Below are 72,089 nucleotides of genomic sequence, written 5' to 3'. Positions count from 1 at the left end.
TACTTGTCAGTTTGTCGCATTGACTTCCAGTCAGTGTGCTTAAAAGGAGACAGTGCACTTTTTGTTGTCATATTATATCCTATTTGCTTGCATGTGAACGCGATGACTGGAGCTCAAGTAGTTGCCTCATATCGGGTAGAAACTGCATAATGAAAGCTATATTCTCTACTGAGATTGGTAGAGCAAAAGAAAGATTACTCAATTATAGTTTCTGTAGTAGCTGGCTAATTCTAAGAGATGTCTGTGTACTAATAACTTGAGAATATCTAAATCTTAATACAAAAGGTCTCATATAAACAATGAAACATATAAATGGGTTGAATAAAGGAACATTCTGTAAGTGCACTCATATTTACCTATTAAGTCCTCCACATTTGTAACTTGGGCCCTGATGAAGATGCAACCTTCAAATCAGCCCCAAACTTCAGGTCCTCAAACATTTTGTAGATGAGAGAGAGAAATGTTCTTTAGGCAACAATTGCACCAATCTCCAGATTCCCAAGTAGTGCATATAAAAGTCAACAGTATGCACAGTTAACTTTAAGAGCCTTCAACCCACTTCAACTTCTCGTTTATCTGGTTAATCAACTACCAAACCCCTTGTCTAGGAACTAGCACTGGCCCTTCAGTTGGCTGGTGAGGGCAAGTTCTCAGGGATCTTGGAAATAGATCTCTTTTGACTTTGATTTACTATGCATTGGTCTGCATTTTATGTTTTCCAGCACCATTCACTGCTTGTGAATCATTGGCAGCAAGCTCTGTCTTTTCCTCAGTCTGCTTTTAACTGATTTTCTCTTTATGAAATTTTGGGATTGTCTATTATAAGTTCATAGAATTAATTGTGGCCTTTTCTTGTTGTTCTCCACCACCTCACTGTATTTGTGTGAAAAATCATAATTTCTCCATGTCATCTTATGGGGCTATAGTTGTTCATTGGAAGGGCCTACTTGTTGATCTCAAAGATTTATGTAGGCCGGGCGCGGTGGCTCAAGCCTGTAATCCCAGCACTTTGGGAGGCCGAGACGGGCGGATCATGAGGTCAGGAGATCGAGACCATCCTGGCTAACACGGTGAAACCCCGTCTCTACTAAAAATACAAAAACTAGCCGGGCGAGGTGGCGGGCGCCTGTAGTCCCAGCTACTCCGGAGGCTGAGGCAGGAGAATGGCATAAACCCGGGAGGCGGAGCTTGCAGTGAGCTGAGATCCGGCCACTGCACTCCAGTCCGGGCGACAGAGCGAGACTCCGCCTCAAAAAAAAAAAAAAAAAAAAAAGATTTATGTAAGAGAAAAATAACTTGTGGAAAGAGATCTTCTAAGGCAACTGTCTGTCAAAGAAAAATGTTCTGCATTGTGTTTCATTCTTCCTAAGACACATCCCTGTAATAAATACACAGTAAGATCAAAAGCATGATTTGTCTTTGGTGCTAGGGCATGGCCAGAGTTCATATCCATGGGTATGTTTACTTTATGCTCCATTCATTCATGTACGTTTGTGTTTAGCCACATGCTCTATGCTAGGCAATGAGATGACCCAGTGTGTATTGATAAATGTAAATTCTAGCAGTTACCTTTGAACATTGTCAATTATTAGAAGCAATTGAACAACAAAAAATTATCCCCATGGCTAGATAATAATAAACACAGTAAATAAATTTGCCTTAAACACAAAGAAAGCTCATTGACTGACCATCAAATGTCAATCAATAAACTATGTTCATCAATTGTTACCTTTTCATGTATTCTACCAAGAGAAAACTATCTACAGAACGTTTCTTTGAATTGCCTTCATCTTGGAAAGACAACAGAAACAACAATAATAACTGTAAATTATGTTTCTCTGAGATTCTTATGTTGTCATATTTTCCATTAAAATTAGTTTAAAATAAGTAATTTTATACTCACAGCCTTTAAAACACAAAGTGCTTTCATAAAACTTTTAATTAGCTATTTTATATGAGAACAGCTTAAAATGAGACTGTAATTTACAAATTTATTTTTATATTTAACATTTCATTATATAATATGTAGATATAATATGTAATGACATATTATGTATAACTATAACAATATTTATTACTATATTTTATTATATTAGATATGTTTACATTAATAACTTCTTTTTGATATTAATAAAACTTCAAACTTTTTTTGATATTAATAAAACTTCAAACATTGGTAATATAATGAGAAAATTTGTGAAACAGTGATAAATTCATCCCTGCTCCCGAGGTCAAATCTTCCATTGGTTCCTGAACTCTTCATTGTTATTATTATCATCATTATTATTATCGTTATTATTATTTTTACAGACAAGATCTTGCTCTGTCACCCAGCCTAGAGTGCCGTGGCACAATCATAGCTCACTTCAGCCTGAAACTTGTGAGCTCAAGAGATGCTCCTGCCTCAGCCTCCCAAGTAGTCAGGATTGCAGGCACATGCAACCATGCCTGGCTAATTTTTAATTTTTTGTAGAGACAGGGTTTTACTATGTTTCCCTGGCTAATTTTGAACTCCTAGTCTCAAGTGATCCCCCTGCCTTGGCCTCCCAAAATATTGGGATTACATGTGTGAGCCAGCTCACCTGGCCTGAACCCTCCAAAATATTAGTATTTGTCTTTTCAAGAACTTTATTCCAGCAATTATGTTTCCCTTTTTCCTACATTATTATATTTTTCCCTTTCTGTTGATTATTTTATGTTTGAAACTTTTTAAATTAAAAACATAAAACAAGGTTCCTTGATTCCAAGTTCCACTCACATGACTTTCCATTTTTCAGCTCTCCTTCACAGTAAACGTTGATAAAAGTGATAGTTTCCAAAAGAGAGATGCAGTACCACCAATACATCACCTTCTGTTCTCTCTGCTAGTGACTTGTAACTGGCATTCCTCTCATTACTTCATAGAAAACACTCTTTTTAAGAACATCAGTGACCTTCATTTTGGCAAATCCTATGTTCAAAACTTTGTTCTCATCTTATTTGATCTCTTGGAAATATTCAGCAAAGTTGACATCCTGCTTGGCTTTCAGACTACAGTCATAGTTCCTCCTGTCTCACCTGCTGCGCAGTCTCAGTCTTCTTGGTTTGTTTCTCTTCTTGTGGATGTCTTCTAAATCTTAAAGTTTCCAAGTGTTTGACCATAGTCTCACGTCTTTTTCTGTCTATACATTGACATCTTGATAATCTAAGGCAGCCTCATGACTCAGAAGTACCTGGCATGCTTCTGACTCCCAATTTTATATTTAAAACCCATGGCAGCTCTCATTATCTACCTGCCTATGAGGCATCTCCACTTAGATTTATAATAAGTTTTGCAAATATGATATGTTTCAAAGATAACTGTTCATTCTTCCTTATCCTACACCTCATTTCTAAATGTTCCCTTTCACCAGTCTTCTACATCTCAGTAAATGCCACACTGCTCTGTCCCCCTTTGATCAAGTCCAAATTCCAGAAATCATTATTATTCCTTTCCTTGTTTCTTCTGTCACTTGGAACTGCAACTAATCAGCAAGACCTGTTGACTCTGCTTGCAAAACTATCTTTAATGATCTATTTCCCACTACTACAGATACTATGTATCTGTTATCTCCACTGTTACCACCTTCATCCAGGCTTCTATTATCTCTTTCCTAAACCACTGCAATTGTCCCCAAGTGGTCTTCCTTACTTTCACTTGTGTGCTGCACTGTTTATTGTCTTCATGGTAGGTTGATTCCTTTTTAAAAAACAGTGGGTCAAATGATATATTTCTTCTGCCTGAGAATCTCCAGTGGCTCCTACTGCACATACATCAAATTCCCCAAAATCATGATAAACTACTTCCTGGTGTGACCTTGTTTATCTTTCACTCAGTTTGTACAATATCCTTATACCCTACAGGAGATTTGTATATTTGATAATTCAAAATCTAGAATGAGTACATGTAGGGTGTAATGATATTGTATCCTTATTCAAAATTGTACCCCCCTCAAATACACATACCTAACTTACTTTACCAGTGATCTCTATGTCAACATTGTGTTTTATATTTTGTAAAGACAGTATTTCTATATCGTCTAAAATTATCTTGTGTGTGTGTGTGTATATATATATGTATGTATATATGATTTTTTCTATTAATTCTAAATAGAATACAACTTTCAAGAGAACAGCTTGTCTTATCTCCCTATTTAAGTTCCTTTGACAGTATCTTGTATATAATAGATGCTCAACAAATGTTTGATGAATGAGTGAATAAACTTAAAACTATGGTTTACAAGAAATACTTAAGGAGGTTTCTCATGGCTAGTCTGCCCAAATCCAAACTCAGAGAATACAAATTAATAGCTGTCATTAAAATAATCTAATGAGATTTCAAATGAAAAAAGAACTGGCCTGTATGTGTGCATGTGTGGCCTTAAGATGGGGATATAAATTTTGACTTAAGAGAGAAAAATATATCTAAAAGTCAAAACTGTGAAAAGGTCAAGGTCAAGTAGTTTTTTAGGGGAGTCTTTTCAAGTAAAATTTGGATGACCACAGGGAGGGTTACTACATAAAGGATTTAGGCTTAGGATAGATAATTAAGCTACTTACTTTGTAAGAACCCCTTTATACACAGGAGCTCCCTCCTCATTGGTTATCGTAATCCAATGTGGCATCAAGTTACCCTGAAAAACAACACAAGTAATCTAATTGAACATATTTTATTTTCCTCACAAGCTGATGAGTTGCTCAGGGTACTGGTAATATATTTTAGACCTCTCAATGATGTGTCAAGGCTTATATAGGTTACAAGAAGTCTAATAATTCCTGAAAAAAAAATTTATGATCCAATCCCATTTTTCTATTATTTCCTAATTCTTCATATAATCACTGCATTACTTTTTGAGGAATGTTAAATAAGTGTTATTAGGAGACAAAGTAAAAATCATCTTACTACTAGCACTGTTACCTTTTTTCCTGAGAAGATACTTTTTGTTTTTTTGGTTATGGATGCTGTGTCACCTTCAGCAAGTGATCATATGCATCAGAAAATGTAGGACATAATAGGGATTTTGGTATTGTAGGGGAAAGAAGGATATTCTCTCTAGCATCCTAGGTTCAATAGGTGGGTTTATAAAATAGTTGTCTCTATAAAACAAACTGACAACAGGAATATTAACAGGAGAAAAAGTATACAAATGTATTACTTTTTAATATTATATGCATGGGAGCATCATAAGAAAAAAAGGGAATTCCCAAAAAATGTGATGAGATCTGAGAGTTTATCTAGCATCTCAATAAGATAATGGGGAGGGGATGCAGGCTGCTTGTGGAAGAACAAATGATTTTTGAGGAAAAACAAATAGGCCCTCAGAAGACAAGAGAGGAGATATGATAGTCTGTGACAATGTTTTCACTTCTCTTGGTTTGTAGTTTAACTTTGAAGCAAGGAGGATAATAATCCCTCCCTAGAATTAATCCCCTCCTTGTTCGGGAGCTGAAACCACCTTTCTAAGACAAATGAAAGGCCACAAGTTTAGGATTCTGAGAGGAGTCTGGATTCTGGTAAAATGTAGGTATAATATCTATAATCCATTACTGCTCAGGAGTCATGTGGCCAGAGGTCACAAAATTTGTGACTTCCCCAATTGCTCCTATAGATAGCATCAGTATTGTAGAACTTAAGATCGGTATTTTGAGATGTTTTTTAGACTTTGGCCTTCAAGCCACTCATTGACCCCACCCAGACTCATCACTCAACTATTCCTGTGGTCCCCCACCCAGAGGTGGACTCAGTGCATAAGGACCATTTTCCACATCCCTATGATTGCACCCCTAACCAGTCATCAGCGCTGGTTCCGTGTCCCCTGCCCAACAAATTATCCTTGAAAACCCCTAACTTCTGAGCCTTTAGCGAGACTGATTTGAACAATAACTGTTTTCTGCATGGCTAGCCTAACATTAATTGAACTCTTTATTTACTGCAATACCATGGTCTCAGTGAATTGGTTTTGTCTGTGCAGTGGGGAGAAATAACCTGTTGGACAATTAAAATTGGGGGGCTTATTCGGGGCTCCTCACCTGTGATGAGTCAATCTTCCCTGGTTGATGAAATCCCTAAGGAGGAGATAACTGAGTTTCTCTTGGAGGTTCTGTCTTTAGGCAAATAAGGGGAGTTTGGAGAGCCTTTCCCAGCATTTGCTGTTTTTCAGGTGTCTTTGCCTCAAAATAATCAAAATACCTAAGCAGCATATTTTTGGGTGGCATATTCTAGTCCCCAGTAGTATTCATTGCTCAATAGTCAAAGAGCAAGCATAACAACAATTTTGCATAATATCATAATATACAAAGTGAGAGAAAAGTGAAAAGTATAGGAAACTCCCCCATGAATAGCACAGTCTAAAGACAGTGGATAAGGAACCTCTAATGGGAGTAATTTAATAGTGCTGAGTGCACAATGACAAGGGACAGAATTACAATTACGCTGAAACTCATCTAAACTAGTTAGGGTAGTTACTCGGAGCCCGGGAACTGAGGTCAACCTGATAGGGTTTGAGTCTTTGTTTCACCACTTAACTAGCTGCAAGACAAGTAACTTCACTTTTCTCATTTATAGAACATAATGATGGTTTTGGGAAGGAAAAAATAATTCCTATAAAGTACTTATCAAGGTGCTTAATGAATCATAAATGGCCCAAAAGTGGTAACATTTGTAATTACTATGTGTTGCATGCTTTACAAAGGCCTTCCTAAGCCTACTACCTTTACCTCTTCTCTAAGTGGCTTTTTTTTCTTGTACCAACAGAGTGTAAAGAGGAAATTGTAGAACTTAACATCAAAAAATCAGGATAGAGGAAGGGAAAAGAAGAGAAAATAAAGGTTCAGGATAAGAGAGCATGTCTTATGACTACAAAGTAATGAGGTTGACGACTTTTTTCTACAGCAAATTCTAAGGGCAAATTCTTTTTCTTTTTAAAAGGCAAATTCTTAAGAGGAATTTCATTCCGAAACTGCTCTGAGCAAAGACAGTGGAATGGAATAAATTGTGTTCCCCCAAGGGCACTCTTTGAAGTAGAACACTCCCTTTGGTTGTGTATCCTATAAAATTTACTAAAAAAACCCTCACTTGTTATTTCATAGGCAATCTAATCATTAAAATTACATTAGAATAATTTTTAAATAGAAGTGCACACACACATGCACGCACATATGGGCACACTCACGCACACACTCTTCTATAGTAATTGCAGAAATCTTTATCAGAAGGCAGAGTTCGGGGTTTAGATGGAAGCACCTTTGATGTTATGGAACAGAATCAAATTACACTGTGAGCTTTCAGTTTGGCCACATTCAGACAACAGTTTCGATATTTTAGGTCTGTTCAACAAACATTTATTGAGTTTCTCTTCCACGCAGGCATGGCAGTAGGTACAAAGGGAGATTAAACAGAAAAATCAATTTTTATATAGTTCCTCTATGATCCAGTGAGTAATTAGACACATAAATAACTAAAACAATGCTGGTGAGGGATTCTTCTGACAGAAATGAGAAATATGTGACAAGACAATGCAAGGAAAGGGGACAATCATCACGCCAGTAGAGAAGGACTCAAAGTTTCCTTCAGAAGTGCAACTTGAGCTCTCCCTTGAAGAATGGACAGAATGCTGGTAGGTGGAAGGAATGAGAGAAAGGCATCTGAAGCAGCAAATTTTAAAGAAAGAAATACATCTCCCTTGAAGCCTTTGTCCTTTGGCAACCTTCCCTCTATCTTCGATGCCTTTGGGTGCTAATTCCAGATTACTTGTTGCCCTATTACAAGAAATCTACCCACTAACTGACTCCACCAGTCCCACGTTGATAGTAACTAAGCGATAAGTAATATTTTCTTTCTTATTTATTTATTTATTTATTTATTTTGAGACAGAGTCTCGCTCTGTTGCCCAGGCTGGAGCATAGTGGCACAATCTTGGCTCATCACAACCTCCGCCTCCCAAGTTCATGCCTTTCTCCTGCCTCAGCCTCCCAAGTAGCTGGGACTACAGTGCCCGACACCACGCCCAGCGGATTTTTTATATTTTTAGTAGAGATAGGGTTTCATCATGTTAGCCAGGATGGTCTCCATATCCGGACCTTGTGATCCTCCCTCCTCGGCCCACCAAGTACTGGGATTACAGGTGTGAGCCACCGTGCCCGGCCAGTGATTAGTGATATTTTCAAATGGTTGAATTGCCCATGAGTAGGTGGTCAGAGACAATATTGAGAGGTAGACTTTCAGTTCTGAAGAAACTGTGGACCTAATATGAACAAAAATACCTATAAATGATGCTGGCAAGGGCCCTCGAAGATCAGGAAAGATGTAGATCTCTCTATCATCTGATATTTTCTGCAGCAAATTCCTTCTAATGTTTCACTTCAGGTCTGGATGCTGGACTGTCAATGACTGTACAGGCCAAGCAAAAGAGACTGCTGAGCAGTTCCTTGATCTTCTGCCAGTGCAGTCCTAAGATGAGAAACAGTTCTGCTCACTGCATATGCTGTTCTTATTAGGCCATTGTTCATTTTAATTAAAAGTAATGAATCTCCTGTTTTAAATAGCAAGTGGTTTTGTTTGCTTTTGCTTAAATGAATAATTCAGAACAAAGCCCATGTGAACTGAGGACATACACATGGGGCATGGAGGTGATAAGACCACTTCCTCGGGAATGACCAGAATAGCATAAAAGATCGGTAAGTAGAAAGCTGAAACTGGATCCTTTCCTTACTCCTTATACGAAAATTAATTCAAGATGGATTAGAGACTTAAATGTTAGACCTAAAACCATAAAAACCCTAGAAGAAAACCTAGGCAATACCATTCAGGATATGGGCACGGGCAAGGACTTCATATCTACAGAATGGGAGAAAATTTTTGCAATCAACTCATCTGACAAAGGGCTAATTTCCAGAATCTACAAAGAACTCAAACAAATATACAAGAAAAAAACAAACAACCCCATCCAAAAGTGGGGAAAGGATATGAACAGACATTTCTCAAAAGAAGACATTCATACAGCCAACAGACACATGAAAAAATGCTCAGCATCACTCGCCATCAGAGAAATGCAAATCAAAACCACAATGAGATACCATCTCACACCAGTTAGAATGGCAATCATTAAAAAATCAGGAAACAACAGGTGCTGGAGAGGATGTGGAGAAATAGGAACACTTTTACACTGTTGGTGGGATTGTAAACTAGTTCAACCATTATGGAAAACAGTATGGCAATTCCTCAAGGATCTAGAAGTAGATGTACCATATGACCCAGCCATCCCACTACTGGGTATATACCCAAAGGATTATAAATTATTCTACTACAAAGACACATGCACACATATGTTTATTGCGGCACTATTCACAATAGCAAAGACTTGGAGTCAACCCAAATGTCCATCAGTGACAGACTGGATTAAGAAAATGTGGCACATATACACCATGGAATACTATGCAGCCATAAAAAAGGATGAGTTTGCGTCCTTTGTAGGGACATGGATGCAGCTGGAAACCATCATTCTTAGCAAACTATCACAAGAAGAGAAAACCAAACACCGCATGTTCTTACTCATAGGTGGGAACTGAACAATGAGTTCACTTGGACTCAGGAAGGGGAACATCACACACTGGGGCCTATCATGGGGAGGGGGGAGGGGGAAGGGATTGCACTGGGGAGTTATACCTGATATAAATGATGAATTGATGGGTGCTGACGAGTTGATGCAGCACACCAACATGGCACAGGTATACATATGTAACAAACCTGCACGTTATGCACATGTACCCTAGAACTTAAAGTATAATAAATAAATAAATAAATAAATAAATAAATAAATAAATAAAGGACTTCATATCTAAAACACCAAAAGCAATGGCAACAAAAACCAAAATTGACAAATGGGATCTAATTAAACTAAAGAGCTTCTGCACAGCAAAAGAAACTACCATCAGAGTGAACAGGCAACCTACAGAATGGGAGAAAATTTTTGCAATCTACTCGTCTGACAAAAGGCTAATATCCAGAACCTATGAAGAGCTCAAACAAATTTACAAGAAAAAAACAAACACATCAAAAAGTGGTCAAAGGATATGAACAGACATTTCTCAAAAGAAGACATTTATGCAGCCAACAAACACATGAAAAAATGCTCATCATCACTCGCCATCAGAGAAATGCAAATCAAAACCACAATGAGATACCATCTCACAGCAGTTAGAATGGCAATCATTAAAAAATCAGGAAACAATAGGTGCTGGAGAGGTTGTAGAGAAATGGGAACACTTTTACACTGTTGGTGGGGACTGTAAACTAGTTCAGCCATTGTGGAAAACAGTGTGGTGATTCCTCAAGGATCTAGAACTAGAACTATCATTTGACCCAGCCATCCCATTACTAGGGATATACTCAAAGGATTATAAGTCATGCTGCTATAAAGACATATGCACATATATGTTTATTGTGGCACTATTCACAATAGCAAAGACTTAGAATCGACCCAAATGTCCGTCAGTGACAGACTGGATTAAGAAAATGTGGCACATATACACCATGGAATACTATGCAGCCCTAAAAAAGGATGAGTTCGTGTCCTTTGTAGGGACATGGATGCAGCTGGAAACCATCATTCTCAGCAAACTGTCACAAGAACAGAAAACCAAATACCCCATGTTCTCACTCATAGGTGGGAATTGAAGAATGAGATCACTTGGAGACAGGAAGGGGAGCATCACACACCGGGTCCTATTGTGGGGAGGGGGGATGGGGGAGGGATAGCATTAGGAGATATATCTAATATAAATGACGAGTTAATGGGTGCAGCACACCAACATGGCACATGTATACATGTGTAACAAACCTGCACGTTGTGCGCATGTACCCTAGAACTTAAAGTGTAATTTAAAAAAAAAAAAAAAAAAAAAAAGATCAGTGGAAGCACTGATAAAAAAGGAAGGCTGAAATCTCAACCTTTCAGGAAGTAATTTATCATTTGGATGAGCCTAATGAGAAAAGCGGCACAGTGAATGATGTGACAATATGAAGCAACAAAATAGTGAATGATTAATGAGCAACAAATTAAGAGGAAAGAAATAAGGATAACAGTTTCATTATGGTGCAGAAGAGAATTTGACAAACTCGTCCAACAAAGCAACCATTTTTTCCTGCGTCTTAGTTGAACACCTTTAAAAACAAACATTTGTACTGCTTTCAAGGAATTTCATAAGTGTAAAATAGTTAAACTTCTATGGCATTTCAATAATTAAGGGTTACAAATATATTTAAAGGTTTTTGAAGCTTTAATAATCGAAACTTTATAAAAATGATGCTGCAATTATTCAGGGTAAATTAAAATCAGAAAAAAACCTGGTATTTTCATAAGTATAAAAGTTATAAAATAAAACACGTATTATTTATTACAAATGGCAATTTAATGAAATATAGTTTTACATTGAATCTAGCTAGAAAATTTTAGATCACATGTTTTATAGAATTGATTTGTATTGTCTGACATCTAATTTATAGCTGGTCATGATTTCAAATTCTTGGCACTGCTTTTTTCTATGTAGCTTGGGAAAATATCTTAAGTTTTCTAAGCTTCCTAAGATTCAGTTTCCTCATATTCTAACTTGACCTAAAACACTCTATCTGCCGGAATTATTGTGAAGAATTAATGAGCTAATATCTGGGACAGAAACAAAAAAATCAAAGCCTAGTACCTGTCACAGAACACACATCCACAATGTCATTTTCCTCCCACTATCTCATTAGTCTCAACAAAAAGTTAAAAATCCGACCTCATCCAAAATCCAATCAAAATTAATCAGAATAAGGGAAGACAAGCAAACTGGTTTCCATTAACTTCAAGTGCAAAGTGTTTTGCACACTCCTGGGATTTACATGATGGAGAAGACCAGATTCAAATGAACTTTGCCTAACACAAATTAGATAAATATCCTTTTCCTTGAGAACGTTAACATTTAGGAACTATTAATGAAAAAAACAAGTGTTGCATGCCTAATCATGTGCTACATATGCCTAATCTGAATTCATCTTTAAATAAGGAATGGTTTGAATGGAAAATTCATGTTTTGGGTTCCTACTTGTGACATGTAATGATAATAATTTGTACATTCCAGTAAGATTCCATGCCTTTTAAAATGTCTCTATGTGAATAGGTTGACTAAAATGGGTCATTTTGGAAAGATTTATGAAGTTTGATAACTGGAAAAAGTCCTAAGAGTGGCCTAATTTATGTAAATAATACATACAATGATAATAGAAATATAATATTGGTTTGTTAATAATGCTTTTACTTCTGAAAATACAAACAAGTTTGTCTGTAGAGTAACATACACAATGGGGGAAATATTTTTCTAACTATATCTGTAGCACTTTCCCAAAGTGGAATCTCTAAGTTGCTTTTTTTTTTTTTTTTTTTTTTTTGCTATGGATGTTTAATTAATGACACCCCTGTAGAAAAATAGAATTTTAAAAGGGAGGTGTGCGGGACTAGGGAAGGGGTAGAATTAGGAGAAATACCTGATGTGGATGGATGGGTTGATGGGTGCAGCAAACCACCATGGCATGTGTATAACTGTGTAACAAACCTGCACGTTCTGCACATGTATCCCACAACTTAAAGTATAATAAAAAAAAGAAAAACATATAAGTGATTTTAACACATTAAATGGCCATTTTGAGTTAACTCCTAAAACTCACAGTGAATGTCCTCAGCACTTTTAAAATAACAACTAGGACAGAGAATGAGAAACAGAGTAAGTGGTGGAGTGAGAGATGAGGGTTGGGCTGAGTAAAAGGGTGATAAATTGAAAGGCTTTCAGTATGGATTTGACTGAGTGACCTGGGGCCCAGGTCACCTGACCCCTAACCTAATTATTTTCCCTGTAATCAAAGTGTAATCAAATATTCTACGTAGAGAAAATATGGATGGATGGGTGGATGAATCGATGGATGGATAGATGGATGGATGGATGGATTATAGATATGAAAATCTTTCTGAATTCTATTACATACTTTTGTGGAGAATCTTATTTTCAGTATTAGTTACTCATCTGGGTTGTAATAGAGTGTGCCATTTGAGCTGACTTGGAAAGTTTTCCTTAAACATAAATTGTCCCAGACTGTCATTTTGTTCTCAATGTTTCATTCTGCAGTGTTTGGTTCTGTCTTGATGTCAAACTGTCAGAAATCATCCTGTGGTCAGTACACCTGCCACAGCAGTCACTTCTTGTCTTCCCAGAGGAAACAGGATAGTATACTTACAGTGAAAACTGAAGGAACCTTGGAGTTGGAAAAACCTCAGCTATACCCTGGATCTCCCATTGTGGGCTAGCTAGCTACTCAAACTAAACGAAGCTCACTATCTTCACCTGAAAAATGAGGATAATAGGAAGTGCCTGTTGTGTGAATCAAGTGAACAACATTTAGAAAATACGCAACAAAATTCCTGAATCACATACACACAGTCAATGGAACTTTTCTCCTTTCTACATTCTCCCATGCTGTTGAAAGCATGCCTTTGTTGTTGTGTTGTTGGAGAGTGCTAATCTAGCTTGATAAGGTGTTATATGAAATAATGGTAAATTGGCTGTGATTGGATGTCTGAGAAGCTCTTCAATGTGTTTACAGTTGACTGTTTTGGCTGCCTACATCTACGCTTTTGGCTGTTTTCTGAATAATTGAGATTTTTTGAACATGTGAACTGTCACCACAGTGTTGCAAAACTCTATATTCTTTATGTTCCCGTGTTAAGATAAAAATCCCATATGTCAAATTGATAACCTGAGTTTTCCTGCCCATGTATGTCATAAGGAAATCACTGAAAAAATTAAATATATCAATTAAGTTATTTATCATATAGACTATAAATTTTCCCAGATTGTTGGGGGTTTTCTTTAGTACTTTTCCTAGCATATATTTTAATTTAGTAAGAATGGTTTAATGTATGTTTTACTAAACATGCTTCGGACATGGTACCAGTTCGATATTCTAATTTAATTTTTACAGATTATTAAAAATTTTTAAATTATACCATTTTTACTGAGTTCTGTTTTTAATACATTTTAGGAATTCTGAAAAATAGAATTCCCACGGAAAGGAATCCTAAGAAACTTCATTGTGAAGAATGAGATCTTATTTGGGGGATTAATTATAATCTGGAACTTTTACTTATAATCTGATATTTCATATAAAAGATACTTACATTGAATTATAGAAATATACAAATAATTGAAAAGCTTAACTTCTGTCTCTTAAGATATGATTATCTCATCTCCTGGCCTCTTTTGTGTTTGTTTTAAGGCAATAAATATTTGCTTTTCTCCTCCTGACAATGAGAAAATGATCTTTATTTGACATAAATTTGATTTATATTTTATCTTTTTAAATTGTTATTTTGGTTATATCTGCTCAATAATAGAAAAATAATTATGGCTTAACCAATATTGGATTATTTCAAATATTACAAGAAAGCATACAGAAATCACAGTACAGAGATAAAAAATGTATAAAATAAGAAGTTTAAAAAGATATCAAATGTAGCAGAAAAATGTTTTGATTCTGTTTGCACCTAGATTTTATGTTTTCTCATAATGACTTACTCAAATGAGTGACGCTAAGGAAATTTAGTTGACTTCCTCTTTCACATATACAGTTTTTATTGCATTTCATAAAGAAGATTGTTTTGTTCAAGAAATTTGTTTTAAGAAAAGGAGAAAATATTGGAAAAACAAACATCAATGGATGCATTTTCAAAGTACAGTTTCTATTGTCTTGTAGATCTGAGACCTAGTTATTAACGACATTGCTTTAATAACGTTTCCAAAAATACCCACGATATCTCCCATTTCACATTCTCTCCTTAAAATATTATTTTAATATTCTTTACATCCAGAGATAAGGTCTATATTCCCTCTCCTCAAATCTGGATGTAATTATATCTATATTAGAAATGATGCCTTGTGACTTCTAAGTCTGTGTCATAAACAGTAATACAACTTCTGACTGATTTTTTTGCATGCTTGCTCTTGGAACCCAGCCACTGTGAGGAACTAGATAATGGAGGGGCCTAAATAGAGAAGTGACCAAACCTCCTGATCCCCAGATCAGGTTGACTCCCTGCTGACAGCTACTACTAACTTGACAACCATGTGTATAGACCCTCTTGGAAGTGGATTCTCCAGCTTATAGAATCCACCCTGTGGGTGTTGCAGAGAGCAATGATGAGAAACCTTTCTGAAATTTGCCCTAATTGCATTTTGTGATCAAATTAAAGGATTGCTGTTATTTTAAGCCACTAAGTTTTAAGTATCTGTTTTAAGATAACTGATACAGATAATTTCCTTAAGTAATAATACCCAATATCTGGGTTATTAACTTTGTATGAGTTAAGAGTAATCATTGTTCATTTTCCTAGTTGTGACTCAAACAATTTTGCTTTATCACTTTTACTAAGAGGAAAAGGATTTTCATATGTATTTTCCTATTAATGTTATATATAAATATTCAAATACATGAATATTTGAAAATAGTCAAATATGTCAATGTTGAAAGTTTGTTTCTATTGACACAAATATCTAACAAATTTCAATTACCTACTTGGATAACAGTTTTACTTTAAGCTTCAAGCTGAGCTCAGTATTATATAAATCTGTAAGTGCCATGGTGTTTTGTTTTTAGCTCAGTTTGAGAAGTACAGACTTTAGAATTTTCCATTTTCAAGAAAATGTCTTCTAAGAGCCATTCTTTGTGACTGTGGATTAACAACATACAAAGAAAGGATGCAGGTCACTTTTGAAATAGCCTTGTTTTTTCTTACCAAAATACCTTTATTCATGAAATGATAGAACAAACATGATCACTGCCTAATGGTATGTCTGGAGTTTATTCCCTCTGGTGGGTTCTTGGTCTTGCTGACTTCAGGAGTGAAGCCGCAGACCTTCGCAGTGAGTGTTACAGCTCTTAAAAGTGGCGTCTCTGGAGTTGTTTGTTCCTCTTGGCGGGTTCGTGGTCTCGCTGACTTCAGGAATGAAGTCGCAGACCCTTGTGGTGAGTGTTACAGCTCATAAAGGCAGTGCGGACCCAAAGAGTGAGCAGCAGCAAGATTTATTGTGAAGAAGAAAAGAAGAAAGCTTCCACAGCATGGAAGGGAACCTGAGGGGGTTGCCACTGCTGGCTCAGGTGGCCAGTTTTTATTTCCTTATTTGACCCCACAAACCTACAGCTAATTGGTCCGTTTTACAGAGTGCTCATTGGTCCATTTCACAGAATGCTGATTGGTCCATTTTACAGTGTTGATTGGGGCATTTACACTCCTTTAGCTAGACAAAGGGCACTGATTGGTGAGTTTTTATCGAGTGCTGATTGGTGCATTTATAATTCTTTAGCTAGACACAGAGTGCTGATTGGTGCATTTACAATCCTCTAGCTAGACAGAAAAGTTCTCCAAGTCCCCACTCAACCCAGGAAGTGCAGCTGGCTTCACCTCTCAATGTGATGTTACCCTAACTGAATTTAATGGTACTTTCTAAAATGTAGAAAATTAAATGATCTCATAAGTTATTATACTTTGATCTTTCTCATGCAGCTGAAAGACAAAATAGATTGAATACATCTGCAGAATATCTAAATTTTAGGAGAGGTTTTAAAATGAACTCAGGGTAAAACAGGGACAAAGATTAAAATAGAATCAACATACACTTTGGGAGATCAAAGGCAGGTTAAAAGTATGATGTCCAATTCTAATGTGAGTAAACATACACAACTATAACAAAAAGTCATAATTCATAAGACAAGGTAATGCCAATGAATATCATAATCTCAAAAAAGATTTATACAAAAAGATAGATAATTGCTTTTACTTACATGAAAATTAAAGGATTAAATTTTTAACAAATAAGAGATTATAAACTTTAAAGTAAACAAAAGATGCCTTCAAATAATTATTTAAATAGTAAGAAGTTCAATTAATATGCAGAAAGAGAATTCAAAGAAATGGTGATCATATGAAAAATTTTTACCCTATATGCCGAAAAAAAGAAAAGAAATTGAAGAATTATATATATCCATATATGATCCTTATATATGTGTTATATATAATTACCTTATATATAAGATAGGTTATTAGATTATATATTGTTTATAATATATAATTATATTAAATATATTATATTAAATATAAATTATATAATTGTGTGTATACATTAGATATATGTTTATATCTAATATATACTATATATTATTGTGTGTATGTATATATAATACACACATACACACACGCAATTAACTGAGTTACACTGATTAAGAAGCTGAATGGCCCGATACCAAGGGTACAAATAACAGGAACAGATAAAATAGCAAATAAAGATGACCAAAAGATAATGAAGATTTTAAATTCATATTAATTAAATGCAAGCATAAAAAATTATAAAATTGCACTTTGGAAGGCTGAGGTGGACAGATCATGAGATCAGGACAAACATGGTGAAACCCCGTCTCTACCACAAATACAAAGATTAGTTGGGCTTGGTGGTGGGCACCTGTAATCCCAGCTACTCAGTGAGCTGAGGCAGGAGAATCGCTTGAACCCTCGAGGCGGAGGTTGCAGTGAGCCGAGATTGTGCCACTGCACTCCAGCCTGGGCAACAGAGTGAGACTACATCTAAAAAAAAGTTTATGAAATTGTATGTTTTATATTCTAGAATGAGAGTTATTAAAGACCTTAATAATATAATACCAAAGTTGGTGAGATTGTAAGGAAGGTGAGGATTCTCACACAATGCTGATAGAAAGATAATCTGGTATATTTCTAATGGACAATGTGGTAACAAGTATCAAAATGTAAATAAATTTATCGAGACAAGTGCTCAGTAAGCCTACTTTCCTGTTTCTTCATGGGCATATAGCTGAATAAGATTTCTTGTTAGATGGCAGACCTTCTGCTAGGTGGTCACGTGACTAAGATTTGTCCAATGGAAATTGTTGGAAGTGTTAGATACCACCTTAAATCCTGAGCACTAAAAAATTTCATACATAATTTATTATATCCTATTTCATATCTAACAATTGAATTATGATAATTCAGCATAGGATTTAAAACCCTAAAGGATGGAGGAACTATGAGTTGGAAGCTGTTTGAATGCCTGATTCACTGTGTGGAAAAGACCCATTCAGGACAGCTGGCTAACAAAGAACCCATGTGTTGCATAATTGCATGATGATAAAATAAACATTTGTGTTAATTCACCAAAATTTGGGTGTTGTTTTTAATAAACACTGATTTATACACTAAAGTGTAATGCTGGCATAGCAAAACCTAATATATGAAGCACTGAGTTAAGTAGACAGATGCCTGGCAGCAAGGAAACTGTTATCAGAGGCTAGGAAGATGGCAATCTAGTAGTAACATGGCAGTGGAATATTTGGTGAAGCTCTTGCCTGTGATAATTTGGAAAGTAGACTACATATTTTACTGATCTTATACTTCTAGAGAACGTGGTTGGAAAGAACCAAAGTGTGTGTGTGTTGTTATGCATTATTGGCTACCTTTGGCAAGTTAGACCAAAATAATGAGCTCAAGAAAGTCTTGGCTGGTGAGTAACTGGATGTGAAAAGGAATTTAGAGAGTACAGAGATTTAGAGCAATAAAAGTTTATAAAACCTTACACTTCCTAGATTTAAACAGTCAAAGACAAGGTTGAAAAAAGCTTTAAGCACCAAAGATATTGCAAAGCTTCTAAATTGAAAACAATGAGTCATTTCTGCGGTAAAGATTAGATTAAACATAGGACATTCCACTTATTGTTTAAGTTGGCCAAAGTAATTGCTGCTACCTTGAGATTGCCCTGTGGGTTTCAGAAAGCAAGAAAAGGTCTTGAGAATTTGTTTTGCCTGAAAAATAGCTTTGGCTCTAGTTAGTGCCACATGGAACTCACTGGAAGCAAATATAAGAGAGAACACATTTGTGAGAGAATATAATAATATTACCACAGGAAACGTGAGCCTGAACTTGAAAGCCACTAACCAAAAGATAAAATAATGTTTTAGTTCTCATACTGCATGAAGAGGAATAGGCTGTAAAACCAGGAAAGGCCTAAAAAGAGTGTCTAGTAATATCTTCCACTTACAGGGGGTGGTTATAAGGCCTCCCTAGTGGAATTTCTAAATGTCTGCTCACCAATGCCCGCTATTTCAGAATATATCTCTGAGAAACGAGTAAGTAGAAAAAAAGTGCAACTAATATTTGGGGACCAGAGAAATAGAGACTGTGATGGGTTGACCAAAAGACGTATTCCTTTTCCACTTGGGTACATAGCTAGACCATGTTTTTGATAAATATGATCATAATGACTCAATTACGGAGTGTGGATCAAAGTGATGTGTGATACTTCTAGGTCCAACTCCTAAAAAAACCTGTAAAGTGATCCTCCTTACTTTCTCTGTAGCGAACCCACCGAAGGACTCCAGTCCCTAGAGAATGGCAGAGTGTTGATATAGGAGGAACCTGAGTCTGTAAAACACCACTTGAAAAAAATCTTCTTTCCTCATAATAGACTGTGGCCTGACCAAGAAATAAACTTTACTGCATTAAGCCACTAAATTTTGCTGTGAAGTGTTACAGCAACTAGTACATTCTGATTCACCTATCATCTGAGTTGATAAGTGTATTTCATTGGTTTTTTCCCCAAGGTTCTATGATTGGTATGTGTGCAAAAATATTTATACAAGATGTTAACTGAATTATGCTTATAATAATAATACTTTGAAAAACAACATCTTTAGGGCAGTAAATTATTTATGATTCTTCATATAATTAAATGTTTGGTATCTATTGAAATTATAATACTGTTAAAATAAGTGTGTAATACTTATTTGATTCTATATATATTATAGTATTAATAGTGGTTGCCCCTAGGTAGTAAAATTATGAATTATTACTATTCTCTTTATTCTTTTAAGCACTGACTGAATCACTTTACCATTATCATGTGCTACTTTTACAACCAGAAGTTTTTAAAAATTATTTTTTAAAGCAAAATTGTTCTTACCAGACATAATAGATTTTATTTGCCCATTAAATCTAACTAATAACATAGACGTGCCTTTCCCAAATCAATTTTTTTGAGTCTGATTTTCTCAGAAGGGTGGAAGAGGTCTTCCAATTAATCAGAGCCTGCTTCTCTTTAAATGGATAGAGATATTGAAAGGGAAATTAATGCCATCACTGTCCTGTTCTGCTGGACTAGAAATTTTTTTAGAATGATAAATTCAAGCCATAATAAATTCCTTCCATAGTTTTGATGGAGTTAGTTGCTTTCAAAACCCTGCCCAACTTACCCAATCTTAGTTTCTTTTGTAAACCAGTCTATGCATTAGTCTCTATTTATACCCATCAATCTGCAGTCCTTAGCTTTGACTTAAACATAATCTTCCTCATCTCAATCCTGCAATTATACTAAGCGAGTTTAATATCAATATGGATGGTATATTACTTTCCTTGAGGTACCATAGTAAATTACCACAAAGTGGGTGGGTTAAGACGACAGAAATATATTCTCTCACAATTCTTGAAGGTAGAAGTCCAAAATCAAGCTGTTGGCAGGACCATACTGTGTTTGAAAGCTTTTTGCAAAATCCTTCCTTGCTTCTAGCTTCTGATAGCTGCTTCTAGCTTCTAGTTTCTGATGGTTGCTAGCAGGCTTTGGCATTCCCTTGTGTCTGAATGTATCACCCCAATCTCTGCTTCCATCTTGATGTGACCTTCTACCCTATTTATCTATATATCCATGCTCCAATTTTTTTCTTTTTATAAGGACATCTGTCATACTTGAATGAGGCCCCACCCTAATTCACTATGGTCTCATCTTAACTTAATTATATCTGCAAAGATCTTACTTTCAAATAAAGTCATATTTACAGTTTCAAGTGCACATGAATTTGGGGAAAAATTTTTCAACCCAGTAAGGATGATTCATCCAAAAACCCTCGCTCTGTGTTCTTTGACTTTTTCATTTTCAACAAGATTACACTAGTCCTTAGTCACATTCTCTTTCAATCATACCCTGGTACTTATCTTGGTACTTGTCACAACCTACAACCATTTCATTTCTGAAATATTAAACTCAAACTCTGCAGTCTCTGACCAAAACCTCTTTTATCTTCTAATTTGCTTTCCACTGTTTCTGCTATATCTCAAATTCTTTGGAGCTTCTAGTCCATTGATCCCTCTAATTCTCCTGATGCATCTTCGTCTTCTTGCCTATTATAGTTTGAATATGATTTGTTTTTCCTCACCAAATCTCACGTTGAAATTTGATCCCCAGTGTTGGAGGTGGGTCTTCAGGGAGGGTGTTTGGGTCATGGAGGTGGGTCCCTCATGAACACATTAAATGCACTTCCGGGCAAGGAGGTGTGCGTGCTCTGCTCACTCTAGTAGTTTTCAGGAGAGCTGGTTGTTATAAAACGCCAGCCACCTACTGCCTCTCTCCCTCTTGCTGCTTCTCTCATCATGTGATCTCTACACAGGACAACTTCCCTTCACCTTCTTTCGTGAGTGAAAGCAGCCTGAGGCCCCTACCAGATGCAGATCTACTTTCCAACCATCAGAATCATGAACCAAATGAACTTTTTGCTTCTTTGTAAATTACCTAGCCTCAGATATTCTTTTATAGCAACACTAAATTGACTAAGACATTGCCTTTGCTCACAGTCCTATCCATCTTGGATTCTGTAGTCCATCCCTTGTAAGCAGTCATCACTATCACACTGCCTTACTTCTGTTCTTTTGTCACACACTTTCATTAAAACCCCCAACTCTAGGCCAGGGATGGTGGCTCATGCTTGTAATCCTAGCATTTTTGGGAGGCTGAGGGGGATAGATCATTAGGTCAGGAGTTTGAGACCAACCTGGCTGAGACCATGGTGAAACCCCATCTCTCTAAAAATACAAAAAAAAATTAGTTTGGCATTGTGGTGCATGCCTGTAATCCCAGCTACTAGGGAGGCTGAGGAAGGAGAATCACTTGAACCTGGGAAATGGAGGTTTCAGTGAGGCCAGATCATGCCACTGCACTTCAGCTGGGCAACAAAAGTGAAAACTCCATCTAAACAACAAACAAACAACAACAACAAAAAACCCTGAATGAATTCAACCATCTACTTTTGTTTTTTATTTATATCCAGAATCCTCACCCCTTATGCAAAATAATTTATATAATCAATTTTATTGTTATCATCATAAATGTGATATAAAAATATAAATTGAACTTTCAACATTCCTGAGTAATTAAGTTTGGTATCTTTTCTAGTCACTTTCTCATTTTTCTCAACTACAAGTTTCAATAATATATTTTTGACTTTTTCTGTACATAGATGACACTTTGACTGTAGGCTTATTTTGGAAATGCCCTTTCTTTTGGCTTCCAGGATTCTCCCTGGCCACTTTCTCAGTCTCCTTTGCAGGACTATCCCACCTTTACTCCCTCTTGAATGATGGTATGTTGGTGAAACTCAAGATTCTTTTCAAAGTTATTTAAACCTGTTCTTACTCAGTAGACATACTGCCAAGACAACATCATCCATTTCCATAGTTTCAATTATAATTTATATTTTAAAGAATTTCAATTTGGTACCTCCAGATATATCCACCTTCTAAGCATCAGGACTATATATCGAACTACCTACGTGTACTTCTACCTGGATGTCTTAAAGGTATATTAACTACAACATGTTGTGAGATTATCTCCAAGTCTCTATCAATAAGCCTATGTATTTCCTGCCAGAGATAAGCATACTAATATCTATTCTCCTATCCAAATCAGAAAGCTTAGCATTGTATTTCCCCCCACCCCCCACCTCCTTCAAAGACCAACTTTGTTATTCAGTCATTTTAAAAGTACTTACAGAACACCACAGTATATTGGACACCGTGTTAGACACTGGGTCAGCTATGAGGAGCAAGAATAGGCATGAATCCATTCCTAATGGAGTTCACATTCTAGTGTTGGAAACAAATGATAAAACATTAATTCTATAACCATGCCAATATATAAAATGTTTTAAGTGTGATGAATACGTGAATGAGAGAGACAAAGCACTAAAATAACACAATTTAACTTTGGAATACCAAGGAAAGGTATCCTGAGAAAGTAAAGATGGGCTCACACCTGTAATCCCAGCACTTTGGGAGGCCGAGGTGGATGGATCACCCGAGTTCAGGAGTTTGAGACCAGCCTGGCCAACGTGGTGAAACCCCATCTCTACTGAAAATACAAAATATTAGCCAGGTATGGTGGCGCACTCCTCTAGTCCCAGCTATTTGGGAGGTTGAGGCATGAGAATCGCTTGAACCCAGGAGGGAAGGTTGCAGTGAGCCAAGATCACAATATTACACTGTAGCCTGGGCAAGAGAGTGAGACTCTGTCTCAAAAAAAAAAAAAAAAAAAAAAAAAAGGAAAGATGGGATGAGGCAAGAAATAAGAGTGAGGATTTATCAGTCAAAAATGAGAGAAGAGGATAAATATTAGCAAAGGCCCTGTGGCAAGGGGAGGTATCCTCAGGACAGGGCCTAGTTGCCAGTGGTGTGAGATGTTGTGCTTGGCCGAATATACAGGAGTCAGACTGAGAAGAGCCTCATAGGTCTTGTTAAGTGAATTTTATGTTCATTCTAGGAAATGGAGAGGTTTTGAAGCATTTTAAGCATGAATGTGGCATGATTATGCGGTAAGAATATGAATATGAATGAATATGGGGTGGGAAGATAGGAGAAGAAGGTGTCAGAAAGAATCTGGCCATTCTGGTTTGCGTAACAGGGCACACACTGGACTGACCTCTTAAGTCCTCAAAGTCAGCTACTTTCTTATCTCACTTAGATCTATAGCAGCTTTCTCACCAGTCTCCCAGATTTCCCATTGCTCCCTGCCAGATTCTTTACCCCATTTTCTGAATAAAAAGTCTGATTAGTTTATGCCTCCGTTACTCAGCATAAAGCCCAAATCCTTCATCTTACTGTCAGAAAATACCCTGTGATTATCTGATTTTTTGAATCTTCCAAAACTCATTCCTTGTCTGGTTCTATTTGGATGTCACTTGAAACAATAATCAAATTGAACTCTTTTCAGTTTTGTTAATGTTCTATGTTATTTCTTGATCTTCAAATTTTCTAATACTATCTTATCTAATGAGATCATGCTCCCACATCTTATCTTCATTTTATGGACTAATCTTTATTTAGCCTTCAAGAGCTGGCCTAGACTTCATGCCTCCAGGAAGCCTTCTGTTAAAGCTTTTTACTATAAATACTGGATATGTGCCCTTATCCATTTGTATTCATCTAGTAGCCTATATTTTCTTTGATTGTAATAGTTCCTAATTTGTTGTGATTATTTATTTGTCTATATTTTCTCAGATCATAAACACTTTGAATGTAGGAGTCATATTCTGTTCATTGTCTCTCTAGAACCTGGCATTGTAAGCCATCAATCAACAATTGGTGAAAAAAAAATTACATTTTTGAATAAACAGATACATGAAATTTTAAATGTCATAATAAGGAATTTGCATTTAATTTGCATGCCCCAAAACATAATACTTCCAGGATTACACCAGAGAAATTCCTTAATGAGATAAGTTTGATAATATCTTTTTTGACTTTATTTCTTTTTATAGACTGTATTACGTCAACTCATTGAAAAATTTCCCACAGAATTTTCTACATTCTTTACCAGATTGGAGGTAAATAATACTTCTTTGTTATTGCTATATGATCAAGAAAAAGGTTTGTATTTTGTTAGTAATAGATATAATATAATATGGAATTATAATATACAATAATAGTAATAATTCATCTATTGATCAAGTATTATATAGATTCTAGATACTTTTCCAAATGCTTTGCATTATTAATTTGTCTGCTAACAATGTTATACAGGAGAGGTTATTAGTATCGCATTTTGTACACAAGAAAAATGAGACATTGAAAGGCTAAGTAACTTTTCAAAGACCACACATCCAGTAAGGGCCAGAGTGAGAATTGGAATCCAGGCATGCTACGTTTGGAGTCTGTGCTCTTATCCTCTATTCACATTATCTCTAAATCTCATATAATATGAAATAACCAGAAGACTTTTTTTTAACTAAGTTGCATTTGAAACAGAGCACTGAAATCCCACAGACTATTAGATAACGTTAGTGCATGCTTTCCCAAAAATGATATTTGTTATTTTCCCTCTAGAATAACCTGTGCTTTAAACATGTCCATGGTTTCTGACTATAGCCTGAGTACCAAAGGAAAAAAAAATTGTTCAGGATCTGGTACAAAAATAAATGTGTAAAGCTCATATGAAAATTAAGTAATAGAAAACAGCAAAAGATAAATGATATTTGGACCACATCCAAATTACTTTACACTCCAGGCATCAATAAATGCAGCAGGTGGAGCTGTGTGTCTCTAACTTTTATTTGAGAAAGTAATTGATGGAGACATATTGATAACTTTGGATGAAGTGATTATTATTTGCTCTATTTTTCCAAGGTCTATTTCAGAGCTACTTTTTCAGACTATACCAAATGGGTAGGAGTGGTTAAGTGATTTTTTTTTTTCCTTCGGAATGTAAGTATTACCTGTTAACAATTAACTATATGAAGTATGTGCAAATATTATATAATAACGATAGGTTTGGCAATAAGAGGCAGTAACCAGTAGTAGTCATTATTAAAATTATTTGGTTATTTTGAAAAGACTTATGGGGTGAGAGAGGCCTATTTTCTGCTTCCCTTTCCTTATTCTTCTCTGTGAGAAATGAGCCAATTTCACATGATTAGATAGGTCTTACACTTCATGATGTGATGCTTTAAGTAATGGAAAACAAAATAATGCCACAATTTACAAGAATGATTGATAAGAAAATCTGTGCTGTGTCTTTGTCTAGATGTATTTATTTCTTAAACAGCTTATTTTTTAAAGTCATCATAATACTATGTTAATTTATTTATATGTTTATTTAACAGACATTTACTGACCACCTTCTATGTTGAGGAATTCTTTCAGTGATAAGTGTCCAGTGGTTCACCAGACAGACACAAATACTTACCCTGATTGGAGCTTACATTCTGGTGGGGAAGACAGGTAATAAACAAAATAATTAAGTAAAATATATAGTTTTCAGATAGAGATAATGTCTATGGGGGAAAATAAAGCAAAGAAAGTGAATAAAGAATGCTAGTGGAAGGGGTGGCAACTTTTTTTTAAATGGTCAAAGAAGACACAAGGGTAAAGACTGAAAAAAGAGAGTCAGCAACATGAATATATGAACAAAAAAATGTTTCAGGCAAAGCAAAGAGCAAGTGTAATCCTTGTTCAAGAGTGTTGGTGTGCCCGTGCAGAAAGTGCAAAAGGAGATGAAAAGAAGATGAATATCTGGGTCTAAGCTGTTTACTTTTTTGTGAGTGAGATGGTATGTTGTTGAGGGTTTTGAAAAGCAGAGTGACATCACCTGATATATTTTAACTGGACCACCCTAGTTACTGTGTTGGGAAATATGTAAGGGAGAGAAGAGATTAGTTGGGTCACTAGAACATTGACACAGGCAAGAGATGATAGTGTGCGAACTTGAGTTGGTGGGAAATGATCAGATTCTGGAAATACATTGAAAGTAAAGTCAACAAGATTGTAGATTGTGAGAGCAAAACCAAATCATGAATGACTCAAGATTTTTGGACTGAATAATTGGAATCCTGACATTTGCTATAAAATCAAATGGGGAAGAATGCTTCCATTCATGTGTGTTGGGGGAAATCGAGGGGAAAGATCAGGAGTTTGTTTTTGGATATGTTAACTCTGAGATAAGTATTGTGTGTTCAAATATAAACATGAAGTATTAATAGTTAGTTGTATATAAAAGTATAAACTTCAAGGAAGAGATCTGGCTTTGTAGTACAAATTTGGGAGTCATCATCATAAAGGAGTTGTAATGGTTAATATTGTCAACTTGATTAGATGGAAGGATGCAAAGTATTGTGCCTGGGTGTGTCTGTGAGGGTGTTGCCCAAGGAGATTAGCATTTGAGTCAGCAGACTGAGAGGCAGACCAATCCTCAGTCTGGGTGGGCACCATCTAATCAGCTGCCAGCATGTCTAGAAAAAACCAGGCAGGAGAAAGTGGAAGGAGGAGCCTGGCTGAATCTTTCAGCCTTCATCTTTCTCCTGTGCTGGATGCTTCCTGCCCTCAAACATCAGCCTGCAAGTTCTTCAGCTTTTGGACTCTTGGAGTTACCTCAGTGGTTTGCCAGAGGCTCTCAGGCCTTCAGCCACAGACTGAAGGCTGCACGGTTGGCTTCCCTACTTTTCAGGTTTTGAGACTCGGACTGGCTTCTTTGCTTCTCAACTTGCAGACGGCCTATTGTGAAACTTTACCTTGTGATCGTGTGAGTCAATACATTTTAATAAACTCCCCTTCATATATACATCTATCCTATTAGTTCTGTTCCTCTAGAGAACCCTGACTAATACAGAAGGTATTTAACACCATGAAACAAGAAAGTAAACATTAAGGGAGTGAGGATATAGATATTCTCTGTCTAATGTGGTAACCACAACCACATATAGACACTGACCACTTGAAATACTACTCTCAATTGAGACGTACTGTTAAGTGTGAAATGTATATCAGATTTTGAAGACTTAGTATGCAAAAATGAATGGCAAACATTTTACTAACTTATCTATATTACTCATTGTTGAAATGATACCTCAACACATTGAATTATATATAATTAAAATTATTTTTTCTGTTTATTTTTTCTTTATAATGTAGCTGGAAGAAAATTTAGTATTACATATTTGGCTCATACTTGTAGCTTATATTTTGATTGGGCAGGGAAACTATAGAGAGAAAGAAGTCCAATGATTGAGCTCTGGGAGCTCTTAGATTAAGATATTTGAGGAGAAACCAAAATCTAGATTGAGATGGGGCAACTAATGATATGAGAAAGATACCAGGAGATGGTTGCACCCAGAAAGTTAAATGAAGAGAATATCTCAAGGAGGAAGGAGTGACCTACCACATAAAATTTTTTAATGAACTGTGATGCCTCAAAAATTAGGGTTGAGGATTGATAATTGGATTAGCTACATCAAGATTATTGCTATTTGGGTAACAGTAATTTCTGTGGAGCTGTAGAATGAGAGACTAACTCAAACGTTTATGAGAGAGAATTAGAGAAAAGAGTTTGGAGGACATTTTTAATATAGGAAACTCTTTGGAAGTATATTACTATAAAGACAAGAAATAAACAAAATAATAGTTGTGGGGGTAATGCAGTGCAATTGAGAGATGTCTTTGTTAGAAGGGAGAAACAGCAGCATTTTTTAAGGAGATTGTGACAAGCCATATCTGAGTGGAGAAGACTTGTTACTTAAGAGTAACCTTAGTCTGGAGGTGAGGGTTTGAGGTTCTCTCATTAAAAATGTTAAGAGATGAGATATAGAAGGGAGGTGTTTTTTTGAAAATCAGAGCTTTTATGGGGAAACCTGTCTTTAATTCATGAACAATAAAATTTATCCTTGAGGAATTACAAACTAGTGTGCCTCACAATATTATTTATTTATTTCATTAAGTTGTGAACTCTAAGTGAGGGAAGCAGTAGAGAGAACAATAGTTTCAACAATGATGAATGAAGCTTTGGCTCTCTTTTTCTTTGATGAGCATTCTTTGAAGGTTTTGCTTTCACTACTGATTGGAGTTACATGAAGTAATTAATAAGGAACATATTTTGACATTAAAGCCTACATGAAAACCATGGTTGCTTGAAGATGAAGGGGGAAAAAGCCTCATGCAAAATAAACTTTCAGCTTTTGTATAAAGGAATAAGGTCCAGGTTTTGCTTTTTCAATGGCTAAGCACTAAATCACTAAGAATTCAAATCACCATATGTGTCTGAATGCTTTCAAGAGAAAGAATTATTGTAATACACACTTTTCATTACTTAATTTTAAGTTCAACATTTACTATTGAATACCATATGTCAAGTGCTGTGATACAAAAGTGAATAAAGACATTGTTCCTGCCTTTAAGAGTCTGATATATCAGCAGAAGGGTCACTCCTATAAACAAGCAATAGAATAACAATAATATTGAGCATCTGTTATTTGTAAGGTGCAGTTCTCACAACAACCATATAACATAGATATCAAATTTGGTCAGTAGTGAAACTGTTATTGTAACTAATCTATACTCTGTTAACAATATAGCAGAAGTAAAATTTAACTCAATTTGGTTTAGTTCCAAAACTCACATTCTTTTCTCTATTGTATATTCTTCTTTATGATAGATTCTATTTCTTCTATTGTAAAGATAGAATCTATCTTTATGATAGATTATTGAGTAATAAATTACCTCAAAACAGTGACTTAAAGCAACATTTATTATCTCAGGTTTCTGTGTGGGTAGAATCTGGGAATGCCTTTATTATGTCTTCTCACTCTGGTCCTTCACAGACTGGAGTCAAGTGTTAGCCGGTGCTGCAGTCATCTTAAGGCTCTACAGGAAGAAAGGTCATCTTCAGGCTAGCTCATGTGGTTGTTGGCAGGATTCAGTTTTTCTCTGGTAGCTGGACTGAGGGAATCAGATCCTCATGAGCTGTTGACCGACACCTATCTTAGTACTTTGTCTCATACGCCTCTTCCCATACAGCATTTCACAACGTGATAACTTTTTTCATCAAAGCAAGCAAATGAGAGAGTAGGAATGGGTTAGCAAGATGGAAGCTAGAATCTTTCTTTTAAGCTGATGTTGGATATGACTTTCCATCACTTTGGTTGTATTCTATCCATTAGAAGCAAATAATTAAGTTCGATTGACATTGAAATGGAGGAGATTACACAAGGGCATGAATACTACGCATCAGGCATCATTTGGAACTATTTTAGAAGAGGCTACCACAAGCTGTATACAAAATATACTAGTTTCTCAGAGAAGTCTTTAAATCTAATAAATTTTAACAAAGTGGGAGTAAATAATCTAACAGATTTTAATAAAGTTGGAGTAAGAACTGAAAAGAAGCAAGAGGTATTTGAATTGTGGGATGGAGCTTGTATAGTAGTTAAATTATATTGTGTTATGGGATTTTTGTATGGATGGGAAAAGTTAAAACATAAGAGGATAAAGGCATTTCTGGAAGCTGGAAGAATATAGAGAAGCATGCTGAGCCATGAAGCTATGGAGACAAGTCATGGATAAAATTGTAGACAATAGATCTTAAATTTTGGGAAGACTAAGAATCCATTTGAATAGTTGAGGAAAAACAATACTGTTCTCAAAGGAAACTACCATATAAATACAACAGGTTTTGTTTGTTTGTTAGTTTTGTTTTATACTTTTCTGAGACCCAAGTTAAATAACAAACAAAACTCTTAAAGTTAATTAGGGCTGAGAACATTTTTGAAGGGCATTATTCCTAGGAAATTGGAATTTTATCCTACCAGGTAATGATCAGTCTCTGAAGAAACATTAAAAAGGAGAATAATTGAGAGTATTTACTAACAATGAATACAGTGTTACTAATGGATTAGGGGAAAAGAGGCAGATTATTAAGCTATGGTAGTAATTCAGGCAATTAGATAAATATATCTGAGTAGGGCAGTGATGATTGGGTAGGAAAAGAGATTTATCTCTGGGAGGTATAATCAATTGAACTTGACTAAATTAAAACTCAGATGGTATAGAATGGAGGATGATTTTAGATTTCTGGTTTTAGAAACTGGATGATAACATTTTGAGAGATATGATACTTTTTGCATAAGAAGACAAAAAAATCATCAACATAAGTGTGTGCATATTAACAAATATATCAATTTTCCTAGAAATAAAAGAGCAAACGTAATATTTAAGAAGAAAGATATACTTGTGTGGGCTATTTGTACATAACTGTTTAAATACAACATTCGCCTAGATTAAAAATACAAATCATGCTGCACAATGGAACGTGGAGAAAATTAAAGTAGAATGGGACTGTCAACAACAGAAATTAGGTACAAAAATGCTGAGAATGCACAGTAGTTCTATTAGAATATTGTAGACTAAATTAATTAATGGAATTTGACCTTTTAATTTAATTAATGAGGTTTGAGCCAGATAATGCTTTTTATTTTATTACTCACTGAGTTGACTTATACATGCTCAAAGAATATTTCAAATTACCTTAGGCTCAGGGTCACCACCCTTATTTCATTATTTGTTTCTTTTCCTCCTTCTCAAGTTTATACCTCAAAGTCCCTTTGGAAATCTCAACTAGCCTAAGATGGACAAGAAGAATAGGAAGTAATAGATGTATAAATTTATTTTCTTCTCTTGGCAATAACTTATGTGATTTAAAAAAACTCATGGCCATGAGGATGAGCGTAATTTCTAGGTGTTGGGAAACAGTAGCCCACCCTTCTGCCCATCAGTCACCTTTTTTTAATCTTGACAGATTTAGGAGTTATAATTTAGACAGCAATACTTTGGTCCCTATATATGGTCATGACAAAATGCCGTATGAATGCTGATATTCTATTATCTGAGCTTTGACTTGATGCTGACTTCAATTTAATTCACTAAGAATGTTAGGGCCATTTGGCTGAACCATCAACAGTAAAACATGTTTACTAAGTTCTGTTATGGATGCAGGAATGAATTTTACATATTTATAAACTATGGCCGTTCTCTTCAAGAACTATAAACCTATTAAAAGTCATAAGAGTATATAAATAATTATGTAGAAAGGAAAATTATAATTAAAACATTGCTAAAGTATTATAAAGGTTGAGAAGAAGGGAATATAATGCCTATTGTAAGGAATCCAGAAATATCTCATTTGGCAGGTGGTACCTGAAACAATCTAGAAGTGACAGGTAGAAATTTTGAGAAATAAAGGTAAAGCAGAAGAAATAGGAGAAAACATAATCATGGAACATAGGGATGTATCACTATTGAGTAAAGTTTAATTAAATAATAATGAAAGATGAGATTGGAAAGATAGAGTTGAAATAAAATTAGTTTATTCTGGCTGCGTTGTCACTAAAAATGAAATAAAATACGTATCGATGTTTATTGCAGAAACTGGCCAGCTGTTTATCAAACTTGAGTCCTTTTCTTCCCTTAGATAGATATTAACTGCATTTACAAACATCACTTGCATTTATGTATGGCTATATGATTACATTTTGATAATGATGTGAAGTGAAGTATCTCCATATTTGGCCCATATAAAACATTGAATGCAATCCTCCTTGTTCTTTCCCTTTCAGAACAAATTTGGAATATTCATATTATCTGATTTCTAGATTTACTACAAAGTTAAAGTAATAAAAACAATGTGTTGTTGGTTAAAACATAAAAACATAAATCAATGGAACAGAACAAATAGTCCAGAAATAGACCCAAACAAATAATAAACTGGTATTTGATGAAGGCACAAATGCTGTTTAGTGAAAAAAAATAATCTTTTCACTAAATGGTGTTAAAACAATTGGACATCCACATGCAAAACCATGGACCACAACACATACCTCACATATTTTATAAAGGGTAGACCAAAATGGATTTCAAGCCTAAATGTAAAATGTAAACTTCTAAAACTTCTGGAAGAAATCACAAGTTAATATCTTTATAATCTTTGGTTTGTGAGTTTTTGCATAAGACATCAGAAGCATAATGCAAAAGAGAAAAATTGATAAATTAGAGTTTATTAAAATTAAAATCTTTTGATCTGTGAAAGAAACTATCATGAGAATAAAAGCATCAACCACAGAGCTGCAGAAAATATTTACAAATCACACTGACAAAGAAATTGGGTTTCGAATTCTAAAATTATAAAAATAAAACAAAAAAATAAATCTATGAAATGAGCAAAATATCTGGATGCTGCAGCAGAGAAGGTGTTTTAATAACACATGATCATATGAAAAGATGCTCAACAAAATTAATCATTAGGGAAATGGAACTTCAAATCACATGAAATACTGGTACGTATTTACTAGCATAGCTGAAACAAAATCAGAAACGAAAACTAACAATACCAAGTGCTGGTGAGGATGTGGAGCAACTGGAACCATTTGATGGTAAGAACGTGATGGTTAATATTGAGTGTCAACTTGATTGGATTGAAGGATGCAAAGTATTGATCCTGGGAGTGTGCCAAAGGAGATTAACATTTGAATCAGTGAACTAGGAAAGCCAGACCCACCCTCAATCTGGGTAGGCACAATTTAATCAGCTGCCAGTGTGGTCAGAATAAAAGCAGGCAGCAGAATGTGAAAAGACTAGACTGGCTTAGTCTCCCAGCCTACATCTTTCTCCCATGCTGGATGCTTCATGCTTTTGAACATGGGACTCAAAGTTCTTCAGCTTTAGGACTTGGACTGGCTTCCTTGCTCCTCAGCCTGCAGACGACCTATTGTGGGACCTCACCTTGTGATCATGTGAGTCAATGCTTCTTAATAAATTCCCCTTTATATATACATCTATCCTATTAGTTCTGTCCCTCTAGAGAACCCTGACTAATACAGAGTGTAAAATGGTACAATTACTTTGGAACATCATTTAGCAATTTCTTGTAAAGTTAGGCATATACTTGCCATATGAACCAACAATCCTTCCAGGTATTTTCCCTAGAGAAATACAAATTTATAATTAAACATAAGTTTGTTTCTGAATAGATATCAGCTTTATTCTTAACCATCACACATCTGGAACAAAATCATCTATATTTCAATTTTTGAATGATTAAACAAATTGTAATACATCAATACAAAGGATTTTACCCAGGAATACAAAGAAGAAAATATAGATTTATGAAACAATATAAACATATCTCAAATTAACTTTTCTAAGTGAAAGAACTTAAACCCCCATAGATACATATTAAATGATTCCATTTCTATAACATTTTTGAAAATACAAAACTGTATTTATGAGAACATGTTAGTGTTTTCCAGGGATTTGGAAAAGTGGAAGGGAGTGGACCACAGAAGGAAAATTTAGGCGAATGGAACTCTTCTATATTATGACTGTGGTGGTGAATACACAACTCTATGCATTTGCCAAAATTCATAGAACTTTATGTCCTAAAGAGTGAATTTTACTGTATGTAAATTGAAAATTAATATTGAACAGTTAAAAACATAAGGACACAAAACTCTATGGTTTCAATGTTTCTGGTACTAAAAAATCTGATGTTTCTATAAAATGAATTCACTGATACTATTATTATATTGCAATCAATAATAATTTCAGCAACAAAGCAGATTGTAGGGAATATGCACTCATGTTTCCAGGATGGATCAATGAAATAATTACACAAGAGGATATAGAAAATAGAGTGCTTTACTGGGAGTATGAAGACATAAGATTAGAGCCTTGTCCTGAAACTTAATCATCATGTGACCTTGAGAGAGATCCTCAAGCCTGCTTTACCACCTGTAAAAGGGAATAATAGGATAGTTATTAGAGATTTCTTGAGGACTAAAATTATCTATTTTACTTGAAGGATCTAGGATAGAGGCTAGCATATGAAGCTTGTCAATCAATGTTTGCTGTACCTGAATCTGAGTGTGTTTATGGGTGATATAGTCTTATTCAGGATGATGAAGCTTATCAGGGAGAGACTCTCCTTGTAAAGTTAGATTAATCTTTATTTCCTCATAACAACACTTTTTTAAATAAAAAAAGACCCCTCCTAATAAAACCTTTTGACTTTTCCCTCTATATTAATCAGCTCTGGACACTGTATCAAAATACTATGGGCAGGATGGTTTAAACAGCAAACATTGATTTCTCACTATTCTAGAGGCTGGGAACTCTAAGATCAAGGTGCTGTCAGTTTTGGTTCTTGGGGAGAGCTCTCTTTCTAGCTTGTAGACAGCCACCATCTCTCTGTGTACTCACAATCTTTCCTCAGTGTGTGCACATGGAGTGAGAGAGAGAAAGAGAGAGATACTGTTCTTGTATCTTTTCCTCTTCTTATAAAGGCACTAATCCTATTTTGAGTACAGCACACTCGGTATCTCTTCTAAACCTAATTATTTTCCAAATGCTTCACCTCCAAATACTATCATATTGGGCGTTAGGGCTTCAAAATACAAACTTTGTGGGAGATAAAAATCCCTACTGATTACCCGGATCTCTCATGCCTGTAATCCCAGCACTTTGGGAGGCCAAGGCAGGGGGATCACCTTAGATCAGGAGTTTGAGACCAGTATGGCCAACATGGTGAAACCCCATCTCTACTAAAATTACAAAAAATTAGCCAGGCATGGTGGTGCATGCCTCTAGTCACAGCTACTCAGGAGGCTGAGGCAGGAGAATTGCTTGAATCTGGGAGGTGGTCATTGCAGTGAGCCAAGATCTTGCCATTGCACTCCAGCCTGGGCAGCAGAGTGAGACTCAATCTCAAGAAAAAACAGACAGACAGACAAACAACAAAAAATTATCCTGATCTTTGACCACAAATACCATGAGAAACAGTTCCAATTTTCATGACAACAAAAATAGCAATAACAAACAACAATAGAACAACAGCAACAAAAACCCAGAAAAATTGGCATTCATCAGGTGTAGATTCAAAGCCTTATCAGCTGTGTCACCCTAAGGAAATTAACATTAATTTACTTTAAGTTTCTTATTTGTAAAATAGACGTAACAATATCTACATTAAAAATTTGCTTTGTGGATTAAATCAGAAATGGTAAATTCAACAACATACTTCAAATATATTGAAAAATAAAAGTAATCATATTATGATAATTGTTTTTTTCATTAATTGTATTTTCATGTTCCAGAGTTTATTTATGTAAAAATATGTTTTCCTAAAACATAAAAAATAATGTTGGAAAAATTTTTAGACAATACTTCTATATATTTTTTATTTTTAATACTTGAACTATTTTGAACAACTGCCTTTATCTTTAACCTTGGTAGTAAAAGGTGAGCTTGCCAACAGAAAATAATTAGATAGTAGTATTGTTTATATGCATTTGGTGATGCATATAAACATATTTGTATTTGTGGAACAACCATAATAGTGTGAGTTAGGATGTTGTATCCTTGGTAATAATAGTAATACTCTTATTTCTCTTCATATATTATTGTAACTGGGCCTTTCACCATTATACTTATTTTAGCATAGTGAATGATAATATTTTCAGAACAGTTTGTTGCTAATGTATATAGTGTCAAACTTTAATATTCAAATGATACTCTGGTAACTTTATAAATACTAAACTAAACAAAGTACTAATGAGATCTAAAAGAATAGCCAAGCCTTTTTAGTAAAGTGCTCTTATTTATCTTTCTCTTGCTCAGATCAGTATATATGCCTTTAAAATCTATTTCCTGGGAAAACACTTTATTATTAATTTCTGTGCATAATTTGATGGGGGCGATTTTGACATTTAAAAAAATCTGACAGCAGGTGCTAAAAAAGTTTTTGGGAAATAATATTACCAGATATAGGAAAACCATAGTCATCACTTACTACCAGAAATTTTTCATTTTCCACATTTCAGAAAGGTGTGAAATATCCAAATGAACTGGAAACCATGTAATTTTCAATTTATGAATTTGCTTCTCTCATTCATGGGTTCATAAATTTGTTTCACTCTCTAGAAACATGGAAACAGAAAATATGAAAAAAATTCTTCTTTAAAATTTGTAGTCCTGTACATCTGATTTCATAGAAAAGAAAGAACAAAGTAGTCAGAAAAAGAGAGAGATGGAGAGTGGGAGGGAGAATGAAAAAAGAGAGAAACCTAAATTAAAACTTTAACATCCAACTCTAAGTTGAATTTTGATTTAACCTACTAATACCTTGATTAAAACTAAAATGCCCATCACATATATGAATATCTTTTGTTCCCAACAATTTACACCATTTTATGGCCTATTTCATTGCATCATAAATGTCATAATGACCAAATGTTCCATGAAATGTCATAAAATGACATGAATTACAGCTATCATCTAGGTCTACGTCTGGAAAATCCAGTTTCTGGCTCGGGTTCAGGTTATGTGCTTTTTGTGTTTCAAAATTTCTATGTACTGTGACACTGAGTTAATTAATTTTACTTGATCATCCAAATGTACTGTGATTCTCTCTCGAAAAGCAATTCATTAGCTTGGAGAGTACATACTTAAATGAATTAAGCATCTTCCAATCATGAGGTTGTTATTTATTTAAATATTAGCTATTTAAAGATTCTTAAAACCTCATCTTGACAAGACTTTCTGGCATGCTAATTCTTTACAAATAATGTTTCATTTTCAATATTAGAACATGTGCTGCTCTGAGACTTATTAAGGGGTATGAGGTTTTATCATACTGTTCAAATTCAGTAATGAATGCCATGTTCTTTGGCCACCCTATTCTCCCATTATGCCGTGCATGCCAGAATGCAATCTGATGGTTTCCTAAATGTGAGTAAGAAAAAAGGGAAAGAATCATAATGATGCTCTTTACACAATTGTGCTGCCTACACTTGCATTACTAAACTTATTTTCACAAGTTGATGATACTCCTTAGCTTTGACCTGACTGGAAATTTAGCTTGGTAGCTAAGAAGCAGTTTTTAAAATATTAGTTGTTGATACATATTAACATTTTAAAGCATTTTACTTCTCTTTTGTCTTAATCAAAACAGGAAAATTATGATGCAGCTTATAGACTGAGAATTAATGCGTCTATTAATTAATTCAATAAGTATTTATTGAACCTTTACTGAATCTGGGCATTGTGGCTTTGAGTAGGAAATAAACACAGCAAATGCAGTTTCTTTCTCCTTCATGAAACTTAACCAGGAACTCAGAAAACAAACATGTATTTATATATCCATTTCTAAGTGTCTGGCTTTGGTAAATTAGGGCATTTTCTACCGAATTTCATTTTCCAAATCTACAGAGGAATAAAAATTTAAATACTTGAACCAGCCTTTTCCATTCTTAATGCTATTCTTACTCCTTTCTACCTTGTAAATTTTCGCTACTCTTTACCATTGAATAAATTACGGGGAAACTAACTTAATCCTTCCTTCCCTGTGGTGTACATCCTTGTGGACAACCAATATAATTGTAATAAAGAATACTTTGCTACACTTGGTTTTCAGTCTTTCTCAGCATAATCCTGCTTGGAGAGAAGAGTAATGAGTAACTGAATAGTAATATATGTCCTGGGCCTCTGCAGGCAAAGTTTCATCATATAGAAATGTTAGATGGTGTGGAAAGATCAATGAATGATGTAATATATGTCCTAGGCCTCTGCAACTATACTCCTACCTCTAGCTTCCTCAACAAAATGTTTTTTCTTTTATTTCTTTCAACACCTAGTTAATTCACCACTTTGTTTCTCATCAATTCCTAGCCTGACACATAATAGTCATTCAAAAAATTAACTACTTCTTTACAGAAATGTGGTCCATTCCATTTGGCACCACTTTGGCCTTCAAGGGCTATGTTTTCTTGAAATAATTATTGTCCTTTACAAGATGCAGAGCATGCTACCTCCAAATATGGCACCTTGACATTTTTTAAAAATGACAGAAGTAGGAAGGTTTATCTGACCTTCTCCCACGGTTCTCTTCTGACTCAGGCCATAGAAGAATTCTATGACCTTGCTCTAAAGGTCGTAAGACCCTCATTCTAGAGGATTCCTCCCTGTATCTGGAGGAAATGAAAGAAGAAAGAGACACCAACAAGATTCTGACCAAAGAGGATTTGCTAAGTTTCCCCAATTTTATTACTATTTTATCATATCATTTTGTCTTCTAATTGTACTTCTTCACAACAGCCCATAAAAATACAGTTTTCTCTGTTTCTTCAGGTCTTAATTTCTGAAGGCTTCCATGCCATGCAAAACTTAAATTGATCTGTATGCTTTTCTCTTATTAATCTGTCCTTTGTTATAGGGCCTCAGACATAAATTTTGTGATGGGTAAGAAAAAGATACTACTTTTTCCTCCCTATACTCATATATAAAAAATAAAATCTAAAATGATTTTGTAAAAAATGTTTAGGGTTAGACAAAAGAGCCCTAAAATAATCAGAGTTGTCATATTGGCGGCTTCTGTGGTTGGACAATGAATTTTAAGGCAAATACAGGTGCTTAACTTGTTATAATGCCCCGAAGAGAAAATCCTAAAGCCCAACTCAGCAACAATAGTCAGAGTTTATATAAGACAATTTATATATTCCTTGGGAGAAATTACTACAGTGCTTGGGGCAATTTATAATGTAGAAAAATATACTGAGAAAACTTGTCAACCACTGTTTCAAAAGTACTAAGTGCATGTGTGAATAATTCACTTGATTTCAATCTCTACAAAATGAATCTAATCACCAAAGAAAAAGATTGGAAGAAAAATGTTTATTTAAGAATTTTATTAAGTTCTGAAACTTCCCATCTGTGTCCATTTGCCTAAAATCTGTCTCTCATGTCAATATAATTTATAATTTTCTTTTCAGGATTTTTTTTTAAGCTTAGGATATCATTAAAAATTCCTACACTTAGGAAAACTATGCAAACTTAAACTTGGAATTCCTTGTATTTTCCTGATTAATAATTCCAATTGCAAGAACTTCTAATCCAGAAACAAAACAAAATGAAATACAAAACCTTATAGAAACATTTAAGTGCTTGGAAGAAACATGTCATATAATAATAAATGAGATTTTTAGCCTTGCATGACCAAGCCAAAGAGAAATATTTATATTATAGAGAGAGTAACATAATACTTAAAGGTTGTACACTTAATGATGTTTGCTATATGGCTTGTTTGGTTCTAGTGTATCTTTTAAACTTTACATTTAATTTGGTCTCTCAATGTTATCGTTTCACAGTGGTATATTTTGAACATTTTTTTAAAAGGAAAATTTAAATATATTTACAGAATGTTTTGCTTTGTGAATGACCTTATGCTAAGCATATTAAAAGATATAAAGATAAGTAAGACATCATCTATCCCATGAAAGAGCTTAAGCAGTCTAGAAGGAGAAATGAGCTGAGTACATTTAACAGAAAAAAATACTTAGTAGAATATGAGAGAGTTGTTTTGCATATTCAGTACTTTTCCTATATTTTTTATCTTCAGGAATATGCTAAATATTTCAATTGCTACTAATGGAAACAAAAACTTAAGGGTTCATCTCCATAACATGAGTAACAGATGTATGTGCATTTATTATCGTCTCACTGTATTTCAGTTCCTTTGTTTTGGAAAAAGCAGAACATAGGTAGAGATTTTCAGGTTTTTGAAAACATTTCACACTTTTAATGTGCAGAATTTGGTTGTCTTCTCCACCTTAATGTCTTCTCTAGAAGACTGTCATTTCTTAAAAGACAAAATGAACATTTTAATGTTTAATGTATGGCTGTATGCTCTGATATTCAAGAGCCGTGGAAACTGAATGAATGTCAATTTGAAGAGACGTTCACTAAGCTGCAGAATTTGAACTTTGAACTGAAACACTATTGTTTATACAGTACACTATAACCTCTTTTTGTTAAATCTTTGTCGTTACATATGATTATGTTCTACTAGTCCTCATTATTTTCATCAGATTAGTGATTTTGTTGCCTTGCTGTGATGATTGAACTTGAGCTGACAGATTGACTGCCTATATGGTACAGTGGGCTAACTTGCTGTTTGAATTTAGACAAGGCTTCTCTTCCATCTGAATTACATGAAGTAATCATTTTGCATGTAGGAATAATAGCATAACAAACTAGTTAAAACAGAAACAAAAACATTCCATAGAAATGTAAGAAATAGTATCCAATTAACAATATTGTTATTAAACAACTTTATGTTCTCTTATCTTAGAGCAGAGAGATCATTTATTGCTTGGGAAGGATTTACACAGAGTTTGAATTGTTAAACTAAACTAAACTAAACTAAAATAAAATAAAATGGATCTCAGTACTGAGAATTCCCCAAGCAGAACAAGCCAGCTAGGCCCCACAAGCAAAAGTTAATCTTTCTTCATTTGTGAAGGTGAGTAAAACTAAACAAGTTATTTCTTGTAAATGCCTCTGATAATCAAAAATAAAACTAAGTCACTTTCTGAAAATGGTAAAAATAATTCCTATTAATTGATCCCTTCCTATCTGGAATTCTACCTTAACACCAATGATTGTATAGGTCAAAAAAACTCCCTGATTTTCACTATGTAAGCCAACCTATAACAGCCCTTCTCTGAGCTTCTAACCCATTACTTTGAGTTTAGAGTCTATTGGATCACGATCTGCACTTCTTCTTTGTGTGAGAAAAAACATTAACATTTCCTTTGCTAATTTGATTTGATTTATATTTTTGACAGTTTAAAGAAAGTTTTTTTTTTTCATTGTTGCTTGGTCAGATCCAAAAAATTATCCAACTGTATTACCTTAATTGATAGAAGATATATTCATCTAAGATCTGTTACATGGCAAAGTCTGTGCTAAGTATTAGCTGTGCAGAGGGGCAGGACTAGTCCCTAACCTGAAAACATTTACAATTGAGGTTGATTCCTGACAATAGTAGGCAGACTTTATTCATGGAAACCATCACGATAGCTATACGGACTACTGCTGTGGGATTTTGTGGTAGGGGAGAGAGATTGTGCTCAACTCCAAATACAACAAGGAAAAGTGGGAACTTATACCCAGGGAGCCAAGTAGGGGATTGTGGATGCAAAATTGCTAAAAGAAAACATCAGGGGTAAGGAGGAATTATAGCTAAAACCAGCTTAACCAGATTCTTGCTGAAGGCAGACCACTGTGATCAGACATTCCCTGGGGAATGGTGGAAGACGAGGAACTTGATCAGACATTGAAGATGATCTAATATTAAGGGTGGAAGGCTAAACTAACTTAGCAGAATTCTTGCTAAAATTGGATTTTTGAAGGATATACCCCAGGACAGGGTCTAGTTGGGTTCAGAGGAACCTGATGGTCAAGCAAAGGATTTTTGTCAGGGAATCACAAATTACAAAAAGAAAAACTAAAATGCAACATAGAAACTAAATTTTGCCAACGCTTCAAGGAATAACTCTTACTTTATTTTAAAGTTTCTAGATCTTTCCACTAGTTCTGTGAGGTAAGCAAAACCAAACAACAAAATTAATGCAAATAAGTAATACTTTGCAAATATAGCTTAACACTGTATTAAAAGAAAACAACTCATGAAGTAGTCTTATGACTTCAAAGATTAGTTGATGTCAGGAAATCTAATATTGTAATTTACTGCATTAACAGGTTAAAGAGGAAATGAAATATTATTAAAGTGATACATATCCAACATTATGTTATGAATTATAATACACATTACTGAAAAAAATCTTTTTGTACATAAAGAAAGGGACACTGAGCACTTAGCAGAAAACTATTGCAAAATCCTATCTTCTGGTGATATATGAAGAGCTTTCTTATTGCAGTCAGAAATAATACATTCATGGCTACTTTCACATGTTTTCAGTGTTGTGCTATATAATATGCCTAAACTTAAGTTAGCATAGTTGATAAATTAACATTTCCCAAAGTTGTTATTTAAACCTCTATCTTCCTTTAATAATCCATTATGTATTCCTAACCTTTGCATTCTTAGATTTATTTTGAGCTCCTTTATGGTTATTTATGATGAGATTGAATCATTTACAAAAAGCAAAAAAATAAAAACCTCAAAGACACTCAAACAGTGACTGCAGAAAATTGTGTTTCAACATCTTTTAGCTCTGTTTTTATGTGTGTGATTTATTTTTTGTACAGAATGACATAGATGGCCAATAGCAACTCTAAGGTCATATTGTACCAGCTAAGTGACCCCAATGAGAGATAATGTTTCTTTCTCAACAACTATCACAATAAAAGCCTCCTTTAATTCCAGGTCATCTACCTACCCCAAACTAATTACTATAGGCTAGGAAATGAAATAACCTGCTTGTCCAGGCCTGGTTCACATGCCCAAACTTCCAGTAGGCATGGGGTTAGGCTTTTCTGAATTGCATTGGCTCAACGTGACTGATATTGTACAGGAGCTCCCTAAAAGAAAATAAGGATGATATTATTAGAAGATGTAGAAACAGAATCTAGCTGAGAAATCGATCAGAAAGTTGGGGATTATAGAGACAATCAGTATCCTGAGAATCTGAGAAGGGCCAGACAAAATTAAAGGACGAGAGACCGATTCCAGTGGGATTTCTAAGAACTAGTCCAAGGATAGGTTGAAAGTACATAGTCCAGATCTCCACACAAGATCTACTTGAATCAGATGCCCTAGACATGTGCCCTGTCAAGGTGCATTTTAAAATAAGAAAACAGTGATTCTTACACACTAGAGTTTGAGAAGCACTGGACAAAATTATAACCACAGGAAGGCATGAAGCTACCACTAATTCAATGTATACAGTTTCTCTAAGCTGTGAAATTATATAATTTTTATGTTGCTTATTATCTGGAGAAAAAAATAACTAGACCATAAAATGAACATCTATCACATAATGCAGAGGTTTAAAAAGAAATACTGATATTTTTACTAGTTCATTTGTATGTAAAGGAAGAAGGACCAAAATCTATTCAAGATAAGTAAAAGACCTCTTGGTGATTTTCTTTCAGCCCACAACCTCTCAGGTGTTCTCCACATGGTAACTTGGAGCAGATGAATTGAGTTATTGACAATTCAATTTCAAGTTTTCACACCTGAAAACTTGAAAATGAATACTCATGAGTGTCATTGAACAAGAATAGATTGCAGAGTTCTGCTTTGACATAGATTTCCTTACTCTGCTTAGATAGAGGTAAGTGTTTAGTGTTCCCTCAATGTCAAGTGTGTTGCAAATCCTAGATGTTGCCTGGCAGAAAGAGCTCTTCTTTGTTTATTGCAAAGTCTGTTGAGATTTAGCCACCAGGTGTCAGTAAGTCTTGCAAAACAATAGGGTTTTACAAAGTCCAGTGATTTTGTTCATTTGGTCTCTAGCAGTAAATTAATATAGTATTTTGCTTTGTTGTTTTCTTTTCTTTTCTTTTTTTTGGTGGTGGTTGTTCCAGGAAACCAAATGCAATTCATTCATAGACCCATCTTTTTTTTTTTTTTTCTTTTTCTGTATGACACCACACTTACAGAATATGGGCTGGTTTTTAATTTTTGAGAATTGAGTACCTCCAGATTCATAGTGAAAGGCATGAAGGAAAAGGGTACATCTGAGACAGGTGATAAGCTGGCAGGGTAGCTTGCCAATTACATGTAAACTACCATGCCAAGTCAATTAATGAGAAAGAAGTAGGAAAGATAACACCCTTAGACAATTTATGATATTACCAAAACCAATATTCTGGGGTGGTTTTGAACTTTAAATAAAATAGAGTCATTTTCTTACTAATCATCTAACCATTTGTATTAGTTTTCACACTTATTATTACTGTCATCCTTCTTATTATTTCTTTTCCTGTGTGATCACTGCTTATAAGACTTGAACATAAATCCATTTAACCCTTGTACCAAGCTACCTGAATACTTGTGTTTATTTTTTTCTGTTTTGCATAAACCTTGCCTTAAAACTTGAAATTAAACCTGTCATAACATATCCATGATATCATCACCAAAACATATTTTACTGTCGATCATTCTGGGTACCAGAAGAAGTTTTCTGTGCTCTAGTAAATTGTTTGGTTTAATTTCACTTCACTGTGTTTCCTCCAAGGCAGACAATTTCAAGGGCTTGCTATACCAGCCTATTTAGTTAAAAGTCTGAGCAAGGTCACAAACTCTGTTGACTCATATGGCAGTTCTTGTGTAGAACACAAAATTCTACATCATCTTTGAATCAAATCCAATAGAGCAAGATCCCAGCTGTCCTGGTATCTGTTAAAAGCATAAGACTGACCTAGTTTAAACTGGTTCTCAGCATTGTTTTGGAGAGCTTTTAGTTTTTCAAGACTGCAAGGATAATGCAAGTTTATTTTAGAAAATTTGAAAACACCAAGGTGAAAAAGAGACAAAAGCTATTAATATTTTGACCTACAGTTCTCAAGACTTTGCTATTTTGCTTCAGTGTTCACAATTTTTAAAAGGAAGAAGGAATGGGTACTGCTAATTTTGAATCAGAAATTACCTATTTCTGAATAAACTGAAACACTTTATAGATCCTGTGTTTCCAGGATAATAAATGGTAAGTTACAATGGCCAGATTGCATTGCTCCTATGCCTTGGCAAGGCTCAGTCCCTTACAGCTATGGCCAGACATAAAGCTCTAATGCACTTCTTTTTTTCCTCTGTGAAATGCAACACATCTCTAGAAATTGATGTGGGAAAGAATTATTGTGTAAAGAGAGACAGTGAGAAAGTTTAAAACAGCTTTGAATGCTTTATAAACCAGGTTTGGTATTATAAGGGAGTGGCTTATTTCCTTCTGGCCACAAAAATGTCTGGGTTTGTTGGAGTCTTGGGGTGAGTGAGTACAGTACTGGTGAGTGAACAGAAACATATCATGGTTTTTCTTTCTGTGTACCTGCTATCTTGCCTCAGGGCTTCATCAGAACTTCGCTTAGTGAATGTTTTATTGGTATTTGCCAGACTTAAAATAAAACAGTTTTAACTTCCAGTGCTGTTAAATTTTTCCATATCACCTTTTCTTTTGTGTTGCGTTTCAATGTGTGTGTGAAGAGAGGTGAATCAGACATCCCTAACTTTCTGTCATTTAATTCGGATGGCTGTCAGCATCGTCACTATGAGTGTTCTCATTCTGAGTCATTAGTGGGCACTTTTCCATTTAGGGCTTTTCAGTATGTCAGTCAGATGTATTTCCAATGCCAAACACAGTGCCCAGGAGACAGTAGCTTCTTACAAAATATGAAAAGTGTCAATAAATTAACTTTTTAGGAGGTCTATCAATAGGTATTAATGATACAAAGCCAAACTTATTTTTCATTTTGTCACATTTCATCAATTTAGTTGGGACATTTGGTGGATATAGTCTAGGGCAGGCATTGTTCACATACACGAGTGGCGGGGGCATGCACACATTTAAATGATAAGTATCAGACAGAATCACGATAAGACAATATTGGATGGACATAAACACAGTTTCATTATGGACAATGAATAATAAAAGAACTAGTGGAGTTCAATGTTTGGTGTAAGTCGATGAGTGGAACCCCAGTTAACAAAAAGTGATATTGTCAAAAAGGAAAGCATACTTTGATAGTGTGTAGGAGAGAAATTGGATCACAAATTGAACTTTGGTTATAGTCAAACTGTGAAGTTGGAACACGACCTACGTGTATCACTAGATTTGTCACTTTTGATGGTTTTCAGATTGCTTAGGCAGCCAGGATGCCCTTTTAAACTCTCCATCTGACTGACTGTCTGCATCCTTTCCTACAGTGCACAGGACTCTGCAACAGTGATCCCTACATTTATCATGTTCAGATGTGTCTATTTCAATGTGTTTTTCTGAAACGAAAGCAGAAAACCATGTGGAGATTGCAGCTGGTACCAAATGCAGTATCTCACCTCACGGAATAAGACAATCTTCAAGAGAACATTACTCAGACTCCCAACTACACAGAGGGGAAACATCTCCCAGGGAGAGTTGTCTAGCTCACGGCATGAATAATCTAGTTGAAGATTTTTCCAAAGTGATATGGAACTTCTAAAAATCCCCACAAATATCTTTAAATATTATATAAGGTGCAAAGGTCACTTTTAAGATTAGCTTGTGTCTTACCAGGACATTTCATTATTAACAATGGCTAGATTTGAAATAGTTAAGAAATAATCAGTTTTTGTATTAACACCTTCCTTGGCTGTAGGCACAAGTCTTTTCTATCCTAACGTGCTTTGGTTCTAATGTGAATCTGTGATTTTGGCTTCACAGAATGAGGACATAGAAAATTTGGCTTACTCTTTTATTCATTGGTTCAATAAATATTTACTGAGCACCTCTACCTTTAAATAAGTTTACAAGACCCTATGGGAGATACAAAAATGTTTAATACACAAAAATAAATAGATCATCTAGGAGCTTATAGGTTAGGACAGATAATAAGAAAGTCATATAAATATCTATGATACAAGAGATAAAGCAGTAAGCTACCTGGCAAAGGTATAAATTATTCATTCTTAGTTGTGCTAGAGGGGATGGTGAAACTTTCTGAAGACTTTTCTTGTAAAGTCATACCTTGAATTACTTAAAACGTGATAAATTTGAAATCAAGCCAAGAATTAGTTGAAGTTGAAACCAGTAAACATAATAGTCCTGGGTAGTGAGGCATATACGCTTGTATTTAATTAGCAAAAGTTCCGTGATTGAAAACCTGTCAATCATGACGATATAAATGGCTGACTCAATCACCTGAGTGAATGATGCAGTATTCAATGAAGAGTATTGTTATTAAGGTAACTGGAACAAATATTGGCTATAAACAAAGTTTCTGTCTTGGAATGCTCTGCCTCAAACTTACGTAGCAGGTAGGAATCTGTTTCCACAAGCAGTTTATTTTCTATAACTCAAATAAATTTTTGCCAGTATGGCAGAAACCATTTTATTCAAGATATAACCAATCTCTTTCTTTTTCCTAAGATGATATTAAGTTTCAGGAAATGTTATAAAAGTCATTGGAGGGACTCACTGGGGCCTCAATGTCTTCTTTTTATATGGGTGAAATCCACAGTTTTGTCTGGACTGTTTACCAATCCATATACCACTAAGTTGCCACTTAGCCATCTCTTATTCCTCCTTGACTCATCAGGTGGTTCTGTTTCCTCTACGCTCAGGTCATATTCATAGGCACAACCATCATACTGCTCTTTCAATGCAAAGAAGAGCACAGAAATCCCCGGAAGGCTGAGGGCCTGCTCTCCACTTCTTTGGTGCTGTTTGTGAAGAAAGGCTCAGACTCTATTTTTCTGGGAGGGAATCGCCCATTTTAATATCTTGTCCTCCTCAGGTCCCGTATCTCCCTTGTCTCTTTTCCAAGAGACATCTTTCCATTTGGGATAAGAGCAGATATTGCCCTCTTTAGTCTACCCCACACCTCCTATTTTTGGAGACAGGATCTCTCTCTCTGTCATCCAGGTTGGAGTGCAGTGGCATAATCTCAGCTCACTGCACCCTCCGCCTCCTGGGTTCAAGCCATTCTCATGCCTCAACCTCCGAAGTAGCTAGGACCACAGGCATACACCACCATGCCCGGATAATTTTTGTGTTTTTAATAGAGACGGGGTTTCACCACATTGGCCAGGCTGGTCTTGAACTCCTGGCCTCAAGTGATCCACTGGCCTCTGCCTCCCAAAGTGCTGCATTACAGGCAGGAACCACTGCGCCTGGCCTAGTGTACCCTTCTTAAATACTTATTGTATACATAGTATTTTTTCATTTACTAAGGGAACTAGACTCTTGGAAGACCACAGGCAGAACAAGTCTCTTTTCTACCTTTTCCTTCACTCCCACAAGATACTGTATTGAGTAAGAAAAAGTCTAACTTCTCGAAATGGGGAATAAAGCAAAGTAAAAGAGAGAATATTCAAGAAAAATTCACAATGGATAATATGTCAAACATTTGTATTTCTACGTTTTTCTATATTATTATGACCTTATGATTTTTTATTCAAATAAAAATCAAATGTACAGTAAATGAAGCTATATAAATTGAATAATTTATATCAGAATATATATTATTTCAAAATAAATCCATAAATGAACATTTGTGGCATTCTTTCTAGGTGTTCAGGATGCAAAAACAAACTTATTTTAGGTATTTATGATCTACTTTGGAATAAGAACACATAAATATATGTATGAAAGTATTATAGATTATGAAAATATGTAGAAAGTTGACAATGGCTAAAGTCTAGAAGTGCTCAATTCTGTTTGGATGGGGAAGGGTTAGGAAGTCTTGTTGAAAGATGGCCAAATATCCTTTTCCTGGTCAGAGCAGTGAAGATCTTCTAGGGAGAGCAACCAGAAATAGAAAAGACACCGTGACGTGGCATAACCAGGTTGGATGTTGACTGGCGTGAGGGAGCCTCACAAACACAAGACATCTAAGCAGTTTGAAAAAGAACAGCACAGGGTGGGCTATGTTAGGAGAAAAATGGCTGAAGGCAGAGAATTCTGAAAGTTGCTGTGTCATTCCTCAGGACTCTGTATGTCATTTTGAAGAATTGGAACTTTAGTCAAAAGGTATTGAGAAACTTTAGTCAAAAGGTATTGAGAAACTATAGATGGTTTTAGAGGTGGGGATTGATAAGAGTGAGCTTGATCGTAGGGATATCACACTGACATGAACTGTGGAGGAAAGATGTGAGGGAAGCACAAAAGCAGGGAGACAAATTTGGAGACTATTTCAGAAACAGAGGAAAGCCATATTTAAAAGGAATCTGAAATAGTGATGGGGTAGCAGTGGATTCACAGTGTAGTAAGAAGACTGAACCAACAGGTCCTTGAGACCAATGCATAGCGTAGTGGCTAAATAAGAAGTCAAACCCTAGAATGACTATATTTTTGGCTTGAGTCTCTGGTGTATAGTGGCATATTTGACAAAGACAGATAATTAAAGAGGAAGAAAATCTATTTGGTGAGAAAATAAACCAGTGCATAAATGAAGTATAGATTAATAATAATAATCTTCCCTTTTTAATGCTGAAGATGTTGACTTTTTCATATCTTTATTATAAATGAAGGTTTTGAAATGGTAAATTTAGAGCACAAAATCCCAAGCTGACCATACATACTTTTCTCAGTGATCTGTTGTGGATAATTTAAGTATTTTACATTAAAATTCTAGCTGATCATTGGAGATTATAGGTCTGGTCTAACCTCAATATCTAGAATCATTATTCTCTTAACCTGTGACATAATACACTGTGAATATTTTGTGTAAATTGAAGTGCACAATTTTGAATCTACTATACTTTCTCTTCTTTTAAAAATGTGTTAGCTTTGTAAAAAGACCTTATTTCAGCTGGGAATTAGCCTGTGTCATGTTCTAAATTGTATTCTTCATGTAATGCCCCATTAATATTAAACCAAAGGCACCACCACCTCCACCAACAACAACACCAACACCACCAACAAGATCTTGCAAGATAAGGCAGTAAAATCTTTGGGATATGCAATTATGTTTATGCATAAAATAGTTGCTGCCCTTTATGATATTTTTAAATTAATGGAAATTAATAATAACCCACAAACTAAACAGGTACTATTGAACAATGAAATCTTTTTAGTGTAAATCTTATACTTTTTAATATAGTTTTTAAATCTTACAGACTAAAAGTTAGCCACAGCGTTTATGAAAGTTGTTCTGACTCTAGACCTGTTAAAGGATGGAGTAGGGAATAGTTACGTGTAGGATTTAGTGTCAGTTTGCTTAACTGTCACTTTAAATGTCAGGGCAAATTTTATTTTCAGGTAAAGACAAAGTGTACTGTTTTTTGTACTCCTTTTTTTTTTTTCCTTTGTCTGTCTCTTCATCTTATCATTCTTTCTTGTGTTTTTCTTTTCTGGTACTTCTCACTATCCAGTGATATTTGCCATAAGTGAAATCAACTGATGCTTTTATTTATTCCTTCCATTCAACAAGCATTCACTAAGTCAGTGAGTAAAGGGGAGAAAACAAATATAATTTGGTTATAAATTACAAGGATTCTGATAAGAGAACAAAAGTAACAACCTTGTACTGGCTATTGCCACTTGACTACTGGCTTGGATTTTGTTTTCCTTTTGTTGTTGTTATTCTAACCAAAACAATGAAATTAGACTAATGGTAATGTATTTCTACTTTTCATGGATGTGTTGTGCATGGTGTGAGTCAATGAGAAAGTAAGTGCTTCCAATGGACGGTCTTGAGAGGATGGTCCAGTGAAGAAAACGATATGATACAGCCATGCAAAGGGACTGCAGGTAATCATGAGTGAGGCTACCAACTGTGGATCTGATGATCCCCAGGAAAGCAACCCAAACTAGTTGACTTTCCCTTTTGAGAAGAACTAGTCATGGTCTAGACAGCATATGATATATCCAGTTCCAGAAAGAATACTCAGGCTATAGTAGTATTACAACTTGAACAAGAGATAGAAGATAAGGAGAAAACAGTGTATTGATGCCAATATGTCACTAATATACTGCCATTCTAGCCAATATATATGCCCTACTACCAGCTGAATTTGTCATCTATTTCTGCATAGCAAATTACAATAAATTTGGTGACTAAAAGTAGTACATATATTTTTTATCTCATAGTTTCTGTTGTGTCAGGAATCCAGACATGCTTAGTCAGGTCCTCTGCTTTAGGACCTTTCACAAGGGTACAATCAAGGAATTAGTAGGGCAGGGCAATCATCTGACAATCAACGAGGGAAGGATTCACTTTTGGCAGGATTCAGTTTCTTGTTGGCTATCAGATTGTGAGTCTCAGACCCTTGATGAATGTTGGTCAAAGGCCATTCTCAGTTTCTTGTTGTGTGGGCCTTTCCAATGGCAAGCTTACTTCATCTGAACCAGCAAGGGAGGGAGCCAGTAGAATCCTAGCCAGATGGAAACTGCAATCTTATGTAATGTAATAATGAAAGCAACACTCCAGCCCTTTGCCGTATTTTATTGGTTAAAAGCGAGTAACAGGCCCTTCTGCACTCAAGGTGAAAGGGTTACACAAGGCCATGAATGCAAAGAAGTAAAGATAATTAGGAGTCATTTTATTGTCTGTCTTCCACACTAATATTTAAATGTTTCATTAAAGTATTGCAGATACACAGCAGAGTTGAAGAGACATTAATGATATGGCTGAAAGCACAAACTTTAGTGGCAACCTAGTTCAAATTCCAGGTCTGCTACTAACTAGCTCTCCACTGTACATTGGGTTGTTATTTAATTTATTTGTGCCTCAATTTCTCTACCTGTAAAATAGGAAAAATAATCATACTCACCTCAAGGTTGTTTTGAGGAATAAATGAGTTCATATCTTTAAGCAGCATGGCAGCCACATTAAGTCTTTATTATACATTTTAGATAATGTGGCAAACACGATGTACTCATCACTCATCCAACCCTTGGAAGAGGCATGCTCAAGGGCATGTTTGAGTCTGCAGAGAAGACAGACATGCAGAATCGTGACTCCACAGAGAGAGGCCGACTTACAGACCTGCCTCTCCAAGAACAGGAATAATGTGTTGCCTTCAGTTCGGCCCCAACACTTGCCATGCCCTGAAGGCACTGCACAAATCTGGCCCCAGCTCCTCTCCATCCTCACTTCAATACCTCTCTTACCTTACCTTGCTCTCACCAGTAATTAATTTCCTTTCTCTTTCCCAAAGAAGCCAAGATCTTTCTTGCCTCAGGGGCCTTGCAGATGTTTTTCTGACTGAAATACTTTCCCCACACCTCTTCTCATTGTCATCCATTGGTCTCAATTTCAATGCTGCCTCCTCAGGGAGGACTCTGTTGAGAGATTTATTCCTTCCAGAAAGCCGTCTAGCACATTGCTCTTTCTTCCCTAGATTTTATATGCTCCTGTTATTAGAATGTAAGATACATGAGTGTCAAGCTCTTTTCTATTGTTTTCTGCAGTATTGACAACACCTAACATAATCTCTAGTAATATATGTTTGTTGAATTAATGCATGCATGAAGGAATTAAACAGATCCAAAGGTATGATTGTCAAACTCAACATATGTCTACAAAGAGGAGAAAAAACACTTTTAAAAAATTTTTATAAATTTGAAGGGAACAAGTGCAGCTTTGTTATATGGACCCAGTGTGGTGTTGTGAAGTGTAGGCTTTCAGTGTAACCATCGCCTACATAATTAATACACTGGACCCATTCAAATAGAGTTAATCGTTTTTTCCTCTAACAATGATCTAATGTATCTTATTCTTCTTAGGGAAAGCATTTTAATAAGTCATAAGCTAGTTAAATTAATAATATTATTCAGGAGCTTAGAAACAATTTGTCAATTCTCACAACCAGTTCATATATTAACCAAGAGGCTGAGTTTAACAGTTAGCTATTAATTATGTGCTGATTGGCTTTGAAATAGCGTGTTGCTTGATCTGTTTATTTTCCTCTGGAATATCTGTTGGAGTAGCACATTCCACATGTTCAGCATGGACTGCCAATAAAGTTAAATTCCCAACACCATAGGAAAATGTTCGTAATACACTGTTCAATAAAAAGAGGAATGTAAGAATTCTATACATTTTGTGAACTCACTTTTTAAAGAAAGATAGATTCTTCGGAAATATAACCAACTGGTAAAACTGATGACTTTTGTGAGGTGTTTGGCTTGTGTGTGATTCTAATTTTATATGATCTGCTTCTATGGTTTTTCACAATATTTCTTCTTCGAATAATGTTTATAAGATAATTTTCTAATGCAACTACAAAAAGTATCACTATGTGTGAACATAATGGTTGAAATATTTGAGACCAGAGTGGATTTAAGTATTAACGTCCTTTTAAAGTGAGGAGCGGATATGAAGCAGCTACATTAATTACACCCCTAGGACATGGACAAATGGACTAACAATGGTTAAATAAAGTTTGGACAGGAATCTCAAGGAAGTGTTTCAAGCAGTGGGTGGTTCCTGTGTAAAAACACCCTGCCAAGAGGAGCAGTGGAGCAGTCCCCTGGTGCCACTTCAGGAGACCAGAAAGAGCACTTAACAGAAGAGACCCCTGAGGACTATTATTATATTAATGGTTAAACTCACTACAAAGGTCAGGTGGGAAGTTATGAAGACTCCGCTACGTCTGTGGTGCTTGATGTAGCTGTGTTTAGACATGATACATTTTTCTAGGGACATGCAGACAAAGTTAACAGGATTGCAGGATTCAGCAGATAATTGTTATTTTTTAAAGATTTGTCTATTCCAAAGACTCAGTCCCACACATTAATTCAAAAATATTTCTGAGCCTTACTGTTTAGTAACTAGTTCTCTAATATGTAGCACAATGGAAGAAAAAAAAAACTCTTTTTTTTTTTTTTGATAGCGCATTCATTTTTACATTTCTTTCTCTGTCCTACTCCTTCTCTATTAAACACAAAGATTCCTTCAATTTTATATGGCTGTAAAAACCAGCAGGCTTCTCTCTTAATCAGTGTTGTCTAGTTTCATTGCCTGAGGGCCCAGGTCATTAGTAATAAAGGTCATTAGTTGATGTTTCCAGAGTACAGTGACTGTCAAACGATCCCCTCATTTAATCTCCCAATGATTAGAAACAGGCCCAAGCTTGTAGTACTTGGTAATTTTATTTTCTTGTTGTGGGAGAGGTAGCAGCCTACTTCTTGGAAACAAAAGCTTTTAAAAACTAATAGCAGCTTCACGTAGACTTGAAGGAATAACACACTGTATTAAGGCACTCAAGACCAAAACAAGGGAGAAAATGCAAGAAATTGGTATGTGCTGCTCTTGCACCCCAGGTTTCTTCAAGGAACTGAACTAAACGAGAAAGGAATAGTCCTATCTAGCCATAGGCGGCCCTAACTTGCCTGCCCTGGTTACCTTACATCTTTGTGCTATCTGATTTCCAGCATTCTAATTGAAAAGGCACTTTGTAGCAAAAAGCTCTGTTTGAGTCACTTTGAAATCATGATCTGCAGGTTTTCTTTCTGGCAAATGTTTCTTAGAGATCACTGAGCTTATTAAACTGTTCTGTGTTCAGAAGCTTCGGGAGTTGAAACAGTCGTAATGCAGACACTTTGTTAAAGAAGAAAATAGCAGTCAATTCTCCTTGAACTCTTTGGAAAGGGCTGTGTGCTGGTCTTCCTCCCATGCCATGTATGTTTAAGGCCTCAATGCCGTAAATGCAGAAAGCATCTGGTAAATATACATGGTGTCAAATAATAATTATACAGACCAATCTCTGTTCTTCAATGGGAATTATTTTCTCCACGACACCAAAGAAGAATGGAAATGTATAAAGTATTAGAAACTTTGTAAAGGAGGAAAAATGGTTACATTGTCCAAAATTTAAATAATCTTTAGATATATAAAGCATTTATAAAGTTTGGGCACCTAATAAAATTTTTCACAATTCATTTTCAAATGTTGAAAATAAGATTAATGAATATAGTTATAGGTTTGTGTCAGGCCTTCAAGCCCAAGCCTGCGCTATACATCTGGATGGCCTGAAGCAAGTGAAGAATCACAAAAGAAGTGAAAATGGCTGGTTCCTGCCTTAACTGATGACATTACCTTGTGAAATTCCTTCTTTTGGCTCAGAAGCTTCCCGACTGAGCACCTTGTGACCCCCCACCCGCCCCTGCCTACCAGAGAACAACCCCTTTTGACTGTAATTTCCCCCTACCTACCCAAATCCTATAAAACGGCCCCACCCGTATCTCCCTTCGCTGACTCTCTTTTTGGACTCAGCCCGCCTGCACCCACATGAAATAAACAACCTTGCTGTTCACACAAAACCTGTTTGGTGGTCTCTTCACATGGATGCACATGACAGTTTGTTTCTCTAGTATTTCAATCTATTCCTCACCATTATGTTATGCAATGGATATTGTCACATAATAATTTTCTTAAGAAAGTGATTTTTAATGAAAAGTCGTTGTTTCCACAGTTCTCTTTCAATAAACAAAAATTGCCTGTTTTATTTTTTTAAGTTTCCTGAGACAGGACAATACTTGAGTTAATTATTAAAGAAAATGGCAAATTTAGAGAATTTAAAGCACAACCTAATAAAAAGCATAATTATTTTCTTCATAGGTGACCACATTTAATCAAATATTCAGCTGAATTAGCTGCTCCAGGAATCTTCTCTATTCTGTGTAGTCAGCATATCTTTGAGCATTCAGAGCCTCACTAACATGAAACTTGAGGCAGAGAATTCCAGAGTCTCCTGCTTATTGATATACATGCTCTGTCATGATTAATTTTATGTAGCAACTTGACTGGGCTGAGGGATGCCTAGAAAGCTGGTAAAACATTATTTCTGGGTGTGTCTGTGAGGGGGTTTCTGGAAAAGATTAGCATTTGAATCTGAGTAAAGAGTTGCCTTCACCAACGTGGGTGGGCCTCATCCAATCCATCCAGGGCCTGAATAGAACAAAAAAGAAGAAAAAGGGAGATTGGGCTAGAGCAAGAACATTTATCTTTTCTTGTCCTTTGACATCAGTGCTCCTGTTTCTTCGACTTTCAGACTTATTGGACTCAGACTGTTTTAAACCATGGCTTTTCTGGTTCTCTAGCTGGAAAACAGATGGCAGATTATGGGACTTCTTGGCCTTCATAATAATGTAAGCCAATTCCTATCATAAATCCTTCTCTCTCTCTCTAGAGAACATATATCTATTCTCTCCAGAGAAACAGAACCTGTAGGATATGTATCCATAAATTTGTTTATGTTTCTGTCTCTCTTGTTCCCTCTCTCTCTCTTATATTCTCTCAATAGAATATTTTCAGAGAAATAGAACCAATTATCTATGTGATATATACTATATATAAAAAGTATATTTTATGTATACAATACATGTTATATATTATATATATAATGTATTCAAAGGCATAGCAAACCTACTCTATTTTTCTGTATTTATTTTGTTCTTTACATTGACTTTTCACTTTTCCTCAATATCTTGCTAGATGACTGAACCATGTAACAGTTAATCCTGGGACTTTCCTTAGCTGAAGGCTAGAAAACTGTAAAATAGGTAGATTCTTGTCAGGCCTCTGAGCCCAAGCCTGTGAGTATACATACAGATAGCCTGAAGCAAGTGAAGAATCACAAAAGAAGTAAAAATGGCCGGTTCCTGCCTTAACGAATGACATTCCACCATTGTGATTTGTCCCAGCCCCATCTTAACTGAGTGATTAACCTTGTGTGAAATTCCTTCTCCTGGCTCAGAAGTTCCCCCACCTTGTGACCCCCGCCCCTGCCCTTAAGAGACCAACCCCTTTGACTATAATTTTCTACTACCCACCCAAATCCTATAAAACAGCCCCACCCCATCTCCCTTCACTGACTCTCTTTTTGGACTCAGCCCACCTGCACCCAGGTGATTAAAAAGCTTTATTGCTCACACAAAGCCTGCTTGGTGGTCTCTTCACATGGACATGCATGAAATTTGGTGCTGAAACATGACTCACATCGGGGGACCTCCCTTGGGGGACCTCCCTTGGGAGATCAATCCCCGGTCCTCCTGCTCTTTGCTCCATGAGGAAGATCCACCTACGACCTCTGGTCCTCAGACCAACCAACCCAAGGAACATCTCACCAATTTTAAATTGGGTAAGTGGCCTCTTTTTACTTTCTTCTCCAACCTCTCTTACTTTCCCTCAACTTCTTTCTCCTTTCAATCTTGGCACCACACTTCAATCTCTCCCTTCTCTTAATTTCAGTTCCTTTCCTTTTCTGGTAGAGACAGAGGAGACGTGTTTTATCTGTGAACCCAAAACTCTGGCACTGGTCACAGACTAGGAAAGAGAGCCTTCCCTTGGTGTTTAATCACTGTGGGGATGCCTGCTTGATTATTCACCCATGTTTCAGAGGTATCTGATCTCCATGGGGATGCCTGCCTTGATCCTTCACCCTTAGTGGCCAGCACCACTTTCCTGGGGATCAAGCACCCTCCACCCCTTCTCTCCATGTCTCTGCTGTCTCTTATCTCTGGGCTTGCCTCCTTCATTATGGGCAACCTTCCATCCTCCATTCCTCCCTCTTCTCCCTTAGCCTGTGTTCTCAAAAACTTAAAGCCTCTTCAACTCACACCTGACCTAAAACCTAAATGCCTTATTTTCTTCTGCAACACTGCTTCACCCCAATACATACTTGATAATGACTCTAAATGGCCAGAAAATGGCACTTTTGATTTCTCCATCCTACAGGACCTAGATAATTTTTGTCAAAAAATGGGCAAATGATCTGAGGTGCCTGACGTCCAGGCATTCTTTTACACATCGGTCCCTCCCTAGTCTCTGTTCCCAATGCAACTCGTCCCAAATCTTCTTTTTTTCCCTCCTGCCTGTCCCCTCAGTCCCAACCCCAAGTGTTTCTGAGTCTTTTCAATCTTCCTTTTCTACGGACCCATCTGACTTCTCCTCTCCGCCCCAGGCTGCTCCTCACCAGGCCGAGCCAGATCCCAATTCTTCCTCAGCCTCCGTTTCTCACCCTATAATACTTCTATCATCTCCCCTCCACACACTCAGTCTGGCTTATAGTTTTGTTCCACGACTAGCCCTCCTCCACCTGCCCAACAATTTCCTCTTAAAGGGTGGCTGCAGCTAAAGGCATAGACAAGGTTAATGTTTCTATTTCTTTATCTGACCTCTCCCAAATCAGATAGCATTTAGGCTCTTTTTCATCAATATAAAAACTCAATCCAGTTCAAGGCTCGTTTGGCAGCAACCCTGAGATGCTTTACAGTGCTAGACCCTAAAAGATCAGAAGGCTGTCTTATTCTCAATATACATTTTATTACCCAACCTGCTCTCGACATTAAAAAAGCTCCAAAAGTTAGATTCTGGCCCTCAAACCCCACAACAGGACTTAATTAACCTTGCCTTCAAGGTGTACAATAATAGAGTAGAGACAGTCAAGTAGTAACATATCTCTGAGTTGCAATTCCTTGCGTATACTGTGAGAGAAAACCCAGCCACATCTCCAGAACACAAGAACTTCAAAATGCCTAAGCTGCAGCAGTCAAGAATTCCTACAGGACCTCCTCCATCAGGATCTTACTTCAAGTTCCAGAAATCTGGCCACTGGGCCAAGGAATGCCTGCAGCCCAGGATTCTTCCTAAGTCGGGTCCCATCTGTGCAGTATCCCACTGAAAATCAGACTGTCCAAATTGCCTGGCAGCCACTCCCAGAGTCTCTGGAACTCTGGCCCAAGGCTGTCTGACTGACTCCTTCCCAGATCTTCTCGGCTTAGAAGCTGAAGACCGATGCTGCCCGATCACCTCGGAAGCCTCCTGGACCATCACAGACGCTTGGGTGACTCTTAAAATGGAGGGTAAGTCCGTCCCCTTCTTAATCAATACAGTGGCTACCCACTGCACATGACCTTCTTTACAAGGGCCTGTTTCCCTTGCCTCCATAACTGTTGTGGGTATTGACAGCAAGCCTTCTAAACTTCTTAAAACTCCCCAACTCTGGTGCCAACTTGGACAATATTCTTTTATGCACACCTTTTTAGTTATCCCCACCTGCCTAGCTCCCTTATTAGGTCGAGACATTTTAACTAAATTATCTGCTTCCCTGACTATTCCTAGGCTACAGCCACACCTCATTGCTGCCCTTTTCCCCAGTGCAAAGCCTCTTTCACATCCTCTCCTTGTATCTCTCCACCTTAATCTGTAAGTATAGGATACCTCTACTCCCTTCTTGGTGACCAATCATACACCCCTTCCCATCCCATTAAAACCTAATCACCCTAATTTCAATGCCAATATCCCATCCCACAGCATGCTTTCAAAGGATTAAAGCCTGTTATCACTCGCCTGTTACAGCATGGCCTTTTAAAGCCTATAAACTCTCCTTACAATTCCCCCATTCTACCTGTCCAAAAAACTGGACAAGTCTTACAGGTGAGTTCAGGATCTACATCCTATCAACCAAATTGTTTTGCCTATCCACCCCATAGTGCCAAACCCATATACTCTCCTATCCTCAATACCTCCCTCCACAACCCCTCTACAATCCATTATTCTGTTCTGGATCCCAAACATGCTTTCTTTACTATTCTTTTGCATTCTTCATCCAAGGCTCTCTTTGCTTTCACTTGGACTGACCCTGACACCCATCAGGCTCAGCACATTACCTGGGCTGTACGGCCACAAGGCTTCACAGATAGACCCCATTACTTCAGTCAAGCCCCAATTTCTTCCTCATCCATTACCTGTCTTGGCATGATTCTTCATGAAAACACACGTGCTCTCCCTGCTGATTGTGTACGGCTGATCTCCCAACCCCCAACCCCTTCCCCCTTCTACAAAACAACATCTCCTTTCCTTCCTAGGCATGGTTAGGTACTTCTGACTTTGGATACCTGGTTTTACCATCCTGACTAAACCATTATATAAACTCACAAAAACAAACATAGCTGACCCCATAGATCCTAAATCCTTTTGCCACTCCTCTTTCCATTCCTTAAAAACAGTGCTAGAAGCTGCTCCCACACTAGCTCTCCCTCCCAACCCTTTTCATTACACACAGCCAAAGTACAGGGCTGTGTGGTCAAAATTCTTACATAAGAGCCAGGACCACCCCCTGTAGCCTTTATGTCCAAACAATTTGACCTTACTGTTTGAGGCTAGTTCCCACATTATTCCTGATACCACACCTGACCTCAATGACTGTCTCTCTCTGATCCATCTGGCATTCACTCCATTTCCCCATATTTCATTCTTTCCTGTTCCTCACTCTGATCACACTTGGTTTATTGATGGCAGTTCCACCAGGCTTAATCACCACTCACCAGCAAAGGCAGGCTATGCTATACTATCTTCCACATCTGTCCTTAAGGCTACCACTCTGCCCTCCTCCACTACCTCTCAGCAAGCTGAACTCATTGCCTTAACTTGGGACCTCACTCTTGGAAAGGGACTGTGTGTCAATATTTATACTGACTCTAAATATGCCTTTCATATCCTGCACCACCATACTGTTATATGGACTGAAAGAGATTTCCTCACTATGCAAGGGTCCTCCATCATTAATGCCTCTTTAATAAAAACTCTTCTCAAGGCCATTTTACTTCCAAAGGAAGCTGGAGTCATTCACTGCAAGGGCCATCAAAAGGTGTGAGATCCCATCACTCAAGGCAACGTTTATGCTGAAAAGTAGCTAAAAACGAAGTTAGCATTCCAACTTCTGTCCCTCATGGCCAGTTTTTCTCCTCTTTGGTCACTCCCACCTGCTTCCCCACTGAAACTTCCACCTATCAATCTCTTCCCAAATAGTTCTCAGACCAAGGAAAATACCTCCTTCCAGCCTCACAGGCCCATTCTATTCTGTTGTCATTTCATAACCTCTTTCATGTAGGTTACAAGCTGCTAGCCTGTCTCTTAGAACCTCTCATTTCCTTTCCATCGTGGAAATCTTTCCTCAAAAAAATCACTTCTCAGTGTTCCATCTGCTATTCTACTACTCCTCAGGAATTTATCAGGCCCCTTCCCTTCCCTACGCATCAAGCTTGGGGATTTGCCCCTGCGCAGGACTGGCAAATTGACTTTACTCACATGCCCTGAATCAGGAAATTAAAATACCTCTTTGCCTGGGTAGATACTTTCACTGGATGGGTAGAGGCCTTTCCCACAGGGTCTCAGGAGGCCACCATGGTCATTTCTTCCCTTCTGTCAGACACAATTCCTCGGTTTGGCCTTCCCACCTCTATATAGTCCGATAACAGACCGGCCTTTATTAGTCAAATCACCCAAGCAGTTTCTCAGACTCTTGGTATTCGGTAAAAACTTCATATCCCTTAGTGTCCTCAATCTTCAGGAAAGGTAGAACAGACTAATGATCTTTTCCCAAAAACTTGCCAACCAAGCAAGTAATTACGCTGAACCCCCTTGGGCACTCTTTAATTGGATGTCCTGGGTCTTTTCAATTCTTAGTCCTTTAATACCTATTTTTCTCCTTCTCTTATTCGGACCTTGTGTCTTCTGTTTAGTTTCTCAACTCATCCAAAACCATATCCAGGCCATCCCTGAACATTCTATATGACAAAAGCTCCTTCAAACAACCCCACAATATCTTCCCTTACCACAAAATCTTCCTGCAGCTTAATCTCTCCCACTCTAGGTTCCCACCTAGATTAGCCCCTAATTAGCTCCTAATCCTGCTTGAAGCAGTCCTGAGAAACATCGCTCATTGTGTCTTCATACCACCTCCCCAAAGTTTTCACCACCCAACACTTCACCGCTATTTTGTTTTTTCTTATTAATATGAGAAGACAGGAATGTCAGGCCTCTGAGCCCAAGCCTGTGCGTGTACATCCAGATGGCCTGAAGCAAGTGAAGAATCACAAAAGAAGTAAAGATGGCTAGTTCCTGCCTTAACTAAAGACATTCCACCATTGTGATTTGTTCCTGCCCCACCTTAACTGAGTGATTAACCTTGTGAAATTCCTTCTCCTGGCTCAGAACCTCCCCCACTGAGCACTTCATGACCCCCGCCCCTGCCTGAAAGAGACAAATTCCCTTTGACAGTAATTTTCCACTACCCACTCAAATCCTATAAAACAGCCCCACCCCTATCTCCCTTCGCTGACTCTCTTTTTGAACTCAGTCTGCCTGCACCCACATGATTAAAAAGCTTTATTGCTCACACAAAGCCTGTTTGGTGGTCTCTTCACATGGATGCACGTGAAAATTCCTGTTTCAGAAAGAAATCTTAGCCAGATGCAGTGGCTCACAGATGTAATCCCAGCACTTTGGAAGGCTGAGTCTGGGTGATAACTTGAGGTCAGGGGTTTGAGACCAGCCTGGCCAACAAGATGAAAGCCCATCTCTGCTAAAAATACAAAAAATTAGCTGGATATGATGGCAGACACCTGTAGTCCTAGTTGCTTGGGAGGCTAAGGCAGGAGAATCTTTAGAACCTGGGATGTATAGGTTGTAGTGAGGACAGTTCATGCCACGGCACTCCAGCCTGGATGACAGAGTGAGACTCTGTCTCAAAAAAGAAATCTTAGTAGGCAAATTTTCTGATTTATACTTTTACCATCAGAAATTTTTCTCTAAGTCGAGTTTATAGAGATATCATTATTTTTTGGCATCATGTTTAAAATTTGATAAATATGAACAAAATAAAAACAAAAAGGTAGTAAATCAAATGTATTTTTTTGTTGTTGTTATGTGCCTGAGAAAACACTGAAAGGAACAGTTTAGAAAGCACTTAGTGATTTTAAAAAATATGTGTTATTTTAGTGTTCCAGAATTACTGTTTCTGAGTCCACTAAGAAAACTGAGGACAGAACTGATAACAGTGCAGGCTTTGTTCATACAGAAGCAGATGCAAGAACAAAAGAGAATTGAAAATAAAGCATTAATAAATGTCCTAACTTAATGTCTATAGTCAATACAAATTGGCTACTGGGTTTATGAGGAAAAGAAATTTCCATGTTAATGTCCAACTTTCCTCTCTCATACTGGTAGATGCAGAAAATGTAGATTCTATAAATGGAGCAGAATGTACTTTGTATCACTCTGTACCATTTTTGTTTCCCTTTCACCTTTCCCTTCCTCCTACTTTCTTTCCACTTCTCCCTCTTCCTCTGTCTTTTCTCTTCCTCCTTATTCTTCCTTTCTCCTGTTATTTCCTCCTCCTCCTCTTAACTTTAAACTGAGTATCTATTGATTGGGTATATGCTGAGAGGGCCTCAAGAAAGTTTTGATTTAAAATTCTTTTTAAGGGATTAATACCATTCCATTCTATATGTATATATAATGAGTTGTGAACAAACGGATAAAGAAATGACGTATATTTGATATACACTAATGCGATATATTAGGTGTAGTAAGTTGCAAAATAATTTTTGTCTTATGCTACCAATTTTGTTTCATTATTTCTTTTGTGTATAATAATTTATTATATTTATACATGTGTTTGTTTTGCTTGCAGAGATAATAGGTATGAAAATATCTTTGAAAGACTAATGGAGAGATTGGTTGGAGTAATAAGATCTTGGGGATGAAGTGTGGGAGGGGCTTTTATTTTGATTATATAACTTCTGGTACCTTCTGAACATGGGAATACAAATACATTTACAAGTTGATGATTTTATTTCCTCTAGGTATATAGCCAGAAAACTGGTGCTGGGTCATATGGTAGTTCTATCTGTAATTTCTTTAGGAACCGCCATAATGTTTTCCACAATGACTGCACCAATCTCCATTCTCACCTACAGTGTAGGAGCAATTTGCCACAATATGGATGGAACTGGAAGACAATATGCTAAGTGAAATAAGACAGACACAGAAAGAAAACTACTGCATCATCTCACATGTAGAATCTGAAAAAAAAAAAAAAAGTTGAATACACAGAGATAGAGAAGAAAACAGTGGTAATCAGGAATAGGAGTGCATGGGGGAAAATAAATGGGAGATGTAGGTCAAAGGATAAAAAGTGCCAGATATGTAGGGTGAACAAGTACAGAGATCTAATGTACAAAATGAGGACTATAGTTAACAATACGTATGGTATTGCACTTGGGATGTTTAATGCTTAAACAGTAGATTATAGGTGCTCTGGCCACATAAAAATGGGTAACTGTGTGAGATGAGGAATTAACATTAACATTAATTTACTTGACTATAGTAACTATTTTATTATCTGGATGTATATCATGTTGTACATCTTAAATATATACAATTAAATTTTTTAAAAAGAAAGTTTTGGTTTAATCTGTCCAGTTGCTCATCTTTTCACCTCAGTTAAGATTTTTATTAGCCCATAAATAGTACATACATAATTTCTTCTTCTTATAAAATAATTGAAATATATTAACAATCGAAAAGTTGGCATTTTCACTTTGCAAATTAAAGAAAGTTCAAATGTGCACCAAAATAACTGTAGATAAATGAGACAGGTGGTTCAGATTAACCAGATTGTTGATTATAGTTTCATTCTATTGTGGACCACAGATGTCTCAACTGAAAGTCCTGTCTGGATGAATTGAGTGTTGGTTTGAGGGGAGCAAGTCCTCAGCAGGAGGTGGCTGATTATAATGGAAGTCCTTGACAGTGTTTGAAACAGCAGCAGCAGCGACCAGAAGTCCTAGGACAAGAAAGAATGAAGAATCCCATCTGAAAATATTTGGTTTGTATGAGGTGCTAATTTGTTCTAACTCTGGGCAAGAACAGTGACCCTAGCAATGCTATGAATAGTCATCAACAAGGATGTCTCTGCTTAGAATTTTATGCCTAACATGCAAAAGATAGTTTGGGCAGGCGCACACTAATCAATAGGTTACTTTCAGATTATAAAGTCATTGTTGATCAGTATTTACATCTGATCTGCTTTTATATTCTCATGTGGTAATATAGAAAAACAGACAAATTTAAAATCAGGGCCTCTGTGTTCCACTCCAGGCACCACATAGAAAATAGAATGAGATTGTTTCTGTAATGACACAACACACTAGGCTTCCTGAATAATTATAGATATGTAGCTTTTTGCTATATACATATCAATCTCCAATATGGAAACTCCAGAAAAGAGCTACCATTTAAAAATCTCATTAAGTGATTAGATAATCATGATGTTGATTATATGGAACTTATAATCAGACTGTTTTAAAATAATCAATAATTCCTATCTGCCTCTCCATAAATTCAGGACCAATATTTGATGTAACTTGGCATTCATTATGGATGAAAACTCTTAATAAAATGGAAGTAGATGTAAAATTTCTTAAATATGTAAGTATATATATTTATGAAGGCTAATATGTATTGCAAAGTTAACATGTTCAAACCTAAGCTCTTGATCATCTCCCAAGCTCTTTCTCTACTTATAATCATCTCCACTTAGGTTAAGGTGACTGCATCCTTTCAGTTTTAAGAAACTTGGAATAATTCTTGACACCCAGAAAATCCTGCCAGTTCTACCTTCAAATCAGTTCAGAATCTGGCTACATTTTTCCACTTGTAGTGCTGAAAGTTTGGAACTAGTTATCAAAGAGAATGAGGCAGCTCTATTAGCAATAATATAGAAAGACCAATATGATATATTAAGTGTAATAAGTTGCAAAATCATTTTTATCTTGTGCTACCATTCTTGTTTCATTGTTTCTTTTGTGTATAGTAATTTATTATATTTATACATGTGTTTTTTTTTTTTTTTTTGCTTGCATAGATAATAGGTAAGAAAATATCTTTGAAAGACTGATGGATAGATTGGTTGGGGTAATGAGTTCTTGGGAACAAAGTGTAGGAGAGACTTATTTTGATTATATAACTTTGGTTCCTGCTGTGTTTTACACCAAGTGAATGTATTACTTTTAAAAATAAAATTTTAGAAGACTACGATTATCCAAGAAAATACTTTGCTTATTTTTCTCTCAGCTATTAATTAACTATTGGTGCTTTTGAAATGTAAATATCTTAAGGTATAGATCAATTTTCATAATAAAATAGGTGAAAAAACAATTTAATATTATGTGATACAGATAAAAATTACATTATGATCATTTTATGTCACTACCTTATGTAGAGAATGTAGTTGTGAGAAATTACTTAAGCCATTATGTTTCATATCTAGTAAAAGTGAGATGAAATTAAGAAAATAGAATGTATGTTTTTTGTATAAAAGGAAAAAATTATAAAATCCATTAAATTAATAATGGGTCAAGTGATGTTTCAGGAAAAGTGATAGAAATCATGTCTCTGAAGACAATTGTAACTGAAAAGGACAAAGTGCTAGAAATATCCTTTAGGGAATAATTCTGCTATCAGCAGGAAGAATACATGACTTCAAAGAATGTTACTTTCTTCTTCCTCAATGATCCAGTACTATGATTATGAAGAGCAATTAACTCTAAGAAAACAGGGAAGTTGGGTGAAAAGAATTGTATCTAAAATGTTGGATAATTAAAGTAAATGAAACAGGAAGCATCTACTGGGGACATAAAATGTGCTACTGTAGCAGAGCTATTAACTATTGCATTAGAGCCCCTAAATCATAGGCACTTTTTACCTCTAATGACTTAGGTCAAACTGGATCTTCCTACTAAAGGAGCCAAGAGAGTTTAATGTTTCAGCTGTTGATGTCAGTGACAAAGAGACCTTAAGATATACTTCAAGGAAGATGTATGATAAAGAAGGCATATGCTTTTCTCCATTAGTGTGGCAGGTCAAAATATAATTCAATTTATTTCTGAAAGTTTTTTTTAAATTATTATTATTATAACGGATACAGATCATCATTTAAGTCAGTTCACTAGCATTTTATTATAGTTTTAGGAAGAGAAAGGGAAAGCCTCCCAGGGATGACTCACAGGCATTTTCGAAAAGTGGTAGCATTGCTTCAGAATTCTTAAAATCTTTAGCATGTGTTTGAATATAGAATGCGTGGGTGCTGCAACTGAGGCTTTCTGTCACTGTTTTAACTACATATTGTACAAAAAATGTTTACAGAATCTGCATCAAACATATTTTGAAATTTCAAAGAAGAGATAGTATATTCAGTGCTACCATTGAGTGCTAAAGAGAGGCAATAAAAATGAAGTCAAATACCTGTAAAATACTAGCACATACTATTATAATGCTACTAAGCATTGTGAAATTATGGAGTCATATATACACTAAGGCTATTTCCTCATGCCACAGATTATCTGCATTAGAAAAAAAATTATCTAGATGTTATACTTGATTTTATACAGAAGAAAAAACATGAATTTAATTTTTTAGTTGTATCCTTGATGCTTTAATGACATAGATACTATAGATATTATGGTATTTGGGTCAGAAACAAGATGTTTGGGGAAATAAATAAAACAACTACCATAATTTAAAGTGAAAGAGGGAAATTGAGTAGTTACATTTTGAATCCAGAAGATAAAATGAGCATTATATAAATTATAGTAATGCATAAGCATGGCAATTATTGGATAATAATGCAATATTTTGGGGTTGCAATTTACTGTAGAAATAAGGCCATCTAGAATTAGAATCACCAGGAAACAAATGTAATTGTTAATCTGTTTTGTTTCTTTTGATAGTGTATTAGCCAGAGTTCTCCAGAGGGACAGGGCTAATAAGATAGATGTATATATGAAAGGGAGTTTATTAAGGAGTATTGACTCACGCTGTCACAAGGTGAAGTCCCACAATAGGCTGTCTGCAAGCTGAGTACAAGGAAGCCTGTCTGAGTCTCAAAACCTCAAAAGTAGGGAACCAACAGTGCAGCCTTTAGTCTCCAGCTAAAGGCCTGAGAGCCCCCTGGGAAACCACTGGTGTAAACCCAAGAGTCCAAAAGCTGAAGAACTTGGAATCCGATGTTTGAGGGCAGGAAGCAACCGGCATGGGAGAAAGATGAAGGCTGGAAAACTCAGCCAGTCTAGTCCTTCCACATCCCTCTGCCTGCTTTTATCCTAGCTGTGCTGTCAGCTGATTAGATGAGTTGCTTCAGGGTGGGTCTTTCTCTACCAGTCCACTGACTCAAATGTTAGTCTCCTTTGGCAACATCCTCACAGACACACCCAGGAACAATACTTTGCATCCTTTAATCCCATCTAGTTGACAATATTAACCATCACAGAGAGGTAGCTACCTAATGGCAACTATTAATCATGTGTTAGTGTGGTAATGTATAAGGATGGAATGGTCTCATCCTAATGAGAATGAATGATCATTACGATGCATAAAGAAAAGCTCTGGCCCTGGCTTGGAGTGAGATTGGCTTGCTTTTCTCCCATCATGTTTTTTCAGGGGTTTACAGTTCCACCTTGCAGATGCACCCACCAGCCCCCTGGAGCATTTTATGTGTTCTCTCAGGGAAGTGTCACACAAATGTTTGGAGAAGGGACACTGGACAGAGTCCTAGCTGTGACTCCTGTATATGCCACTTTCCATCTTTGAGCAAGTTATTTTTCTGTAGCTTTGCTTCCTTACCCTAAAATTAGAACAATAAGAGTACCAAACTTAAAGTTTAATCTAAGGACTCAAAGACTTGATGCATGAGAAAATGAATTAGAAAAAGCCTATCATTAAATAAACTTTTTATAAATGTTAGCTATCATTCTTTTCCTTCAATTGTTATTTTAGGTACAGGGCCTATATGTGAAAGTTTGTTGTATGGATAAATTTCATGTCATGGAGATTTGGTATACATTCATGATTGTTTTGTTACCCAGATAATCACCATAGTACACAATAGGTAGTTTTTACATCCTCACCCCTTCCACCCTCCACTCTCAAGTAGGCCTTGGAGTCTATCGTTCCCTTCTTTGTGTCCATGTGTGTGTACTCGATGTTTAGCTCTTAATTATAAGTGAGAACACAGAACAACATGATATTTGGTTTTCTGTTTCTGTGTTACTTTGCTTAGGCTAATGTCCTCCAGTTCTGTCAATATTGCTGCAAAGGACATGATTTTCCTCTTTTTAATGGCTGTGTAACATTCCATGGTGTATATGTATCACATTTTCTTTATCAAATCTACTGTTGATGGGCATTTAGGTTCTACATGTTTGCTATTGTAAATCGTGCTGCAATGAGCATAGGCATGCATGTGTTTTTATGGTAGAATGATTTATTTTCTTTTGGTATATACTCAGTAATTGGAGTCCTGGGTCGAATCATAGTTCTATTTTAAGTTATTTGAGAAATTGCCAAGCTGCTTTCCCAGTAACTAAACTAATATACGTTCCCATCCACAGTGTATAAGTGTTCTCTGTTCTCCATATCTTCATCTGTTATTTTCTAACCTTTTAATAATAGCCATTTTGACTGGTGTGAGATGGTATCTCATTTTGACTTTGATTTGCATTTTTCTAATTATTTGTGATTCTGAGCACTTTTTCATATGCCTGTTGACCATGTGTATGTCTTCCTTTGACAAGTGTCAGTTCATGTCCTCTGCCCACATTTTAATGGTGTTGTTGGTTTTTTGCCTGTTAAATTGAGTTCCTTACAGATTCTAGATATTAGACCTTTGTTGGATGCACAATTTGCAAACATTTCCTGCCATTCTTTAAGTTGTTTACTCTGTTGATAGTTTCTTTTTCTGTGCAGAAATGGTTTAGTTTAATTAGGTCCCATTGGTCAATTTTTATTTTGTTGCAATTGTTTTTGATGATTCGATCATGAAATCTTTGTCAGAGCAAACATCCAGAAATGGTATTTCCTGGGTTTTCTTTCTGAGTTATTATTTTAGGTTTTACATTTTAGGCTTTATTCCATCTTGGCTTGATTTTTCGTATGTGATATAAGGATGGGGTTCAGTTCCAATCTTCTGCATATGACTAGCCAATATCATAGCATCATTTGTTGAATAGGAAGTCCATTCCCCATAGTTTGTTTCTGTCAATTTTGTCAAAGATCAAATGGTTATAGGTGTGTGACTTTATTTCTGGGCTGGCTATTCTGTCTCATCCATCTATGTGTCTGTTTTTGTACTCGTATTGTGCTGTTTGGGTTACCGTACCCTTGTAGTATAATTTGAAGTCAGTATAATGTGATGCTTCAGCTTTATTCTTTTAATTTGGGATTCCTTTGGATATTTAGGCTCTTTCTAGATTCCACGTGAATTTTAAATTAGTTTTGTCTTTGTAAAATAGTTTTGTCTTAATTCTGTAAAAAATATCATTGGTAGTTTAGTAGGAATAGCATTGAATCTGTAAATTGCTTTAGGCAGTATTTATTCTTCCTATCCATGAGCATGTGATGTTTTGCCATTTGTTTGTGTCATCTCTGATTTCTTTCAGTAGTATTTTGTACCTCGTTTTGTAGATCTTTCACCTCCCTGGTTAGCTGTATTCCTAGGTATTTTATTTTATTTAATTTTTTGTGGCCATTGTGAATGGGATTGTATATATATATTTTTTTTACTTTAAGTTCTAGGATACACATGAAGAATGTGTAGATTTGTTACATAGTTATACGTGAGCCCTGGTGGTTTGCTGTACCTATCAATCCGTCACCTAGGTTTTAAGCCCCACGTGCATTAGCTATTTGTCCTGATGCTCTCCCTCCCCTCGCTCCCCCTTCCCCAACAGCCCCAGGTGTGTGTTGTTCCCCTTCCTGTGTCTATGTGTTCTCATTGTCCAGCTCCCACTTACGAGTAAGAACATGTGATGTTTGGTTTTCTGTTCCTGTGTTGGTTTGCTGAGAATGATGGCTTCCAGTTTCATCTATGTCCCTGCAAAGGACATGATCTCATCCCTTTTTATAGCTGCATAGTATTCCATGGTGTATATGTGCCACATTTTCTTTATCTAGTCCATCATTGATGAGCATTTGAGTTGGTTCCATGTCTTTGTTATTTTGAATAGTGCTGCAATAAACATACATGTGCATGTGTCTTTATAGAAAAATGGTTTCTATTGCTTTAAATATATACCCAGTAATGGGATTGCTGGGTCAATGTTAGAGAAATGCAAATCAAAACCACAATAGGATACCATCTCAATGCCAGTCAGAATAGCAATTATTAATGTCAGGAAAAAACAGATGCTGGCAAGGCAGTGGAGAAATAGGAACTCTTTTTCATTGTTGGTGGGAATGTAAGTTAGTTCAACCATTGTGGAAGGCAGTGTTGTGATTCTTCAAGGATCTAGAACCAGGGATTGCATTCTTGATTCAGTTTTCAGCTTAGCTATTGGTGGTGTATATAAATGCTAGTAATTTTTGTACATTAATTTCATTACCTGAAACTTAGCTAAAGTTGTTTATCATATCTAGGAGCTCTTGCTCAAAGATCATGGGATTATCTAGGTATAAAATCACAGCATCTGGAGAGAGAGTTTAACTTCCTCTTTTCCTATTTGGATGTTTTTTATTTCTTTGTCTTGCCTGATTGCTCTGGGTAGGAATTCCAGTACTGTGTTGAATAGGATTAGTGAGAATAGGCATCCTTGCCTTGTTCCAGTTCTCAATGGAATGCTTTCAGCTTTTGGCTATTCAGTATGATGTTGGCTATGGGTTTGTCATAGATGGTTTTTATTATTTTGAGGTATGTTCCTTTAATGTCTAGTTTGTTGAAGATTTTTAATATGAAGGGATATTGAATTATTGAAAGTCTTCTCTGCATTTATTGAAATGATCATGCCTTTTTCATTTTTACTTTTGAATTACATTCATTAAGTTATATATGTTGAACCAACCTTGCATCCCATACATAAAGGTTACCCAATCATAGTGGATTAGATTTTTCATGTGCTGCTGAATTCTGTTTGCTAGTATTTTGCTGGGGAATTTTGCATCTAGGTTCATCAAAGATATTGGCCTGAGGTTTTCTTTTGTTGTCATGTCTCTGCCAGATTTTAGTATCAGAAAAATAGTGGTCTCATAAAATTAGTTAGGGAAAAGTCCCTTCGCTTCAATTTTTTGGGGGGATAGTTTCAGTAGGGATGGTCCCAGCTTTTCTCTATACATCTGGTAGAATTTGACTGTGAATCTGGT

The sequence above is a fragment of the Piliocolobus tephrosceles genome, chromosome 3 (assembly GCF_002776525.5).
Source record: "Piliocolobus tephrosceles isolate RC106 chromosome 3, ASM277652v3, whole genome shotgun sequence".
Classification (NCBI taxonomy): domain Eukaryota; kingdom Metazoa; phylum Chordata; class Mammalia; order Primates; family Cercopithecidae; genus Piliocolobus; species Piliocolobus tephrosceles.
This window is presented reverse-complemented; position numbering follows the sequence as displayed.